The sequence below is a fragment of the Triticum aestivum genome, chromosome 5A (assembly GCF_018294505.1).
Source record: "Triticum aestivum cultivar Chinese Spring chromosome 5A, IWGSC CS RefSeq v2.1, whole genome shotgun sequence".
In the NCBI taxonomy this organism is placed as follows: Eukaryota; Viridiplantae; Streptophyta; class Magnoliopsida; order Poales; family Poaceae; genus Triticum; species Triticum aestivum.
This window is the reverse complement of record NC_057806.1, coordinates 58,602,684-58,674,772: the sequence shown is the minus strand read 5'-3', so window position 1 is coordinate 58,674,772 and position 72,089 is coordinate 58,602,684. Positions and strand designations below refer to the sequence as shown.

The following is a 72,089-nucleotide window of genomic DNA, read 5'->3' as shown; positions in this document are numbered from 1 at the left end:
ATATTGCAACAGGTAACAGAGAGTTTGCAAGCCCATCTTGGTGAGACCGAGATCCCATCGGTGAGACCGAACTGATTAGGGTTTCTGGCAGTGGATATGTCAACTGAACTCAGTGGCTCAGGATAGAGAGAATCGATGGGGCCTAGTTTGACTTTTGGTTTAGGATATATTTGGAAGTGATAAAGTGGTTGAGGGCTTTGGAGCATATCACTAAGCACTTTGAGCAAGCAAGCCATTAAGCAACACCTCATCCCTTCTTAGTAGTATTGGCTTTCCTATAGACTCAATGTGATCTTGGATCACTAAAATAGAAAATGTAGAGTCTTGATCTTGAAGCTTGAGCCAATCCTTTGTCCTTAGCATTTTGAAGGGGTTCCACATCCTCTAGTCCATGCCACTTCATTGTTGAACTTATCTGAAACATACTAGGTAAAAGTGTTAGTCCAACAAGAGATATGTTGTCATTAATTACCAAAACCACCTAAGGAGCACTTGTGCTTTCAATCTCCCCCTTTTTGGTAATTGATGGCAACATACATCAAAGCTTTAGATAAAGATATAGAGAATAACAAGTAAAGCTTTGGAAAGACATGTAACAAGCATAGCCTCCCCCTACATGTATGCAAACATGTGAATATGTTATATAGAAGCATGTGAGAGCATAACCATGACAGAGTAGCAATGTGTTACATGTATCTTGGCTATATGCATCAGAGCAAGTGATGAAAATATGAGAAATGTACCTTCATGCCCATGAGTCCTTCTTGCAAACAGTATGTACATTAGCAAGAATTTCTCATACACATGACTATGATGCATATACTTACCTTGTGGTCTTGAGTTGGCTAGGATGGGATGAGCCTGCGTAAACAAGGTTAGATAACACAGATGCACCCACTAGCTAGAGAAAACAAAAGAAACCACAAGAGTACCAAGACTGGGATGACATGCAGAGTGAGTACAGAGTACCACGATAGATATTGACATGTCCCCAAAGAGAAAGATATGCAAAGAATTTAATGAATTTATTTCCCTTGGATGTCTTGCTCCCCCTGAATCTAGCAGGGGATGCTAGGAGAAGATAGAGAACAGAAAAACAAAGCTCAAAGAACAAATGAACAGAGCTAATGCAAATAAGCACATATGACATGTCTTTCCCCCAAGAAGGCATGTGGCATCTCTCCTCTTGAATATCAAGCATCTGGGATCATTGAAGATTACTCTTTCCTGGAGTATTCCCTCCCCCTAGAGATCTCTCCCCCTAGAGATATTATTAAGCTTTGATGTGATCTCTCTCTCCCCCTTTGACATCAATTTCCAAGAGGGGTCTTCTGGAATTTGTTGTGAATGGGTTTGGTCCTTGAATCACAGTACAAAGCATTAAGGTAAATGTGATGCTTGCAGAGGACACGATTCATTGAGTGGAGCTGGATCAAGAATAAAGCAGGAATAAGTGGCAAAATGTTTTTCTTGTAGTAAAATCGGTGTCACCGAGTTGTATGCTTTGGTTGCCCCGAAAATCTTTGGCTAGACCGGAAACATGAAACCGGTGGAACCGAGTTCATCACAGAGAAAAACAGTTGTCACCTCAGCTCACTAGACAAATAAGATCTCACAAAGATTTGCAATGAATTGGATGCAGAAAATGCAGAACAAAGAACAAAGAAAAGAAACTAAAAGGTCTAGATGAAGTTTGAAAGGGGAAACAAATATGCATGAGACAAATGCAAGAACACAGGAAAGAACACAAGAGAACTTCATCTAGAGTTGGGCGGTGACAAAGTCACCTATGTTAGAGTACATTGACTTAGGAGTCAAGTGAGATCACTTGATCATAGGTCGTACTCATCGTTTAAGCTCAAGATGGGGTTACCATTTTTCATTTAAGTATCTTGATGTATTCACATCTTGTCGAGTTGCTTTGACTCATGACTTGGAGTAAATCTACTCTAAGATGGAATAACATACCTTGGGTGGCGTTGTTGATCTTGATCATGTAGCTGAACTTGTGTGGGTTGCTCAAGGTTGATGTAGCCTATCAAGAGTTGGGAGCACCCTTTGGATTTTGAGTTCATCTACCTACATGGGTTAGTTTTCGCAAGGAAGAGCACTTGTGTATCCAACATGACAATCATGAAACTCAACATAGAATTTGTCAAAGGGTATGTTTGAAAGGTTTCGTGCTTCCTTGTCATCAACCACCATTGTGTAGAGACTTGGTGATGTAGAGATTGCTCAAGATGTGAGTGAGCTGCAATCTCATATAATTAGATTCATCCAAGTACCTACAAGGGTTAGATAACATGCAAGATACAAATTTTCAAGACATAAGATAATCATCAAAATATCAAGTGATTAGTGGTAAGCTCAAGTCTTGCATGTATCCAATGGAGTTCCTACTCCAAGTTTGAAGCATCAATGATGTTCAATTCACCTCTTAACCCGCAAAACACTTTCTCATCAAGTGGTTTGGTGAATATATCCGCTAATTGCTTATCGGTGTGAACATGCTTAAGGTTTATGTCACCCTTAGCAACATGATCTCGAATGAAATGATGAAGAACTTCAATATGCTTAGTTCGAGAGTGTTGCATGAGATTGTGAGCAATCTTGATAGCACTTTCATTGTCACAAAGCAATGGAACATGTTTCACATATATCCCATAATCTTTAAGAGTTTGGGTCATCCAGAGTAATTGAGCACAACATGAACCAACGGCAATGTATTCTGCTTCGGCGGTGGATAAGGATACCGAGTTTTGTTTCTTGGAAGACCAAGACACAAGAGATCTACCAAGGAATTGACAAGTACCCGAAGTGGACTTTCTATCAACCTTGTCACCGGCATAGTCCGAGTCGGAGTAGCCAACAAGATCAAAGGAAGCCCCCTTTGGATACCAAATGCCAAAATTTGGTGTATGTATTAAGTATCTCACTATCCTCTTCACGGCCTTAAGATGACATTCGTTAGGAGCAGCTTGATATCGTGCACACATGCACACACTTAGCATGATATCGGGACGTGAAGCACATAGATATAACAATGAACCAATCATAGAGCGGTAAACTTTTTGATCAACCGGTTCACCATCTTTGGTCAAATCAAGATGTCCACTAGTAGGCATGGGTGTAGTCATACCTTTGCATTCTTGCATATTGAACTTCTTGAGTAAGTCCTTGGTGTAGTTCGTTTGAGAGACAAAGGTGCCTTCCTTAGTTTGCTTGATTTGCAAACCAAGAAAGAATTTGAGTTCACTCATCATAGACATCTCAAACTTCTCCGACATTAGCTTCCCAAACTTTTCACTAAAATGAGGGTTAGTTGATCCAAATATAATATCATCAACATAAATTTGGCATACAAATAGTTCTCCATTAACCCTTTTAGCAAAAAGAGTAGAATCTATTTTTCCAATTTCAAAGCCTTTTTCAATAAAGAACTTGGTCAAGCATTTATACCATGCTCTAGGAGCTTGTTTAAGACCATAAAGGGCTTTGTGAAGTTTGTAGACATGATTAGGTTTCTTAGGATTGACAAAGCCAGGAGGTTGCTTAACATAAACTTTCTCCTCAATTTCACCATTTAGAAAAGCACTTTTAATGTCCATTTGGTACAAAGTGATATCATGGTGATTAGCGCAAGCAAGTAAGATGCGAATGGACTCAAGTATAGCAACGGGAGCATATGTCTCACCATAGTCCATACCTTCGACTTGTGTGTAGCCTTGGGTGACGAGACGTGCTTTGTTGCGAACCACTTGTCCATCTTCATCTTGCTTGTTGCGAAACACCCATTTGGTACCAATGATGTTGTGGTTGTTGTCGGGCTTTTCAACCAATGTCCACACTTGATTTCTCTCAAAGTTGTTTAGCTCTTCATGCATAGCGTTTATCCAATCCGGATCTTCCAATGCTTCTTCAACCTTCATAGGTTCAATGCGATAGATGAATGAATAGTGTTCACAAAAGTTAGCTAAACGAGTTTTTGAGCGAGTGATTCTCCCGGTTTGGATATCATTGTAGATTTGCTCCACGGAATGATCTTTAGCAATTCTTGCTCGAACTCGTGAAAGCTTTTGCTTGGGTCTTGGTTGAACATCTTCTTCATCTTGTTCTTCTTCTTGGCCTTCTTCATTGTTAGCGTTGTCGTTCTCTTGTCATGGTGGAGAAGGAGGTTGTTGACGTTCTTGGTGCACTTCCTCGTTTTCTTCATCTTGGTGTGTCCCACTCATGGATGCTTCCGTATCAACTCTTGGTTCACCTTGTCGTGAGGTAGAAGCTTCCACTTGGATGGACGAGGTACTCTCCTTTACCTCCATTGGACGAATCTTGCCAATAGACAAGTCTTGGATTGCTTCCGAGGGATCTTTGTCTCCTATATCAATTGGCAATTGCTCTACTTGCGAGCCGTTAGATTCATCAAACTTCACATCTACCGTTTCTTCAACCTTTCGGGTGAAATTGTTGTAGACACGGTATGTGTGAGAGTTTGAGCCATAACCAAGTAGGAAACCTTCATGAGACTTAGGAGAAAATTTAGAACGACGATGCTTATCAAGAATGTAGCACTTTGAGCCGAATACTCGAAAGTATCCAACTTGGGGTTTGTTACCAGTGAGGAGCTCGTACGCCGTCTTGCCGAGTAGTTTGTGAAGATACAAGCTATTTGTTGCATGACAAGCTATCTCTGTCGCTTCCGCCCAAAAGTGTTTTGGCGTCTTGTACTCATCAAGCATCGTTCTTGCCATCTCGATAAGAGTCCGGTTCTTCCTCTCAACAACTCCATTTTGTTGAGGTGTGTACGTAGCTGAGAACTCATGTGTAATCCCTTCTTCGTCAAGAAAGGCGTCCACATTTGCGTTCTTGAACTCCGTCCCGTTGTCGCTCCAAACCTTCTTGATCTTCATGTCAAATTGATTTTGGGCCTTCCTAGCAAAGTTTTTGAAGATCTTTTGGACCTGTGATTTGTCATCAATAAAGAACACCCACGTAAATCTTGAAAAATCATCAACTATGACTAGACCAAATGAGTTACCACAGAGACTCTTGTAGGCATTTGGACCAAAAAGATCCATGTGAAGTAGCTCGAATGGTCTTCTTGTGGTCATGATGTTCTTAGCGCGATGACTTCCTCCAACTTGTTTCCCTGCTTGACAAGCACTACAAAGTCTGTCCTTGTCAAATATGACATCGTTAACGCCAAGGATATGATTTCCTTTAATGAGTTTGTCAAGGTTTCGCATGCCCACATGGCCTAGCCTTCTATGCCACAACCAGCCTTTAGAAGATTTAGCAACTAGGCAAGTTCTAGGTTGAGCCTTTTTAGTGAAATCAACAATGTAAAGATCTCCTCTACGTATACCGGTAAAGACCATTTTATGATTATCTCTACGAAACACTTGGCAGTCTACTTCAGTAAATAGGATATTGAAACCGAAATCAGCAAGTCTAGATACTGAAAGTTAGTTGTAGCCAAGAGATTCAACGAGCATGACATTTTGTATGGAGCTATCATGTGAGATGGCCACCTTACCAAGGCCAACCACCTTACCCTTTGAATTATCACCAAAAGTGACATACTTTCGAGGGCCGTCGTTTTCAGCAAGCTCACGGAACATGTCTTTATCTTCGGTCATATGATCAGTACATCCACTATCAAGGACCCATTCCTTTCCTCCAGCCATGTAGCCGCGAAGATTTGCCATAAGACCAAAGTGTCTCATTGCATCATCGAGATCATAGTCACTATCATCATCATCCTCATCAGAGTATCACTACTAGGAAAAGGCCTACTAATGGCGCACCAGTTTTGCCTACTAATGGCGCATCACTGGTGCGCCATTAGTATCACGCCACTAGTATTTATTACTAATGGAGCACCACCCAGTGCGCCATTAGTATATAACACCATCCGCCATTAGTATGCCTCCCAGGAGCCATATTTAACCATGTGCTTTGGCACACTAATGGCGCACTTCGGATGGATGCGCCATTAGTATACTTGGCATACTAATGGCGCACTATTTGGTGATGCGCCATTAGTATACTTTGGCATACTAATGGCGCACTCTGTAGTGATGCGCCATTAGTATGAATATTAGGTTTTATTTTTTTTACTTTTCTGATTTTTGCACAGGTTACAAAATATATTATTTGACAGAATATAGACAATAGCACACAGCAACAACAGATTCATCGAATACAATAGAAGATTAGTCTCCGAATACAATTCATCATATTAGTCTCCGAATTCAAAAGACCGAACAAAGATAAAACAATACAAGTCTCGAGACCGCGAGTATCGATCATCTAAACTACCATCACATAGAAGAGAGCTGCGGTCATCACGATGAGCATCATCGCGATGAAACTGGTCTTCATCCGGTTCCTCCAACGCTCCCTCCTCTCTCCCGCTAGATAGCAGGCATATCTAGATTCCGCCTCTGCCCTAGTGGTGTACCCTTTGTAACAGTTACCGCTGAAACAGTGAACCTATCTCCGACACTCCTCCCAGTCGTCGTAGACTCCGGGAACCTTACCCTTGTACATGACATACGACGGCATCTCTATGCACAAGCCAAACAACAGACAATACATACATAAGAAATATATAAGTATGCAACAAAAGGATCGGAAGAGAAAAGCAAGACATTAATAACACGATTCATGGTCCTACTAATAAATAGCATCGATTACATCTAAGTTGAACGACTGTCCAAACTAAAGAGACATACAATTCATTAAAGTTTAATTACAACATGAGACAATCAATGTTTCAGAACTACACATCACTACTTTCGATTCGACTCATGGACAGGAGCGTGGATGAAGCCGCCGTCTGTCGTGATGGTCATGAAATCGTGGGCGTTGTCAGCCTGCATTTGTAGCATTCCGTCTATCTCAATGTTGGATGGTTGATATCTGAGGAAGAACTGCCCCGAGGTATGAAGGACATCTTGATGGATGATGTCCGCAAACTCCGACTGGATGCGAAAGAATTCTTGTCTGATGTCCGCGTCCTGGATTGCCGACAAGCTCGCGGCCCAATCTTTGAGATTATTTGGTAGAAGAAGGTGATGATGGTGTAATGCCCTCAATGCGGCTATATCTCCCACATGTCGAAGCACGTCTTAGAGGCATAACCGCATTGAAAGCAATGTCACAAGTGAGGTAATCTTCACACAACCCATGTAATACATAAGGGAAAGATATGTTGGAAATATGCCCTAGAGGCAATAATAAAAGTATTATTATTACATTTCTTTGTTCATGATAATAGTCTTTTTATTCATGCTATAACTGTATTATCCGGAAATCATAATACACGTGTGAATACATAGACCACAATATGTCCCTAGTGAGCCTCTAGTTGACTAGCTCGTTGTGATCAACAGATAGTCATGGTTTCCTGGCTATGGACATTGGATGTCGTTGATAACGGGATCACATCATTAGGAGAATGATGTGATGGACAAGACCCAATCCTAAGCATAGCACAAAGGTCGGTTAGTTCGTTTGCTAGAGCTTTTCCAATGTCAAGTATCTCTTCCTTCGACCATGAGATCGTGTAACTCCCGGATACCGTAGGAGTGCTTTGGGTGTATCAAACGTCACAACGTAACTGGGTGATTATAAAGGTACACTACAGGTATCTCTGAAAGTGTCTGTTGGGTTGACACGGATCGAGACTGGGATTTGTCACTCCGTATGACGGAGAGGTATCTCTGGGCCCACTCGGTAATGCATCATCATAATGAGCTCAAAGTGACCAAGTGGTTGATCACGGGATCATGCATTACGGTACGAGTAAAGTGACTTGCCGGTAACGAGACTAAACAAGGTATTGGGATACCGACGATCGGGTCTCGGGCAAGTAACGTACCGATTGACAAAGGGAATTGTATACGGGGTTTGATCGAATCCTCGACATCGTGGTTCATCCGATGACATCATCGAGGAGCATGTGGGAGCCAACATGGGTATCCAGATCCCGCTGTTGGTTATTGACCGAAGAGTCTCGGTCATGTCTGCATGTCTCCCGAACCCGTAGGGTCTACACACTTAAGGTTCGGTGACGCTAGGGTTATCAGGAAGACAAGTATGTGTTCACCGAATGTTGTTCGGAGTCCCGGATGAGATCCTGGACGTCACGAGGAGTTCCGAAATGGTCCGGAGGTAAAGTTTTATATATGGGAAGTTGTTAAACGGACACCAGAAAGTTTCGGGGTCATACCGGTATTGTACCGGGACCACCGGAGAGGTTCCGGGGGTCCACCGGGAGGGACCACCCCTCCCGGGGGGCCACTTGGGCTGCGTAGGGATAGCAGCCAGCCCCTAGTGGGCTTGGCGCGCCCCCCCTTGGGCCCATGCGCCTAGGGTTGGGGGGGGGGGGAAACCCTAAAGGGGGCGCACCCCCCTTGCTTGGGGGGCAAGCCCCCCACCCTTTGGCCGCCGCCCCCCTCTAGGATTTCCCCTAGAGGGCCGGCCCCCTTGCCCCTCTCCTCCTATATATAGAGGGGTGAGGGGAGGGCTGCTGGACAACAACTTAAGGTGCAGCCCCTCCCCTCCCCAACACCTCTCCTCCTCCGTACGTGCTTGGCGAAGCTCTGTCGGAGTACTGCTGCACCAACTACACCACGCCGTCGTGCTGCCGTTGGAGCTGCCTTCCTCAACCTCTCCTTCCTCCTTGCTGGATCAAGACGGAGGAGATGTCGTCCGTCCCGTATGTGTGTTGAACGCGGAGGTGCTGTCCGTTCAGCACTTGGTCATCGGTGATCCGAATCACGTCGAGTACGACTCCATCATCACCATCCCCTTGAACGCTTCCGCACTCGATCTACAAGTGGTATGTAGATGCAAACTCTTCCCCTTGACTCGTTGCTTAGATGAACTCATAGATGGATCTTGGTGAAACCGTAGGAAATTTTTTAATTTTCTGTAACGTTCCCCAACAAGATACATAGTTGGCTTACAATCGCCACTTCACACAATTACATGAATAAAGCATTACATCATCCAGATACAATCAAGGCCCGACTACGGAACCAAAATAAAAGAAGAACCCCAAATGCGACAAAGGTCCCCAATCGACCCCAACTGGGCTCCACTACTGATCAACTAGAACGAAACAACATAAAGGACAAGATCTTCATAGAGCTCCTCCTTGAGCTTGGTTGCGTCATTTGCACGGACTCATCGGCACCTGCAAGCTGGTTTTGGAAGTATCTGTGAGCCACGGGGACTCAGCAATCTCGCACCCTCGCGATCAAGACTATTTAAGCTTATGGGTAAGGTAAATGTATGAGGTGGAGCTGCAGCAAGCGACTAGCATATATGATGGCTAACATACGCAAATGAGAGCGAGAAGAGAAGGCAAAGCACGGTCGATAAAAGTATGATCAAGAAGTGATCCTAAAACAACCTACGTTAAGCATAACTCCAACACCATGTTCACTTTCCGGACTCCGCCGGAAAGAGACCATCACAGTAACACACGCTGTTGACTCATTTTAATTAAGTTAAGGTTCAAGTTATCTACAACCGGACATTAACAAATTCCCATCTGCCCATAACCGCGGGCACGACTTTCAAAAGTTCAAATCCCTGCAGGGGAGTCCCAACTTAGCCCATCACAAGCTCTCATGGTCAACTAAGGAATAGACCTCCTCCCGAGACATTCCGATCAGACTCGGTATCCCGGTACAACAAGACATTTCGACAGGGTAAAACTAAACCAGCAACACCGCCGAATGTGCCGGCAAATCCCGATAGGAGCTGCACATAACTCTTTCTCAGGGCACACTCAGATTGTCCTAGGTACGGGTAGGCCAGCCCAGAGTTGCCCCTGGTGGTCACCGGCAGCTGACAGGTTGGACCAACACTCAGAGGAGCACTGGCCCGGGGGGGTAAAATAATGATGACCCTTGAGTCCGCGAAACCCAAGGGAAAAAAGGCTAGGTGGCGAATGGTAAAACCAATGTTGGGCATTGCTGGAAGAGCTTTACTTAAGGTGAACTGTCAAGGGGTTCCCATTATAGCCCAACCGCGTAAGGAACGCAAAATCCGGGAACATAACACCGATATGATGGAAACTAGGGCGGAAAGAGTGGAACAAAACACCAGGCATAAGGCCGAGCCTTCCACCCTTTACCAAGTGTATAGATGCATTAATTAAATAAGATATATTTTGATATCCCAACAAGTAAACATGTTCCAACAAGGAACAACATCTCCATGTTCCAACAAGGAACAAACTTCAATCTTCACCTACAACTAACAACGCTATGAGAGGGGCTGAGCAAAGCAGTAACATAGCCAATCAACGGTTTGCTAGGACAAGGTGGGTTAGAGGCTTGGTTCAACAATTTAGGAGGCATGATAAGCAAGTGGTAGGTATCGCAGCATAGGCATAGCAAAAGAGCGAGCATCTAGCAAAGCAAAGATAGTAGTGATTTCAAGGGTATGATCATCTTGCCTGAAATCCCGCAAGGAAGAAGAACGAGTCCATGAAGAAGACAAACGGACGTAGACGAACGGTTCCTCACAAGCACGACGTTATCGGATCCAACCCGAAGAAGCAAACACCGGAAAGAAGCACACAATCATGGTAAACAACCAACACATAATCATGGCATGATGCACAATCAAGTACGGTGCATGTCCGGTTTAAATATGCATGGCATGGAAAAGTGCACAAACAATCCTACAAATTAAGTGGAGCTCAATATGCAACGAGTTGCATATTGACGAAAAACCACATGACTTATTTAGTTCTCTCTCGTTTAGGTACTCAACAATATTAAATGTTGTTAGCATGACAAGAGGGGAAGCATAAGAAAACTAAACATTTAGGCAAGTTTAAATGAGGCCGGAAACAACGAACAACAATTCCGGAAACTCCTCATGAGCATATTATAGATTTGGTGCGGTTCTGCCCTAAACATAATTTTAGAGTTTGTTTAACATGCAAATAAAGGTCACCATGTTAAACTAGGCATTTTTCTACCCCATTTACATATAAAGTTTGTTAGATTTGGAGCTACGGTTGAATAGTTGTGAATTAAATCATTTTAACATGGCATAGGAGCAAATTTAACCAAACAACATTTTAAACATTTTAAACATGGATGAAAATGACATATTATGAAACTAGATGCAATTCTAAGCTTTTTTCATATTAAGTTTATTTTAATCTGATGCACGGTTAATTAGTTAGGATATGCATGAAGTGCAAGGGTGTTTCTGCAAAACTGGTAGTCTCTGGAAAAATCGCTAAATTTGTCCCGATGGAAAAAAAATACTATATGGGCCGAAACTTGCTGGGCCAACAGTGCAGTGGGCGCTGGGGGTGTGCTGCTCACCCATGGGCCTCTTGGGCCGGCGGATCTGGGATGGGGCGCTGGAACTGGGCCGGGGAAGCAGGCCAGCTGCAGCAAGCCCGACGGGGGATGGAGCTGGGCCTCTCCTGATCGAGGCGAGGCGCAGGCAGATCGAGCAGCTAGACGCGGCCAATGTAGAGGGTCAACGCGGGACATGCCTGGTTCGTCCTCGACTCATTCCTGCAGCAGGGACCGAGCAGGAGCTCGATGCGGATGACAACGGCGAAGAGCTCGCCGGATCCACCTGATCCGGGCGAGGCAGGGGCAGGGGATGCCAGAAACGGGCAAGACGACTGCGGCGGCACCCCGATCCGGCGGCCATGGGGGAACCTTGAACATGGCGGGAGAGAGAGGTTAGAGGGAGGAGGAGAAAGAGACGGTCAGGGAAAAGGAGCAGGAGCTGCGGGGTACTGGCCTGGTCGGCTTGTCCGACGACGGCGCTTGCCGGCGATGATGTGAGGAGGAGGAGGAGGTTCGGCTGGCGCGGGGATGCCCCAGATCGAGCGGGAGAAGCTCGAGAGCGGCGTACGGGCAACGGTGGGGAGATCCATGCCTGGGCGGGCCCCGGATGGGCTTCACGGGCCACAGCGGCTGATGGTGGAGGAGGCGCCAAGTGGCGGCGGGGGAGAGGGTGGCTGCAGAAATTGAGGAGTGGGAGTAGGTGTCCGGCGGCTGAGAGGTTAGGGGAGGGTCTAGGGGTAGGTTTAGACTAGGGTTTGATCTCATTTAGAAGGCGGTGGACTATATATAGGTAAAAATGATTTAGGTTGGACCCTCCGATCGAAATCGGGCGGTCGAGAAAAATAGGCTAGGGAGTCCAAATAATAAAACAGAGATGTTTTATAGATGTTTGGGGATGATCCGGATACAACGGTAACGACAGTCCGGGTCGGGTCCGGGACAACTTTTCGGACGCACGCGCGAGGAGGGCCGCGGGCTGACGAGAGAGATTAGGCTGGGCCTGGTGGTGAGATGTAGTGCAGAAGGCAATGGACTAAGAAGAGAGAAGAGAGAGACCCGACGACTGTTTCCGGAGACCGAAAACGTCCGACGTTAGACCGGCTACTATTGCCGCTATAGTTATCCGTTGGGGCACCAAACGATCTCCGAATGCGATGAAACTTGACAGGCGGTCTATCTACACTAAAATAAGGCCACATGCCAACTCTCATCCCATTCCGAGAACATTTTCTGGCCACTTATAAAATACTATTTCAGACATGCCGCAGGCACGTGCAAGTGTGGTTGGGCTCAGAACGGACAACAGAGAGAACTCAGAGAACCCGAACGAATGCAAGTTTTGAAAACATGATGATGCAATGCACATGATGACATGATGAAATGCAACACGCAAGCAAATGACATGGCAACGCCGACAAACAACTGGAAGACACCTGGCACATCGGTCTCGGGGCGTCACAACACTCCACCACTACAAGAGGATCTCGTCCCGAGATCTAGAATGGCACCGGAGGGAAAAACGGAAGAGAAAGAGAAGAGGTAAAACTAAGTTGCTTCTTTGACAAACGAGTGAAACCAAGGAACCTTGCGAGATTGAACAAATTCGAGAAAGAACACAACGAAGGTGAATAAGGTCGAAAACACTCCTTTAGAAAAGAGAAACAAAGAACATTGCGAAAAACCTTGAGGTTGAAGGGCAAGATAAATATTGAAACCACTCCGGTTAAAACAAGATAGAGAAGGATTAAGAATGATATAATTTGAGCAGCACTCCGTCTGAGAAGGGAGGCAAAAATTGGCAGAATGGGAAAAATTCAAAAAGCAGGCACGGCACTCCGGTTAAAAGGATAAGGACGAAAAGAACACGATCCTGACAAAACAAGAAGATGGGTTGCAGAGAGCAACAACACAATGCCTCCGGAACGAAAGAGTAGAGTAAAGATAATTGAGACAAACGAATGTAGAAGACAATGCCAACTTCTGCTACAAAAGAGCCTGAAAAGGCATCTTTAGGAGAAGGGTTGAACGGAGTTGTTGGAAAACCAGAACGAAAATAATAAGCTTGATATGGTCTTATGTAATACAACTCAAATTATGAGGTGACAGCCTGCCACTCATGGAAAATGAATTGGAATGAACAAGGAGACGAGAACGCTATTTCACCGGGAGGATAAATGAAGAACTTGGGTCATTTATGAGCATCATAATAGCAACAATCCTTAGGGGAAAGTTTTAGGTGAAATATAACCCAAGATAACTCCAACGAAGAGGTTGATGGATTTAAAATATCTCATTCTTAACAACATGTGAATCATGAAACATGAACTCAGATTATCAAGAATGACATAATACCACCTCCAATGATACAGAAGAAAGAATTGCACTCCGAATTGCAATATGAAGAAAAGCTTGAGCTTCTTAGGAAAGAAACTTGATGAAACAGTTGGAGAAGGAATTAAATCCTTGATGGACCATTATGTAGAACCTCCATGAAGAACTCCGTTAAACAAAAGAATGATCAAACGGAAAGAAAGGGTAGTTGAAAACACAAGGTGGAGCCTTGTAAAGATTTAGATAGATCTCCGTGATTACATACTTGAAAGAGGTTGGAACCCCGGGAAAAAGATAAAATGAAACAAATGAAACCGAGAATTTGAAGGGCCTCCGGAATAAAGAATTAATCATTAGGATGAAACAAGAATAAGAATTATGTTATGCGTATCCTTCAACAATTTAATTGCTGACAAGCAACGGATTTGGCATACTACTTATCCTCGTATCAAGGATTAAGAGAGATATAACATAAACTTGAGAAGGTCTTCAACGAACCACCGGTAGAATTGAAACCATGAATGAATTGATACGGAAGAGAAATCTTGAACGAACCACCGTAAGAATCGGAAAAGAACGAATAAAAGATAACGAATCACCGGGAAGAATTTAGCAAATGAACGAAGATGCTTGAGAGAATTTAGATACATGAGAACGAAGAGATCTCGAGCCGATTAAAGATCACTTAAACGAAGCACCGGTAAGATTGGAGAATGATAACTGAAAGCTGAGAATGAATAAATTTTGAGATGATGGTCTCCGGATGAACAAACTGAAAAAGACTCCTGAATTGCTCCGGATAGGAGAAAAGAAATCTCACAGTCGAAAACAATTATGAGAGGATGGCAACAAGCTAGAATCATGAATCTTGAAGAGAATGGAGCAAGATTTAAGAGAAACTCTTCTTCGGTCTTCAAAATCTGAGAATGATGACGAGAAACACCACCATGAATCGTTGAGACACTCCGGAATGATGAAAAGAGGAGAGGTTGAGCCAAAGATGAAAAGAATTTGAAAGATCTTGGAGAAAAACATATGACAGAAGATGAATCATTCTTACGTCAAACTTTAAAAGAATTTGGGGATAGCTCCGGGAAAATAAGAAGAGTCAGGTAAGATCCTGGGAAAAACCTATGGGTTAGGGCCCACTCAACAGAAACACCGTTGAATGATTGCTTGAAAAGAGAGATTCCACAGGTTGAAATAAATGGCTTGAATGAGGGAACAAACTCGAAAGATCTTGAATGAATGCAGAGTGAGAACACGAATCTCCGAGATATCTAGAGCACTCCGGAACAATTGAATAGCGAGAAGTGGATGATTATGAGGTGCACCGGTATGAGAAAACATTTGAAATACGGAAAAGGATATGATCAACACCAAAAGCTTGACTTGAAACCACCGGAGAAGGTAAAAGAAACGAAGAATGATGAACTTGAAGCTCCGTTAGCATCTTCTTGAGAATCACCGGATAAATACATTGAAGGAAAAGAATGGAGAGGCTTCACATCAATAAAATGGATAGTGATTAAGGAATCTGAATCCTTGAAGAAAAAAGGAGGGTGGGTGGGAAAACAAAGGCAACTTGGGATGGAAGAAAACGACACCGTTGAGAAAACTGAGATTGAATCTTGCGGATGATGAAAATGAACGGATCCACTTGAAGAGAAACACACCAGTTGAGAAGAGGATTGACATGACAATCTCGATTGTCAGGAAGGATTTGCATTCACATGGGAACATGAGAACACCAATTGGGGAAGGTATGGAATCAACATTTGACATTGAAGCAACTCGAATACCACAACTCAAAACAAAACAAAGGATTGGCTTGCAGAATAAACCGGAACAAACATATGATAGAGATTTCGTCCGAAGTTTTCGTGGTGGGGCCTACACGGGCTCGATCGTACAACACCATCATGTACAAGGCAGTGCACATGACATACGAAGCGTCCCCGAGTCGGCATAGCCAAGGACTCTTTAAGACACAACGAGACCACTGTAAAACCAACCGTGAATAGGCGGACCACTAGACGTCGAACCCCAATTTCATATCATACATCCGTCGGAAAGATATCCTAAGAGCTACTTGAATTCCCACTTATAAAACTCTCGAACCTTCCTGGTTATGCAATCAGGTGTTGGGGATACAGGGGAAGCATAATATCTCACCCAAATCTAGCAAATCCTACATCCAGATGTATCCGTCCTTCAACACATAACCAAGAAACCTTCGGAAATCGTCTACCTCAACCTTCGAAAAGCATCCGTTATACAAGTTATGGCAATACTCCCGAACTCCCGCCCCAGTACTGGGTGGCGTCGAGGTTATCTCACCAACGAACTGCATAAAAGAGATTTTCGATGTCGGCGTACTAAACACAGGTATTCCAGAACTGCAACGATAAAATTATGACGACAACACCTCAGAGCTCAACTCCCCGGGAGACTTCCACAAAACTCCTGACATGAGGCACCAAGACAATGTTCTCATCATAAAACCATCGGAACGATTCCAAGATACCCGCGTGATCCTAAATTTTTTTTAGTTAAATTTGAGAAGAGAAGAGTCAAAACTCTACGTCAGGATGCCTTACCAGAGCGATGAAGAGACTGGGGAGTAAAAAGAATTCCTAAACTCTCCGATATATAATTCCTAAATGACTCAAAACATTTTTCGAGACACAACTCGGCCGCTAAAAATGATCAAGCAATGGGGCTCCTAAGGTCGGGGAAGGCTCTGATTACCAACTTGTAACGCCCTCGATGCGGCTATATCTCCCACGTGTCGAAGCACGTCTTAGAGGCATAACCGCATTGAAAGCAATGTCGCAAGTGAGGTAATCTTCACACAACCCATGTAATACATAAGGGAAAGATACATAGTTGGCTTACAATCGCCACTTCACACAATTACATGAATAAAGCATTACATCATCCAGATACAATCAAGGCCCGACTACGGAACCAAAATAAAAGAAGAACCCCAAATGCGACAAAGGTCCCCGATCGACCCCAACTGGGCTCCACTACTGATCAACTAGAACGAAACAACATAAAGGACACGATCTTCATAGAGCTCCTCCTTGAGCTTGGTTGCATCATCTGCACAGACTCAGACTCATCGGCACCTGCAAGCTGGTTTTGGAAGTATCTATGAGCCACGGAGACTCAGCAATCTCGCACCCTCGCGATCAAGACTATTTAAGCTTATGGGTAATGTAAAGGTATGAGGTGGAGCTGCAGCAAGCGACTAGCATATATGATGGCTAACATACGCAAATGAGAGCAAGAAGAGAAGGCAAAGCACGGTCGATAAAAGTATGATCAAGAAGTGATCCTAAAACAACCTACGTCAAGCATAACTCCAACACCGTGTTCACTTCCTGGACTCCGCCGGAAAGAGACCATCACGGTAACACACGCTGTTGACTCATTTTAATTAAGTTAAGGTTCAAGTTATCTACAACCCGACATTAACAAATTCCCATCTGCCCATAACCGTGGGCACGGCTTTCGAAAGTTCAAATCCCTTCAGGGGAGTCCCAACTTAGCCCATCACAAGCTCTCACGATCAACGAAGGAATATACCTCCTCCCGAGACATTCCGATCAGACTCGGTATCCCGGTACAATAAGACATTTCGACAGGGTAAAACTAAACCAGCAACACCGCCCGAATGTGCCGACAAATCCCGATAGGAGCTGCACATAGGGCACACTCAGATTGTCCTAGGTACGGGTAGGCCAGCCCAGAGTTGCCCCTGGAGGTCATCGGCATCTGACAGGTTGGACCAACATTCAGAGAAGCACCGGCCCGGCGGGGTTAAATAATGATGACCCTTGAGTCCAGGAAACCCAAGGGAAAAAAGGCTAGGTGGCGAATGGTAAAACCAATGTTGGGCATTGCTGGAAGAGCTTTACTTAAGGCAAACTGTCAAGGGGTTCCCATTATAGCCCAACCGCGTAAGGAACGCAAAATCCGAGAACATAACACCGATATGACGGAAACTAGGGCGGCAAGAGTGGAACAAAACACTAGGCATAAGGCCGAGCGTTCCACCCTTTACCAAGTGTATAGATGCATTAATTAAATAAGATATATTGTGATATCCCAACAAGTAAACATGTTCCAACAAGGAACACCATCTCCATGTTCCAACAAGGAACAAACTTCAATCTTCACCTGCAACTAACAACGCTATAAGAGGGGCTGAGCAAAGCGGTAACATAGCCAATCAACAGTTTGCTAGGACAAGGTGGGTTAGAGGCTTGGTTCAACAATTTAGGAGGCATGATAAGCAAGTGGTAGGTATCGCAGCATAGGCATAGCAAAAGAGCGAGCATCTAGCAAAGCAAAGATAGTAGTGATTTCAAGGGTATGATCATCTTGCCTGAAATCCCGCAAGGAAGAAGAACGAGTCCATGAAGAAGACAAACGGACGTAGACGAACAGTTCCTCACAAGCACGACGTTACCGGATCCAACCCGATGAAGCAAACACCGGAAAGAAGCACACACTCATGGTAAACAACCAACACATAATCATGGCATGATGCACAATCAAGTATGGTGCATGTCCGGTTTAAATATGCATGGCATGGCAAAGTGCACAAACAATCCGACAAATTAAGTGGAGCTCAATATGCAACGAGTTGCATATTGACGAAAAACCACATGACTTATTTAGTTCTCTCTTGTTTAGGTACTCAACAATATTAAATGTTGTTAGCATGGCAAGAGGGGAAGCATAATAAAACTAAACATTTAGGCAAGTTTAAATGAGGCCGGAAACAACGAACAACAATTCCGAAAACTCCTCATGAGCATATTATAGATTTGGTGCGGTTCTGCCCTAAACATAATTTTAGAGTTTGTTTAACATGCAAATAAAGTTCACCATGTTAAACTAGGCATTTTTCTACCCCATTTACATATAAAGTTTGTTAGATTTGGAGCTACGGTTGAATAGTTATGAATTAAATCATTTTAACATGGCATAGGAGCAAATTTAACCAAAAAGCATTTTAAACATTTTAAACATGGATGAAAATGACATATTATGAAACTAGATGCAATTCTAAGCTTTTTTCATACTAAGTTTATTTTAATCTGATGCACGATTAATTAGTTAGGATATGCATGAAGTGAAGGGTGTTTCTGCAAAACTGGCAGTCTCTGGAAAAATCGCTAAATTCGTCCCGATGAAAAAAATACTATATGGGCCGAAACTTGCTGGGCCAACAGTGTAGTGGGCGCTGGGGGTGTGCTGCTCACCCATGGGCCTCTTGGGCCGGCGGATCTGGGATGGGGCGCTGGAACTGGGCCGAGGAAGCAGGCCAGCTGCAGCAAGCCCGACGGGGGATGGAGCTGGGCCTCTCCAGATCGAGGCGAGGCGCAGGCAGATCGAGCAGCTAGACGCGGCCGATGCAGAGGGTCAACACGGGACATGCCTGGTTCGTCCTCGACTCGTTCCTGCAGCAGGGACCGAGCAGGAGCTCGATGCGGACAACAGCGGCGAAGAGCTCGCCGGATCCACCTGATCCGGGCGAGGCAGAGGCAGGGGACGCCGGAAACGGGCAGGACGACTGCGGCGGCACCCCGATCCGGCGGCCATGAGGGAACCTTGAACATGGCGGGAGAGAGAGGTTAGAGGGAGGAGGAGAAAGAGACGGTCAGGGAAAAGGAGCAAGAGCTGCGGGGTACTAGCCTGGTCGGCTTGTCTGACGACGGCGCTGGCCGGTGACGATGTGAGGAGGAGGAGGAGGTTCGGCGGGTGCGGGGATGCCCCAGATCGAGCAGGAGAAGCTCGGGAGCGGCGTACGGGCAACGGTGGGGAGATCCATGCCTGGGCGGGCCCCGGATGGGCTTCACGGGCCACGGCAGCTGATGGTGGAGGAGGCGCCAAGTGGCGGCGGTGGAGAGGGTGGCTTCAGAAATTGTGGAGTGGGAGTAGGTGGGAGGCAGCTGAGAGGTTAGGGGAGGGTCTAGGGGTAGGTTTAGACTAGGGTTTGATCTGATTTAGAAGGCGGTGGACTATATATAGGTAAAAACGATTTAGGTTGGACCCTCCGATCGAAATTGGGCGGTCGAGAAAAATAGGCTAGGGAGTCCAAATAATAAAATGGAGATGTTTTATAGATGTTTGGGGATGATCCGGACACAACGGTAACGACAGTCCGGGTCGGGTCCGGGACAACTTTTCGGACGCACGCGCGAGGAGGGCCGCGGGCTGACGAGAGAGATTAGGCTGGGCCTGGCGGTGAGATGTAGTGCAGAAGGCAATGGACTGAGAAGAGAGAAGAGAGAGACCCGGCGACTGTTTCCGGAGACCGAAAACGTCCGACGTTAGACCGGCTACTATTGCCGCTATAGTTATCCGTTGGGGCACCAAACGATCTCCGAATGCGATGAAACTTGACAGGCGGTCTATCTACACTAAAATAAGGCCACACGCCAACTCTCATCCCATTACGAGAACATTTTCCGGCCACTTATAAAATACTATTTCGGACATGCCGCGGGCACGTGCAAGTGTGGTTGGGCTCAGAACGGACAACAGAGAGAACTTGGAGAACCCGGACGAATGCAAGTTTTGAAAACATGATGATGCAATGCACATGATGACATGATGAAATCCAACACACAAGCAAATGACATGGCAATGCCGGCGAACAACTGGAAGACACCTGGCACATCGGTCTCGGGGCGTCACAGATGGTCCCTTATGATCGCCCGCATGTGATGGAGGGCATAGTAGGCATCCTTCTGACCGCCAGGCGGCTGCTTGACGCAGCAGAACGTCGTATTGTGGGCGAACATGTGCTTGCCGTACTTACGAACTGCCCTGGTGAAGGTGCTTCCAGATTTGGCGTAGCCGGGGAGAACATCATCAATAACTTTCTTGATATTTGTGTAGTCTATCTTGGAGTTACGGTTCGGGTCGAAATACGTGGCCATGGAATATTTCGGGCTTAAGAGGATGAGTGTGAAATGTGTGTCACTGCACAGAACACGGAATGTTAGAAAAAAAAGAACGATCAAAATCTAAGAAATCATATGTTACGGGGCGGTTAAGGGATGACTTACTCGGGAAAGTAAGCCACAAGGAAGTTATCCTTATCTGGGTTTGCCAGAATGACGTCTTCGAGGTGTGAACTCGTGACTTGGCGGTCCTAGCGCTGCTCAAGAGCTTGGCACGCATGTAGAAGGGGTCGACGATCACGATGTCCGGGGTCTTGTCTCTAATGATCCGCATATCCATACTCAGCGAAAACAGCCGAACGAAGGTGTAGTGCATCGGATGAAGGTTAAACATAGCAAAGATGTCATCAAACCGCAGGACGATCGTACCACCGATGTCGCCATCCACAAAGCCCTTGCCCTCTGACACCTTGGCCACGAAAACCGGGTATGCCACATCATTCTCTCTGAGACGCCGCTTCTCCAAAGAAAGAACACTGTCGTGCAGACTCCGCATAGCACCGGTTGCAGCAATGAGCATATTTGTCGGTAGCATCGCCCTACCCGCCACATGCACCCTCCTCGAGATATCCTTAGGTGAAGGTGGCCCGTCCTGAGCACGGATCGTACTCGGTGCCGGCTGGCTGGCACCGGTGCCCTTTTTAGTCTGCCGTTTCTGGCCCTTCTTCTTGATCTGCTGTAATGGGACCGAGTTCTGCTCACAGACTGCCTTCTTGAGCGTGTTGGGGCTGATAATATTTGGCACCTCCGCTATCTGAGGCTCGGTGAAGGCGGCAGCTGGAGGCGTCTCCTGAGAACTAAACGCCAGACAACGCCTGTTGCAATTGGGTTTCTCCATCGTACCAGCTAGATCGCGGTCGTCTTGTTTGGGTTCTTGAGAAGGAGGCCCGCAGAACTCGTCACCGTACCCATGTTCGGCAAAGTACTTATCGACGTTGGTAAATGTACCATCGTCGTTGTCGTCGTCGTCCGGATCCTGTGCCATATGCATGTCCGGATCCTGTGCCATAGGGATGTCCGGCATGTCCGGTAGCATTGCAGCGTTCTTGCCATGGCTTGGCACCGGCACAGCTGGCGGTCTTGTCTGTGGGGTGGTGTCCCCCGCCCCCAAACGAATCTGTCTCTTTGGCTAAAGCAGGGGCCAACTTACGCAGACGCTGAGGGTCATCTCATCTTCTTCGTCGGCCCCAGCGGGTCGAATCGGAGGTAACAGCTCGTCGCAGCCTGGCAGCACCCGAACCACTTCAACCCTATACATTGTGGGTGGCATCGGATTACCGTGGAACATGGGGTTGCCCGGTTGAACGATTCTGCCCTTGGCGACATCGACCAACTCGCCACCCACGAAGTGCAGGAGAGTGCAAGGAACGTCGGCGGTGCCCTGCGAAAACATGTAGGGCGTCAGGGATGCCCAGTCAAAGGCAAGGAGATGAAGTCCTCGGCCGAGAGGCTTAGTTACCGTGATGCCGTCGAGCTCGGCTAATGTCGAGGCACCGCCAACGGCGGGCGTGCAACTGATGGAGGGGCCGCTTGCTGGCGAGGTGCCGGCCGACGTACACCCGGGTGCATTAAGCTCCAATGCCGGCGTCGGAGACACCAATACCGCCGCCGTCGGAGACACCAATGGCGCCGCTGCCGTAGACACCAATACCACCGCCGCCGGAGACACCAATGGCACCGCCTGCGCGTTGTGCGAGTTGCTGGCCGTGAAGTTGGGAATCGGGGGCGGCCCCTGTTGGCCACCCGCAATCCACATCGTTATCCCATGAATCAAGGTAGGCATAATGCCGGTGAGCGTCGATCCCAGTTGTTGTTGCACTTGCTCTTGGACCATCTCCGGAATCCGCGCCACTTGCGCCTTGAGTGCTTTAACCTCGCGCGACTGGCTTTCCGAGCTGGTCTTTTTCTCCTTTCGCCCACCAGCGGCATAGTATGATGACCATTTTGTGGACAAGCCTTTGCTGGCCACACGACCAGCTGGCGTCGGCTTATTGAGCTTATCCCTGTTTTTCATTACATTCAACGCCCTATTCAAAGGGGTGTCGAAAGGGGAGCTCTGAGACGACCCCGCACTACTGCTTTCGTTGTCCTGCGGAAGGAACGTGAACCATTTAGAAATATTGGGGATTAATTTGAATGCAACCATATGGAGCTAATTACGCGGGGGTGTATTCTTTACCAGAATAAGCTCAAGCTCCTTGGTCTTCGGATCTGTGGTAAGCTCCTTTGTTACCGGGTCCTCCTTGTACCGGGCCCTGAGAAAGTTCCTGGTCCGCTTGTCACTGTATTTCTCGAAGCGGGGCGGTAGGCCTTGCTCGGCACGCTCCGCGTCCTCCTTGTCCTATACAGGCTCCGCCACTTTGTAACCGCCGGGACCGAGTTGGTGGACCCCTATGTTCAACTGCCGCATTTCTTTCCCCCACTGACTTGATTCGGAGGTTGCGGGGCTCTTGCACTTGATCTTGAACTCCTTGTAGTCATCTTCGCTAATCAAAGGATATTTCGCCTTGATCTTCTCATAACTATCACCTTTGTCAATCATTGCCTTCACCGTGCTTTTCCAAGTAGATAGGGTCGTGCTCATCCTCGTGAGGGCGGCACCGTTCACTTTATTATCCGAGAGGCATGTGTTTGCGAACTGAGCGGGGAACTTGTATCGTTCGTGCAGCTTCGCGAAGAGGAGGCGGCGCAAATTCCCTCGGTCCTTATGCCTTAGGTTCTCGGTGTTGATCGAGGCGGTGCTCCGGAGAATGCACCCAAGCTGAATCGAGTACCTCTTGACTACATGTTTGGGCGCCGTCGGATGCCCGTCGGAGTTCACTTCAGTAAATTCCTCCCTGACGGTGCCGAGCACGTTCGGGCGCCAGTCCTTCCGTTGCCTCTTCGGTTGGCTGCCATCTATGCGTGCGCCGCCATCATCAGTGGTGGCATCTACGGCGCCATCATCAGTGGTGTCATCCCCGACGCCACTAGGGGTTGTGTAGTCAGGATCGGTGTCTTCCGCGGTGTCCTCATAGCGGTGAGGTTCTTCCTCCAATTCCTGGGACAGCTCCCAGAATTGCTTGTTGCCCGAACGGCCGGCCTCATTGTTGTGGGCCATGTTTCTCTCTAAATAGGAAAAAAGTTTGGTCAAAAAGTTGGTTATTGTCAAGAAACAAGATCATGGTCTCATCATTTAGGGTTTGTCGACACCGAGGCATCCTAAAAGCTAAGCTTTTATCATTTAGGGTTTGTCAACGCCGAGGCACCCTAAAAGCCTAAGAGTACATCATTTAGGTTCTCATCGACACCGAGGCACCCTATAGAAGCCAAGTTAAGTTTTCATCATTTAGGGTTTATCGATGCCGAGGCACCCTAGGTTGGGCCTAATCACTTGGCTCTATTGCCACCTATGTTGGGTTTATCATCTAGGGTTTATCGATGCTAAGGAGAATTCTAAGTTGGGCCTAATCACTTGGCTCTATTCCCACCTATGGTTTAATGCAGCAAGAATGGCGGGGCAATTGATCCTACTAAACTAAGTACTAAGATACCCCAGCCCATGCATTAGTCGCAAGTACCCCATATGTCCTATTTTTAGCAAAGTCATGCTAAAATTCACGGAAAATTTCAGCATGACCTTTGCTGAAAATAGGACATATGGAGTACCCGAATTTGCCGGAACGGAAGTTAATCGACATTCCGGCAAACTCAAGGGCCTCTCGGGGTACCTGCAAATTCATCACGACACAATGGTCAGAGACAAAACCCAGCCACATACCATATGGTCCTCTGCTTTCATATGGAAAAAAATCAGCTCAACTTATGTGAGCTTCCATTCCAGATATAATAGGTCACCCAACAAAAAATCATCAATAGTATGATCACTTTTGAATCAATAGACATACTTCTCAAAAGAGGCATGATCAAATTCTGGTGCCCTTGACTTACTAGTATTTATCTCTTATGACTGATGAATGTGCATTGAGTCCAGAAGCAAAGACTCTACAGTGAAATGACAAAAACCTTGGAAATATATTTATGATAACTCTGAATGGATCAGAAGGTGCAGATGCACTTGTAAAAAAAGGTATGCATTTGCAGCAGCTTTATTCTGATTATGACACCATTCTGTTAAGAAGGCAAAATAACATTATCATCCCAATTCATGGTTGAAGTTGAAGACCCTAAGCTTTAAAATGCCAAGTCTCACTTATGCATGTTAACTTATTTACCAGTTCAGAACTATCACCAGAAAATAGTAAATCCACATTGACCACATAATAATATTTTGCAACCACTCAGTTTGTCCTTGACTGGGACACTTGAAGCACAAAACAACTAATGCAGAGCTAGGTTGTATGTTTGGCTTAAGGGTTTTCCTTTTCAAATTCTGACTCTGTTTCTAAACAAAGTAGGCTTCTATCCTGTCTAGAATGTAATGAAGATGTCCTGGATAAGCTGAGTGTTTTTTAACAATTTTCTCATTTTGACAGCATCTGTATCACATTACACTTGATATATTTTCACTCCTGTGTGTTGTAATGAAGATGTCTTGGTGAGACTTGATATATGTCCAAAATTAGAAAAATCACAAGGTACTTTCTCTACCTAATAAACTCCATATGACCACATAAAACCATGTTTAACACACCTGTAAAGAGGAACAACCCCCCTAAGGAGCTAGAAAGCTATATCACCCATTGCCTCGTCGAATGTCTATCAAGGGAAGAGATAAAGAGCATATAAAACATTACCCACACAAAAAATGAGAGCATGTAAAAAATTTAAAAACGAGAACCATGAGTTATGAGAACTACAAATTAAGCAGTGCAGTGTTCAACTAGGCCTCGGACTCCAACTGTCAGATAACAAGAGAACAATTCACACGACAGCAAGCAGGTGTAACCAGAGGCAAAGGAGCATGAAGAGACAAGTCTCCGGAACTAGTCCATGAATCCATGATGTTGCTACATATTATTAATATTGAAACTAACAGAAAATGCTAACAAGTCTAGAGAACTAGCGCATGATGCTACATAAACCTATCACCCAGAAACAAACCATCGAATCATCATGCAAATGTAGTTACAGGCCAACGGAGAGATAAGCAGTTGGTCCAAAAAAACGCCTAGCTAGTGGAACATTAATTGATAGCTAAGGAGTGGCGTTAGATACCGAACCACCGGCATAAGAATCAAGTGCTAGGAAGTCATTATTTCTCAATCGTGGCTCTGAACCCAAGCCCTTGGTAAATCTCTGGCTCAACAGAGAACACAACCAAGGCTAAGCATGACGCAGGCCAAACCAGAAGAATGAATAATCAAGGCGCTCGACCAGCAAATCAACTACACAGAGTGATTCGCGGGCGGCACACAGAGCACAGCCCAATCCAATCCAATCCTATCCTATCAGTCCAGCCCTAGGACCAAACCCTCCTAACCCTAGCAACCACGGGGTGCACCGACCCACATCTGATGCTACCAAATCGCATCGATCGCGCGGCGGTACCAAGGAAGGAAGGGGGGTTGGGGGATTGGGGGTGCGTTACCATACCCTGAGGATGCCGAGCTTGATGGAGCCATAGACGACACCGACGCCGAGCGCGGAGACCCTGGCCACCTGCAAAGCAACATCCATCGCGAGGACGCCGATCGTCTGTCAGTCAATCAGTCAGCCAGATCTGATCCGTGCGGATGCGAAAGAATTGGGGGGGGGGAGGGGCGCGCGTGGGTTGCTTACAAGGGCGAGGGTGCTCTTGCCGGAGTCGTCTCCTCCTCCTCCTCCTCGTCCTCCTCCTGGTCCTCCTCCTCCGGCTCGGGGCGCAGGGGAGCTGCAGTAGTGGGGGGCGCGGGGACGCGGGGGTGGAGGTGCGGGGGAGCTGCGGTGGTGGGGGGCGCGGGGGCGCGGGGGCGGCGGGGGTGGAATCCGGCGGGGGTCGGGGCGGTGGCGCCGGGGCAGCGCGCGGGTGGATCTGGCGAGGGAGAGGGACGAAGGGGATCTGGTTAGAGGGAGGGAATTAGCTAGGGGGGGAATCTTACTAATGGCGCACCCGCGGTCGGTGCGCCATTAGTAATCTTTTTTTTACATAGCAATGGCGCACCAGGCAGAGGTGTGCCATTAGTAATCTTTTTTTATAAATAGCAATGGCGCACCAGCCAGAGGTGCGCCATAAGTAATTTATTTTTATTTTTTGTTGCATGTAATAATTTTTTAGAAAATGAATATGAATATGAAAAAGTAATATTTTTTATAAAAACAGTAATAATTGTTGTTTAACAACAATTGTAGTCTACACTTTTTTATTATTATTTAAAAAAATGAATATGAATATGAAACGGGGGGTGCTCGTCGGCAGTGGTGGAGCGGGGGAGGGTGCGGGGGGTGCTCGTTGGCGGTGGTGGAGCGGGGGAGGGTGCGGGGGGTGCTCGTTGGCGGCGGTGGAGCGGGGGAGGGTGCGGTGGGTCGTCGGCGGGGGTGGAGCTAGCGGGGGAGGGTGCGGGTGGGATCGAGATCGAGATGGAGGGGGATAGCGATCGAGATGGAGGGGGATCGAGATCGAGTGTCCTCATGAATATTCAATATTTTATCATATTGAATATGAAAAAATATCATCAAATTTGAAAAAATATTCATGAATTCAAAAAGTGCCCATGAAATTTAAAAATATTCATGATATCAAAAAGTGCCCATGAAATACAACCGAGAAATGAAGACTATGATTTAAATATAGTCGATCTTAGCTAGCTATCTGTTCATAATCTTATTGCCCTTCTTTTTCGCAAATGGAGTTCTTCTGTGGAACGGACGTCCTTTAGGTAGGGTGGTCCTGCTTCTTCTTGTGGTGTATGCTGCTACTACTTCATCATCGTCGTCATGTTCGATCTTCGGGTCTCCGTACTTATCGAAGTCTTGCTCATTGGCTACTCTATCCATTCCAATGATCTTCCTTTTGCCTCTCCTCACGACAACACGACTGGGCTTTGACGGGTCGGTAATGAAGAAGCATTGGTCCACTTGGGAAGCCAGTACCCATGGCTCATTTTTCGCGGTGACGTTTGCGCCCGCGGTCTTGGATTTGGCTTCGGGTATAACCATGGTGGTGAAATACCGGTCTTCTTTTAGGACGCACTTGGCCCTTCTGACACGGAACATCGGGACCTTCTCTCCAGCATAGCTTAGCTCCTAGATCTCCTCGATCCTTCCGTAGTATCTGTCCTTGTCGTTACCGGTGTAGGATTCCATCGTTACCCCGGAGTTCTGATAACCATTGCTCTTCATGTCCTTGTCCTCGGTGTAGAATGTTTAGCCATTGATATCATACGCCTCATAGGTCATCAAGTTGTGCTCGGCGCCCTGTGACAAGGCGAATATGAGTTGTTCTTCCGCGGAAGAATCCTCATGTAAAGGGTACGACAGAAGCTTCTGCTTGAACCAACGCGTGAAACATGAGTTGTGCTCTTTGATTATATCTCTGTCCGTCCTCTGTTGGCCTCGGTCATTGTACGTCTTCTCAATAAAGGTTTTGTGCTCTACCACCCAAGGATCGACCATAATTATGTGTTGTAGCGCGACTAGGTTTGCTCTTTCAAAGTCGGCGAGTCGACCCACGAAGTCGACATGCATTTCACGGTGACCCCATCCAGCGAGCCTGCCGAGGTGCCTGTTGACGGGCAGACCAACGAGATTCTCGGTGCCTAGATAATTCGTGCAGTAGGAGATTCACTCTTCGGTCAGAAAGCCCCTGGCTATACTTCCCTCTGGACGTGACATGTTGCGAATGTATCCTTTGATGACACCATTCATCCTTTCGAATGACATCATGCTGTGCAGGAACATCGGCCCGAGTTGGATGATATCCTCCATGATATGGACCAGCAGATGCACCATAACGTCGAAGAATATGGGCGGGAAGTACATCTCAAGCTCGCATAGTATCACCACGATCTCTTCCTGTAGCCTTCTGAGTTGCCTCACGCCAACCGACTTTCGAGAGATGACGTCGAAAAAGTTGCATAGGCCAAATAGCGTTTCACAGATGTGCGCGTCCATGATCCCACGGATTGCAACTGGAAGTATCTGCGTCATCAGCATGTGACAGTTGTGAGACTTCATCCCGCTGAACTTCTGCTTCGCTGGGTCTAGGTATCTGCTTATCTTCCCCGCGTAACCGTAAGGAAGTTTTACTCCTACGAGGCAGGTGAAAAAATGCTCGATCTCCTCCTGACTTAGAGTGAAGCACATGGGAGGGTAGTCATTTCCGGTCTTCTTGGCCTTTTTGCCTTTGCGACGACTTTCTGTGTCCTGCTTCGCCTCATCATCATCATCATCATCATCATTAGCGTGAAGCTCCTGCCTGATGCCCATTGATTCCAAGTCTGCCCTTGCTTTCGGCCCATCTTTGGTCCACTCTGGCATGTTGAGCAGGGTACCAAGCAGACTCTCGCACACGTTCTTCGTGATATGCATGGCATCAAGGCTGTGAGGCACATGGTGGATCTTCCAGTACGACAAGTCCCGGAAAACAGACCTCGTTTTCCATACCTTCAGCAGCGGCTCTGGCGCCTTTCGCTTCTTTCCCGGCTCTGGCGCCTTTTGCTTCTTTCCCGGCAGTGGGCAATCTTTCCAGTTTTTCAACAGCCCGTCTATTTCCTCGCCGCTCCTCGTACGCGGGCGTCTTCGGAGTTCGGTTTCACCATCGAACAGATCCTTGCGTTTCCTCCACGGGTCATCATCGTGAAGCCACCTTCGATGTCCCATGAACACGGTTTTCGAAGACCCGGGATCTCTATCTAGCTGGCGATACGTTATGTCATCCATGCACCTGACGCATCCAGAAAATCTGTGGACCACCTGCCCCGCGAGATATGCGTAACCGAGATAGTCGTGCACCGTCATGAGCAGTGCGGCTCTCATAGGGAAATATTCTTTCTCTGCGGCGTCCTACGTATTGGCTGGCATTTTCCACAGCGTGTCTAGCTCCTCTTTCAGCAGCCCCAGATACAGATTGATGTTGTTCCCTGGTTGTTTCGGCCCTTCAATTAGCATACTCATGTGAATGTACTTCCTCTTCATGCACAACCAGGGGGGAAGGTTGTACATCCACACAAACACAGGCCAGGTGCTATGTGTGCTTCTCTGGCTGCCAAACGGATTGACTCCATCGGTGCTCGCGCCCAGCACGATGTTCCTTGGATCCTTCCCAAATTCTAGGTGTTCGAAGTTCAACGCTTGCCACTGGCTCCCATCCTTAGGGTGACTCAGCATCTTGTCTTTTTTATTTATCTCCGGATCATTTGCGTCATCTTCTCGCTTCTTCTCCTCCCTATCCGCGTGCCAACGCAGGAGCTTTGCTACCTTAGGGTCCGCGAAATACCGCTGCAGACGAGGAGTGATCGGAAAGTACCGCACCACTTTTCGAGGAGCTTTCTTCCTCTTCTTGTATCGAGTGACGCCGCACACTGGACATATGGTAGACTCCGCGCGCTTGCCCCGATAAATGATGCAATTGTTCATGCACACATGGTATTTCACGTGCGGTAAATCCAGAGGACACACGACTTTCTTCGCCTCCTCGAAACTGGTTGGGCACTTGTTCCCCTTGGGAAGACGTTCGTGCCAGAATGACATGTTCTCTCGGGCGGCAGCTCTTGCGTTATCCGTCTGCTTGAGAAGCAGCTCTTGAATATGAGGGTCCTGCACCCAGCCCATCAATGGTCCATCGTTGTCTGCTCCTCCGGCATCTAGATCTTCATGATCATGCCCTTCGTCTGCTCCGGCATCTTCCTCATTATCATGTCCGGCATCTTCTACATGATGACTGTGTACAGCATCACCGTCGTGATCATGTCCTGGAGATTCTTCGTCTTCTCGCCCGCCCGAGCCGCGGTGGTTGTCTTGCTGCCCTTCCTCATTTCTTGCCCGGCCACCATGGACGACTTCATAGTCATCTTCATCACCTTGCCACCGATAGCCATCCATGAAACCACGCAAGAGCAGGTGGTCCCGCACCTGCCCAGAATCCGGGTCCGCAATAAGGCTCTTCAGCTTGCATCTTCGACACGGACATCTTATCTCCGTCTCGTTCTTTTGAAGCATCTCGGCCTTCGTGGAGCTCAAAAACCTATTCACGATGCCTTCGGTCATCGTGCGGACCATGGTCGCCTGCGGGGTAGAGCAAAATGATATTTTAGAACCAAGAAAAAATTTGGCATGACTTTCCCTAAAAATAGGACCAAAAAGAATGCATAGTGCCAAAATTCTCGCCGAAATGGAAATGAATCAACATTCCAGCAAAATATTGGCAACTATCGCATTTCAAATACCGGTACCTGCAAACACAAACATATATGCAACACCACAAACATACATAGATCTAGCTAGGCCACAAAAAGTGCATGTGCACGTTGTTGGAGCAAGCTAGGGAGAAAAAAAGTAGATCTACAACATGAAGATAGCTTTCCCCTTACTTACCTATCAAAAAAGGTAATTTCAACACTTAATTTTGATGAATCTATGGTGCAAATGAGGTGAGGAGGAGGAGGCAGCCGACAAGCTTAGAGAAGGAGGTGGGGGGAATAAAGTGGGGAAAGTGAGTGTGTAGGTGTGGTTGTCCAAAAATATCTAGCTGGTCCCAGGTTACTAATGGCACACCACACAGACATGCGCCATTAGTAACCCAACATACTAATGGCGCACCACACAGACATGCGCCATTAGTAGTTTTGCAAAAAAGTAAAAAAAAAAAAATTTATACTAATGGCGCACCGTGGCACAGTGCGCCATTACTAGTTTAAACTAGTAATAATGCACTATGCAACGGTGCGCCATTAGTAGTTTTGCAAAAAAGTAAAATAAATAAATAAATACAGTAGTGGCACACTCTGTGGCTGGTGCGCCATTAGTAGTTCTAACTACTAATGGCGCACTCTGCCCAGATGCGCCATTAATATGTTTGAAAAAAATGAAAAAAACATTTTATTACTAGTGGCGCACCGTGTGCCTGGTGCGCCATTAGTGTCTTCCACACTAATGGCGCACCAACACATGGTGCGCCATTAGTATATAGTACTGGCACACCACATGTCTGGTGCGCCATTAGTGTCAATTCCATCTATAGCCCTTTTCCTAGTAGTGTATCCATGTTCAACATCATCTTGTGGTTGATCAATTCCTAGAGAGGGTAATTTATTAGATAAATGATCATTTCTATAGTTATCTTTATGAATTCTAATAGCTCTGGAAATGATATTGCTAATGATTCCAACGTCTCCTTTGGCACTCGTAAGATTAGTAAGCTCAAATAAGTAGTCACCAAATTTGGGATCATTGGAACTCATCTTAATCAAGGCAATAGACTTATGGAGAATTTTATCTAGATCTTTCAAGGGATAATTTGGAAAGAGTTCCTTAAGAAATTTCCATATGGTGTAGGCACAGAGTCGGCAAACATCCAATCAAGTTTGTAGGCAAGCCTTTAGTGATAAGATTAATAGTTCTAAGATTGCGAATCATGTCAATTGAGTTATCAAGGGTAGGATGCATGGGATCAACATGAGGTGCACAAGGGCTAGCAATATACTTGTTCAAGTGATATTCATTGAAAATCTCAAGCATTTCATTTTTTCACTCATGAAAATATTCTGCATCAAGAATAGACACTCTACGTCTAAGACTCCCTAAAGTAGACACATCCATCTTCCTCCAATGGTGTTTAAACCAAGGCAATGGAGACCAATGCTCTGATACCAATTGAAATGATCGAGAAGAGGTGTCTAGAAGGGGGGGGTGATTAGACACTAAGTGCTAAAAGTTGCAGTTTTTAACTTTTTTAAGTTGAACTGGAGTTTTGGCACAAGTTTAACAAACACAATACATATCAAGCAAGCATGAAAAAGAGTATATGAGCAACAGAAAGTAAAGCATGCAACTTGCAAGAATGTAAGGGGAAGGGTTTGGATAATTCAAATGCAATTGGAGACACGTATGCTTTTGTCGTGGTTCTGATAGGTGGTGCTATCGTACATCCACGTTGATGGAGACTTCAACCCACGAAGGGTAACGGTTGCGCGATTCCACGGAGGGCTCCACCCACGAAGGGTCCACGAAGAAGCAACCTTGTCTATCCCATCATGGCCATCGCCCACGAAGGACTTGCCTCACTAGCGGTAGATCTTCACGAAGTAGGCGATCTCCTTGCCCTTACAAACTCCTTGGTTTAACTCCACAATCTTTGTCGGAGGCTCCCAAGTGACATCTAGCCAATCTAGGAGACACCACTCTCCAAGAAGTAACAAATGGTGTGTTGATGATGAACTCCTTGCTCTTGTGCTTCAAATGATAGTCTCCCCAACACTCAACTCTCTCTCACAGGATATGGATTTGGTGGAAAGAAGATTTGAGTGGAAAGCAACTTGGGAAGGCTAGAGATCAAGATTCATATGGTAGGAATGGAATATCTTGGCCTCAACATATGAGTAGGTGGTTCTCTCTCAGAAAATGTGTATTGGAAGTGTAGGTATGTTCTGATGGATCTCTCCACGAATGAAGAGTGGGTGGAGGGGTATATATAGCCTCCACACAAAAACTAACCATTACACACAATTTACCAATCTCGATGAGACCGGATTGAAAAACTCGGTCGGACCGATTTAGCAAACCTAGTGACCGTTAGGGTTTTCGGTGGGACCGACTAGATCAACTCGGTGGGACCGATGTGCTAGGGTTAGGGTAAAACCAAGACTCAGTTTGACCGATTACTCAAACTCGGTGGGACCGGTTTGAGTAATAAGCGAAACAGAGAGTTGGCCAAGCAAACTCAGTGGGGCCGATTGCATATCTCGGTGGGACCGAAAATATTGCAACAGGTAACAGAGAGTTTGCAAGCCCATTTCGATGAGACCGAGATCCCATCGGTGAGACCGAACTGATTAGGGTTTCTGGCAGTGGCTATGTCAACTGAACTCGGTGGCTCCGGATAGAGAGAATCGATGGGGCCGAGTTTGACTTTTGGTTTAGGACATATTTGGAAGTGAGAAAGTGGTTGAGGGCTTTGGAGCATATCACTAAGCAGTTTGAGCAAGCAAGCCATTAAGCAACACCTCATCCCTTCTTAGTAGTATTGGCTTTCCTATAGACTCAATGTGATCTTGGATCACTAAAATAGAAAATGTAGAGTCTTGATCTTGAAGCTTGAGCCAATCCTTTGTCCTTAGCATTTTGAAGGGGTTCCACATCCTCTAGTCCATGCCACTTCATTGTTGAACTTATCTGAAACATACTAGGTAAAAGTGTTAGTCCAATAAGAGATATGTTGTCATTAATTACCAAAACCACCTAGGGAGCACTTGTGCTTTCATGGTGCCTTCCTCATCAACCATGCTGCCTCCATGATGATATGTGAGTAGTTTCTGTTGGGAAACGTAGCATGCAATTTCAAAATTTTGACATGACCGAGACACCTATCTGGTCAATAACCAATAGCGGAACCTGGATGCTCATATTAGCTCCTACATATTCCACGAAGATCTTTATCGGTTGAACCGTTATGACAACATACGTTATTCCCTTTGTCCATCGGTATGTTACTTGCCCGAGATTCGATCGTCGGTATCTTCATACCTAGTTCAATCTCGTTACCGGCAAGTCTCTTTACTCATTCCGTAATACATCATCCTGCAACTAACTCATTAGTCACTTTGCTTGTAAGGCTTCTTATGATGTGTATTACTGAGAGGGCCCAAAGATACCTCTCCGATACTCGGAGTGACAAATCCTAATCTCGATCTATGCCAACCCAACAAACACCTTCGGAGATACCTATAGAGCATCTTTATAATCACCCAGTTACGTTGTGACGTTTGATAGCACACAAGGTATTCCTTCGGTATCCAGGAGTCGCATAATCTCATAGTCGAAGGAATATGTATTTGACATGAAGAAAGAAATAGCAATGAAACTGAACGATCAATATGCTAAGCTAACGGATGGGTCATGTCGATCACATCATTCTCCTAATGATGTGATCCCGTTATCACATGACAACTCATGTCCATGATTAGGAAACCTTAACCATCTTTGATCAACGAGCTAGTCAAGTAGAGGCTCACTAGGGACTCAGTGTTTTGTCTATGTATTTTCACATGTACTAAGGTTTCCGGCCAAAACAATTCTAGCATGAGTAATAAACATTTATCATGAATAAGGAAATATAAAATAGCAACTTTATTATTGCCTCTAGGGCATATTTCCTTCAGTTTCATTGTGACCTTAGGGTCCATAATAGTAGCTAGATTGATTTCTCTCTCTTTTGGATCTTCAATACTATGTTCCCTTGAGCCACCTCACATGATCGGGATCAATTCGATGTAATGTGTGGTGTGTTTGTTGGGATATGATGAATTGTACTCTATGATTAGATTGTTCATTCAAATCAATTGAATCTTTCTAGGTTTCTCGTTGTATAATTAAATAGCTTTGCAAGCTCTCCGATCTATCCAGCTTCTCTGACCAAGTTTGATGGATTTTTCTTCAAGGGAGTGGTGCTTTGTAGTGGGTTCAAAACCCAGTGACAATAAGGGCTAAGACACATATTGTATTGTTAACACCAAGCGTACAACGATGTTTTTTTTCATATTGATTGACTTCTTCCTGTCTACATCATGTCATTTTGCTTATTGTGATACTCTGTTTCTTTCAAACTTAATACCTTGCAATGCCTGTTGGATAGCGGTTTTGGAGTGGAGTATTAGTATTAGACACAGTTGGACTAATGTTCTACTTATCACAGACATAATGCCTATACGAGATTCTACCATGAATGATCACAGTCATAAATATTGCAATTTGATTGATTGTCCAACTATAATTTGTTTACCAAGTGATTTGCCTGTTTTTGAGAAAGATGCCACTTGTGAACCTATGCCTCCTTGGGCCTATTTTTCATTACTAAATTCTTCTACATAATTGCTACTATTTTGATGTGCCACTTTGCTACTATTTATCTCTATCGTTTGCATTTAATCTTGTAATAGCAAGACAAGGGGATTGTCAGCCCTCTTGTCATGTTAGGGTCAAGTGTGTTTGTGTCGTGTGTGCAGGTGCCGCTTACGTTGTTATCTTCGAAGACTCCTAAGAAATACCTGCCACCGTTCTACTTTACCCTTACACTTTGGGGAATCCCAACAACTTTTGCAGAAGCAAGCAAAAGCATAGATTTGTCCTTCTCAGAAAAAATAAAAAATATGTGCTTCCACGAGAAGCACATATGTGCTTCGCTTCTAGGCTCTAGTTTTTTTATTTTTGTATTTGTTTTTTTTTGCGTGAACCGATTTTTTTCTAGTTCTTGGTTTTTTCTTTTGATTTTCGTTTTTTCATAAAAAAATGTTTGTCGAAACCTATTAAATTTTTATCTAGTTTCGAAGATCTCCACACGAGAAATCTGATGGTGTTTCGGGATTTGGACTCACGGTTTAAGAGATAAAATATTTTGAATAAACATATCTACGAAAAAAGGAAAACATCCAGATTACGACAAGAGCGCACATGCAATGCACCACTTGGCAACACCTGAGAAGATGAGGCTGACCTTTGTAAGGGGAACCCCTTAACTAGTGAGTTCTTCATCTCGACCATCATTTGTGGCCAGTCCTATTTTGCGTGTAACGTGCTGGACCCCCCGCTTTACACGTAGGCACACTTTGGGCTGGTCCACTAGTTCATGTTCGCTTTTGGGAAGGTCGGTCCTAGAACCTTCCTAGCTAGCTCGCGACCACTTTTTTCTTCGGTTTTGTTAATTTTTTGTTCATTTTCGTTCCTTCCTTTCATTTTTTTTGGTTTTCTTCTTGTTTCCATGTTCATTTTTTCTTTTAATTTCATTTTTCTTTCCTTTCTTTATTACCTTCATTTTCAAACATGTTTTCAAAATCATGAGCATTTTTCAAATTGTGAATACTTTTTGAATTCATGATTTTCTTGAAATTGCGAACTTGTTACAAATTCATGAACATATTTTTACAAATTCTCAAACATTCTTTTCAATTGTTCTCATTTTTCGAATTCACAATTTTTTTTATAAATTTATGTTTTTTTGGAATTTTGAACATTTTTTAAACTCATGAACATTGTTTTGAATAAGTGAATATTTTTAAATTTGGGGAACAATTTTTGAAGTTCACAAACATATTTCTGATTTGACAATATTTAGAAAAATGCAAGATTTTTTTTGAATTATGAACATTTTCCGAGTTTACAAACATTTTTTGAATTTAGTGAACATTTTATTAAATTCATGAATTTTGTTATTTCGTTAATATTTGTTCAAATTCACGAACATTGTTGAATATGCATTTATTTTCAAAATCACAAACATATTTATTTCTGTAAAAGGATAGTCAAAATTGCGAGCATTTTGTTTTGAATCAGTGAGCATTTTATGATTTCTTGAACGTTTTTTAGAGTGCACATTTGTTTGAAATTTGGAATTTTTATGAAATCCCGAATTATTTTAAAAATAAAAAATGAGAAGGAAAAACAAAAAGGGAAAAGGTGAGAAATGAAAGACAATAAAAAAACATGAAATGAAAAAACATGGGGTGTGTCGCCCCGCACTTGGGCCAAACCAGAAGGGCGCAGTGGGAGCCGGTGGTGCACCCTCCGCCTCTTTCGAGCGTGTAGATCGCCAAATAGGAGCCCCCGCCATTTTTTTAGGGGCAAAGACAAGCTTTATTGATGAAAACCACAAAATATGGGACACATCTCGGATTATGGGGATGACCTAGCCACGCATTGCGTCTCAGACCTAAAGAATGCGAAAACTTTGCTAAAGTATGTGCTTCCGTGTTCGAATCATCAAAAGAAAATTGCAGTTAAACGTAGAAGCTTTATGATAGTTGCATACCGCACTTGGTTGCCGTTATGGATATCTGCTTTGAATCACACGCGAGTGCGCGACCACGAACTGATGCAGCAATAAATCTCCCGCTGAAAACACATTTTTTTAGGGGTTCCCGCTGATAACATATATGGAAACAAGAACATGCATGTATCCAGCTGAACGAAACGTCCCAGCCCAACGAAACTTGCCCGGCCCAACGAGAACTAGCCTAACAAAACTCTCCCCCGAGCCCCCGGCGCTCCTCCCACGCCGGACGCGCCGCCTCCTGCACGCACGCGGCGACGCAGGAGGGAGGACTGCCGCTCGCTGGCCGCCGGCGGCCGCGACGAGCCAGCGCACCCCCGCAACCCCCGCGACCGTGAGAGCGAGTTCATCCCCTTTCGCTTCCCCTTCCCCTTCCCCATTCTGCTGCATTCTTGACGCTTTCTGTTGGGATCTAGCTAGTTAATGGTTAGGCCATACTGTTTTCTGTTGGGAGTACATCTTTTGTTGCCACTAGCACTAGGTATAATTTTGAAGGTACTGTCAGGATTCAGGAATGTGCAGTGTTGGTATCCTCAGATCATGTTAAGTCAGTCCAAGCTGTTGAGTTGAGACCCAATTGAGTAAATGTTTGTCGACCATCTCACATGCCACAGATATTAATCAACTCATGATATTATGATAATATCAACTCAAAATTGACAGAGCTTCTCTGGTCTGTTCATGATATTATGATAATAGCATGCATCACTACTCAAATTTTGTGCAAGTTTTTGTCAAAGAGGCCAGGTGTTCTGCCTCTTTGAGTTGTACACTTGCATCATGATCAATTACATTATCCCCAATCCCACCCTTCCTGATTACCGATTAGTGCTTTCCATGCTTTTATCCAGTACACGACCAACAAAACAATTGTAAGACAATTTACTGCTTTTATAATTTAATATGCACTATTATTTATTAAACAATATGTTCCTGAAATTATGCATTTTTTACTCATTTGGTTCTTTAACTATGATTATCCTCCGTCACTCCTCTACGGCATGCTTAAAACCTTTGTTTAGTGGTACTTATTATCTATTGGTTTATGCACTGCCGTTTTTATGTAAGCCCTCGAGCACGCTGTAGTTGAATTTAACTGCTTAAACACTACTCTCAAAGTTAGCCGTCTTCATGTCCTGCCTAGTAGCCACGCTGACCAGCCAAATCTCAGTGTTAGGGTGAGCACGGAGGTGTCCAGCCTCGTGGCCAGGGGAAAGACCACACTGCCCATTGCCTCCACCCGGATCTCCCTGGACGGCTTCTCTCCCTTCTTCGGTGAGTCAGTAACCGGAGAAGTCAGTGTAAATTTACTTAGCTTAGATTTAGACTGAAAATGGTGTTGTTGGCCTTCAAAGGGTAAGTGTTTAACTGATGTGATAGATTTTTTTCGTTGGTTTTCTTGCTGAGGTAGGTGAATTGCTAGTGTTTTCAGAGAGATTTAGTTGTAATGGTAATAGTACTGTCATTTTCAATCTGAATTGGAGGCATTTGCAGTGAGCCAGTGTAGCTGACATTAATTATTTTGATTGAATGCATAGTATTTGCCATGTGAGTACTGAGTACAACTAACATAGGGTTTGAGGGGGTACATGTGGGGCTATGGGTATGGCGACAGAAACTGGGAGGCAATCTCACTTAGGAAGAGGCAACCTCACTTAGTAGTGCTCAACACTCTAGCCAGATTGACTTTGTCCTCACTAGGAGAATGGATAGAAGGGCTTGTTTGGATTGCAAATAAAGAGGGATTTTAAAGGGTAGGGAAAATACTAGGAGGGGTAGAGGGTGGACAAAGTGGACATGGGAGGAGGCGGTAGAGAGGGATTGGAGAGATTGGAATGTACCTAGAGATTTGGCTGATAGGGCCACATTGAAGTCGGCAATCCATGTGTTAGAATCTCAGTTTACTCGCACTTTGTTTACTTTTTTCTCTCACTTTCTCTTTGGTCTCCATATGTTTCCGTTGGGTTTTTTATCTTACCTACCCAAACTTGCTTGGGACAAAAGGCTTTGTTGTTGTTATTGTTGCATAGTATTTGCCATTTGTTGTTGTGGTAACTGTCAACAGGGCTCCCCTAATTCATATGTCTTTCTCATGAAATGTGTTCTATCTCCTTTGAACAAGTTATATGGTCACTCTTTGCTTCTGTCATGTTCATATGACTGGATTGCCAGTTTATATATATTTCACTAGTTCATACAACTGCGTGATGATCTGTACTTGTACTCCATTTCTGTCAAATTTTGTTTATTGCATATGCCCTTTTGTGGGTTTAGCTACCTCATGCAACAATCTGGTAATTTATCACCGAGAAAAACTGTTTGTAAATATGTATCTGTCCTCATGCTCAGTAAATCTTAATTTTGTCTCCATCATGATTTTGAATAATCTGACTGGCCTGCATTTGTTTACTGATGAATCTGAAATTTGTTGCTCTAGCGGACAAGTGGATTTGTTTTCTGATTTTTTTTGGTGTGTGTGTGTGTTTCAATTACGGTTTGCACCAGTGGATTTGACAGTGTGTTCTAGGTTATTTAATTGCCGTCCGTTGGTAGATGAATGTCATAGCTAACTACTCCGTCCGTTCCAAAATACTTGTCGTGGTTTCAAATTTGAACTAAAACCAAGACAAGTATTTTGGAACGGAGGGAGTACTGTTCAGTCTTAACAAACGGAGTTTAATATGTCAACTGTGTTGCATAACCAGCAAATTGTTGCATGTGTAATATTTTAGTTGTGACACTTTTATTTCTGTAGCCGTTTCTATCTACTTTTATACCTAGGTTGAGGTACAATTAACTTGAATTGATTTTGCGGTAAAATTGTCAGTTTCATATAGTAACTAATGTAAACATGTTTTTACTAAGTTCTTAGTTATTATATTTCTATATTACGATCTATTTGATTATTGTACCTTTTATACTTGTTAAGAAAGGTTATATGACAGGTCCTACAACATCTGACTGGTATCGAAGAAATGGCAAAGGCATTCTACTTTGTAGTGGCTGCAGTCTTGCTATGCCCCACCACCCTCTTCTCCGCTGCATCGTCCACGCCACATGCATCTTCTTCATCATATAAGAAGTGCATTGTGCTCGTTGAGCGACCTCCACATGCTGATATCATGGACGATGATGCACGCAACAGTTGGTATGAGTCTTTCCTCCCTAGCAACCTAACTGACTCGGGTAAACCACGCATGGTCACCACTTTCCATATGGTATATCACGGCTTTGCCGCCTGGTTAACCGAGGCTGAGCTGGACGTCATGTCCAAAAAGCCCGGCTTTCGCCGCTGGTTCGAATCTGAAAACATTGACCCAGGTTGGAGCAAGGAACATACAACAGGAAGGATTGGGCTGACCCAGGTTGGGAGGAGTATACAGCACGATTGTATTATATGCTCACAAAGGTGATGATTGATAATAAGAATTAAGCGGAATATATATATCGTCTTAATGCCAATTTTGCTTATGAATTGAATCTGTGCTGAAAGCTAAAATTCCCTCTGAATATTCGCCACTTGGTACGGTTGCAGGTGGGTTGGAAAATGGGTTAACCACCAACCAGTTGCATCTTGCATGGCCCATACATAATTTTTGTTTTGGGCTGGCCCGAGCCATCACAAGGCCTATGCCTTAGGGCATCTCCCATGCCGTCCCTAAAACAGACACATTATTTTTTGTTCACGGACTGGTCGCGGATTTGGTACGAATCAGTCTGTCAGACATTGATACGAGAGCCGGCCATCCAACTTGTCTCCTAAATGTCCGTCTTTGTTTTCCTTTTCTAAGACCGTAACACTCAAAATAATTAAAAAATATAGTATAATTCATTCATAAATAGCATGCAAATATACTCAGTATAACAATAGTTTAAGTAAATATTACATTTTTGATATAAGGATGACCAACAAGCTTTTCGAATTCATTGATTCCAAAATCAATGATACTTAGTTGGAATCGGTATATGTAGCCCCATATACTGCCTCTTGAGTTTCATCCAACAATGTATGCGTGAATGGCATGCCCTCGACCTTGTAGTACATCACGACATCACGCACGGGCTATGCAAATGTGTAGATTAACATTGTGTAAACGAATGAATTAACCAACATGTAAAGCAACAAAAAACAAGACTTACGATCTCGATGGTTGACAAGCACATTGGACACATTATCTCCACTCGGTGAATCGTTTCGCAAAACTTCGTGAAGGAGTTGCAGATGAGCACATTGGACACATTATCTCCACTCGGTGAATCGTTCCGCACAACTTCGTTAAGGAGTTGCAGATGGTGTATCATCGATGTGATATTGATTTCACATTGCGCAATGACATGCATGCTGTAGGCGTGGAGTTTTTCTCATCAAATGAAGCATGCACACACTGCCAAAAGATCGAGCCCCTTGAGCTGCCTACGAAGTCCGTAGATACGACCAACCACACATCACACAACAACTCATTCTTGATCACCAAGTACCCCACCATTGAATTACTCTAGAAAACAACACAAAATTCACCAACAAAAACACATGTTGGGTGTGGTGTCCGCCATGGACGTCGTCGACAAGGGCGGAGGGTACCTGACTCCGGAGGGATCTTAGTTGAACGACAGTGTAGTCCAAGGCGGGTATGCGCGTTGGTGGGGGCTGCAAACTTTTGAGGGGGCCTAGGCGGCGGTCGTAGAGGTGCACAGTGGCATCGAATGAGGAGGGTGCGGATGCAAAGCAGGGGACAACAGGGGTGTAACACCCCGGATGTAACTTTCCCAATTTGTACTCCAACTCTTGCCGTTTCGGCGTTAAGTTATATTTATTTCCTCGGGTTCGGGTTTTTGTCTCCGTGTGTTGTTATCGTTGTCATGCATCTCATATCATGTCATCATGTGCATTGCATTTGCATACGTGTTCGTCTCATGCATTCGAGCATTTTCCCCGTTGTCCGTTTTGCATTCCGGCGCTTCGTTCTCCTCCGGTGGTCATTTCTACCTTTCTTTCATGTGTGGGGATTAAACATTTCCGGATTGGACCGAGACTTGCCAAGCGGCCTTGGTTTACTACCGGTAGACCGCCTGTCAAGTTTCGTATAATTTGGACTTCGTTTGATACTCCAACGGTTAACCGAGGGACCGAAAAGGCCTCGTGTGTGTTGCAGCCCAACACCCCTCCAATTTGGCCCAAAACCCACCTAACTCTGCTCCTTCATCTAGAGCGTTCGATCACGATCGCGTGGCCAAAAACCGCACCTCATTTGGACTCTCCTAGCTCCCTCTACCTCTATTTAAAGCCCCCTCCCGAAATTCGCGGATCTCCTCCCTCTCAAACCCTAAAAAATCCACCTCGCGCGCAGGACACGTCCGTTTCTCGCCGGACGAACGCCGCCGCCGCCCGCAGCCACCGAGGGGCTGCCACGTGGCCTCGCCGCCGCCTCCCACCGCGCGGCCCGGGAGGCCCAGGGAGGGCCCCCGCGGCCCGAAGCCGCCGCTGCCCGCACCGCGCTCGGCCCCCGCCGCCTCGTTCGCTCCGCCGCCGCCGCCTCCTTCCGCCCGGCGACTGGAGCCGCCACGCACCACCGCGACGCCGGCCGGACCCCGCCGACCCCGATGCCTCTTCCTCGCCACCCGGAGCCACTCGCCGCCGCCAAGGTAGCTCCGGCCACCGCGGGCCCCTGCGCCGCCGCCCCCGGCCACCGCCGTGAACAGTGATCCGCCGCTGCCTAGGGTTCCGTGAAACCCTAGATCTGTTAGAGGTTGAAATTTCGTCTAAGTTCCAGATTTCTCAGATCCAAGTGCTCATGTTCGTGGCCCCGTAACTTTGCATCCGTAGCTCCGATTCATGCATATAGCATTTCAAAATGTTCATCTTAGAGAGTACATCATTTCATTCCATTGCATCATTTTCATTGAGCTCATCTTGATGCCCGAAATGCTGTTAGAAGAGGGCTACTTGAGATATTTGTCAGATCTGCTACTCCATTTAGGTTTTTGACATTTTTGCCATGATTAATGTGTGCATAATATGCCCTGATGCTCTACATGTATTTTGTTAAGGGTTTTGTCATCTTTCTAGAGGTGCAACCCATGTATTTTTGTGATGTGTGTGGTGACTTGTGCAAGCTTGCAAAGTGGTGCACTTGCTAATTCTGTTTTCAGGGACTTAGCATTTTCACTAAGTCCTGGAGCTGTTTATCTCATGATGCTATATGTTCATATTGTTTCCTAGTGATCCGTGCCTCTTTTGAGGATGATCAGTAAGGATGTTTTGTTAATCTTATAGTGCTCTATCCATCCATGTCTTTGTTTGCAATTATGGAGCACCCTAGCTTGAGTCAATCGAGCTCTACTTTTGCTACTTTGTGAATCTGGGCAGATTGTCAACTTGTTTGCAATTTTGCCGATGATGTTGTAGTTGATCCGTGCATGCTATGCTATTGTTCTTGCCATGTCTAGCTTGCATTTTGTGCCTTCTTGATGGGTGTATGCTTGTATTGCCATGACTTGCACCGTAGTGAGTGCATCGAGCTCGTAAACATGCCTACTTGAGTTATATTTTAGCATGTGTCAGTTTTTCACTTAGTCTGAAAACTGATTATGTCTTTGCTATGTTCACATGCTTGCAATTGTATTTTCTGATCCCTTTTGGCTCAAGGTCACTAAGGGACTTTTGTTAAGCTCTTTGAGTAGCTCCATGCCATGCTTTACTTTGCCTTGTTCAGGTCCTGTAGCACATAGTTTTGTTGCTCCGAAGAGTGCCACCTGATCTGAAATTCCAGACAAGTGTTAATTTCACTAAGTCTGAAATCTGTTTGTCATATGCATTTTTGCCATGCTTGTTTGAACCTGTTAATGGATGAATTGGCCGTAGCTCAGTGCTAGACTTTTGTTAAGCATCTTGTGTGCATCCCTGCCATGTATTTTGTTGTCATGTTTGGGTGCTTTAGCATGTTCATCTCATTGCATTTAGATGGCTACTTGCTGTAAATCGCAGACCGGTGTCATTTTTGAATCGCTTGCCATTTCCAAACCGTAACTCCGATCCCGGCGTTCTTTATATCGTTTTCAAGCGATTTCATCTCATCTTTCCAGTGCCACCCTTGGATTTCCAAGTAGAGGCCAGATTCATGCATTTCCTGTCAAATCTTGCATTATGCATCCCGCATCGCATCCCACATAGCATATCATCTTTGCATTGTGTTGTTTGAGTTTTGCACGTGGTTGATTGTGCCCTTGTTGCTTGTTTGTCTTGTTTGGGTAGAGCCGGGAGACGAGTTCTCTAATGAGGAGCCCGTTGAGTTTGCTTTCGAGGATCCAGTCAACTCTGAAAACTGTGCAGGCAAGATGATCATACCCTCGAAATCACTACTATCTTTGCTATGCTAGTTTGCTCGCTCTTTTGCTATGCCATTGCTATGATGCCTACCACTTGTTTTCAAGCCTCCCATATTGCCATGTCAAACCTCTAACCCACCTTGTCCTAGCAAACCGTTGATTGGCTATGTTACTGCTTTGCTCAGCCCCTCTTATAGCGTTGCTAGTTGCAGGTGAAGATTGGAAGGCCGTTCCTTGTCAGAACATTTATTTACTTGTTGGGATATCATTATATTGCCATGTTATCTTAATGCATCTATATACTTGGTAAAGGGTGGAAGGCTCGGCCTCTTGCCTAGTGTTTTGTTCCACTCTTGCCGCCCTAGTTTCCGTCATATCGGTGTTATGTTCCCGGATTTTTGCGTTCCTTACGCGGTTGGGTTATAATGGGAACCCCTTGATAGTTCGCCTTGATTAAAGCTTTTCCAGCAATGCCCAACCTTGGTTTTACCATTTGCCACCTAGCATTTTCTTTCCCTTGGGTTCTGCAGACTCAAGGGTCATCATTATTTTAAACCCCCCGGGCCAGTGCTCCTCTGAGTGTTGGTCCACCTGTCAGCTGCCGGTGGCCACCAGGGGCAACTCTGGGCTGGCCTACCCGTACCTAAAACAATCTGAGTGTGCCCTGAGAAAGAGATATGTGCAGCTCCTATCGGGATATGTCGGCACATTCGGGCGGTGTTGCTGGTCTTGTTTTAACCTGTTGAAATGTCTTGAGTAACCGAGATACCGAGTCTGATCGGAACGTCTTGGGAGGAGGTCTATTCCTTCGTTGACCGTGAGAGCTTGTCATGGGCTAAGTTGGGACTCCCCTACAGGGATTGAACTTTCGAAAACCGTGCCCGCGGTTATGGGCAGATGGGATTTTGTTAATGTCCGGTTGTAGATAACTTGAACCTTAACTTAATTAAAATGAATCAACCGAGTGTGTTACCGTGATGGCCTCTTCTCGGCGGAGTCCGGGAAGTGGACACGGTGTTGGAGTAATGTTTGCGCAGGTTGTTCTCTAGTTTCTTGCTCGCGCTTTGCCTCCTCTTCTCGCTCTCTCTTGCGTATAAGCTAGCCACCATACTTGCTAGTCGCTTGCTGCCGCTTCACTCATATTTTACCTTGCCTTACCTATAAGCTTAAATAGTCTTGATCGCGAGGGTGCGAGATTGCTGAGTCCCTGTGGCTCACAGATTACTATTACACCAGATGCAGGGCCTGATGTTTCCGCTCCAGGAGACGCGTTTGAGCTCAAGTGGGAGTTCGACGAAGACTCTCAACGTTACTATGTTTCCTTTCCCGATGATCAGTAGTGGTGCCTAGTTGGGGGTGAACGGGACCGTTGTCGCATGTTGGGTTCTATTTTATTTTGGCGCCGTAGTCGGGCCATGAGTGTTTGGATGATGTAATGTTATTTATGTACTTGATTGACGTGGCGAGTGTAAGCCAACTATTGTTATCTCCCCTTTATTATTCATATTACATGGGATGTTGTGAAGATTGCCTAACTTGCGACATATGCCTTCAATGCGATTATGCCTCTAAGTCGTGCCTCGACACGTGGGAGATATAGTCGCATCGAGGGTGTTACAAGGGGCAGAGTGAAAGAAAAGTGGATTAGAAGGGGGTTGAGTGGGTCGGTGTCGGAGTCCTACATGACGATGATTTGGACTTCCATAAAGCTCCCCTCATCTAGTTTGCTTCTGATTTGCATAAAAATGGACAGCCGAACACGTCGACATATTGATGAGTGATGTGGCTTGAACTACGTGGTATTTCCCCAAAGAGGAAGGGATGATGCAGCACAACTACGGTAGGTATTTCCCTCAGTGATGAGACCAAGGATATCGAACTAGTAGGAGAACCACGCAACACCACGTAAACAACTCCTGCACACAAAGAACAAATACTTGCAACCCGACGTAAGAGAGGGGTTGTCAATCCCTCACGGGTAGAAAGATAGGTAAAATTGTAGTTGATTGGATAAATAGATCTCGCGGGAACGCGAGATAAAATAAATAAATAAAAATTACAGCAAGGTAAATATAATGAAGAGACCCGGGGGCCATAGATTTCACTCGTGGCTTCTCTCGAGAAAAATAGCATATGGTGGGTAAAAAAATTACTGTTGGGCAATTGATAGAACTTCAAATAATCATGACGATATCCAGACAATGATCATTATATAAGCATCACGTCCAAGATTAGTAGACCGACTCCTGCCTGCATCTACTACTATTACTTCACACATCGACCGCTATCCAGCATGCATCTAGTGTATTAAGTTCATGCAAAAACGGAGTAATGCAATAAGAACGATGACATGATGTAGACAAGGTCTATTTATGTAGAAATAGTCCCCATCTTGTTATCCTTAATAGCAACGATACATACGTGTCGGTTCTGTTGGGGAATGTAGTATTTAATTTTTTTTCCTACGATCACGCAAGATCTATCTAGGAGAAGCATAGCAACGAGCGGGGAGAGTGTGTACACGTACCCTCGTAGACCGAAAGCGGAAGCGTTTAGTAACGCGGTTGATGTAGTTGAACGTCTTTACGATCCAACCGATCAAGTACCGAACGCACGGCACCTCCGTGATCTGCACACGTTCAGCTCGGTGACGTCCCTCGAACTCTAGATCCAGCTGAGGCCGAGGGAGAGTTTCGTCAGCACGACAGCGTGGTGACAGTGATGATGAAGTTACCGACGCAGGGCTTCGCCTAAGCACTATGACAATATGACCGAGGTGGAAAACTGTGGAGGGGGCACCGCACATGTCTAAGAAATCAACTTGTGTGTCTATGGGTGCCCCCTTGCCCACGTATATAAAGGAGGGAGGAAGAGGAGGCCGGCCTAGGAGGGACGCGCCTATAGGGGAGCCAACTAGGATTCCCCTTCCTTTTCCAAGAGAGGAGAGAGGGAAGGAGTAGGAGAGGAAGAAGGAAAGAGAGGGGGGCGCTGCCCCCTCCCTAGTCCAATTCAGACTTGCCATGGGGGGGCACCCCTTGAGGCCCTTCTCTCCTTTCCATATGGCCCATTAAGGCCCACTACTTCCCCCGACGAATTCCCGTAACTCTCTGGTACTCCGAAAAATACCCGAATCACTCGGAAGCTTTCCGATGTCCGAATATAGCCTTCCAATATATCGATCTTTACGTCTCAACCATTTCGAGCCTCCTCGTCATGTCCATGATCTCATCCGGGACTCCGAACAATCTTCAGTACATCAAATCACATAACTCATAATACAAATCGTCATCGAACGTTAAGCATGCGGACCCTACAGGTTCGAGAACCATGTAGACATGACCGAGACACATCTCCGGTCAATAACCAATAGCAGAACCTGGATGCTCATATTGGCTCCTACATATTCTACGAAGATCTTTATCGGTCAAACCGCATAACAATATACGTTGTTCCCTTTGTCATCGGTATGTTACTTGCCCGAGATTCGATCGTCGGTATCATCATACCTAGTTCAATCTCGTTACCGGCAAGTCTCTTTACTCGTTCCATAATGCATCATCCCGCAACTAACTCATTAGTCACATTACTTGCAAGGCTTATAGTGATGTGCATTACCAAGAGGGCCTAGAGATACCTCTCCGACAACCGCAGGATCATGGTGATGCATAGCAACGAGAGGGGAGAGTGTCGTCCACGTACCCTCGTAGACCATCAAGTGGAAGCGTTATGACAACACGGTTGATGTAGTCGTACGTCTTCACAATCGACCGATCCTTAGTACCGAACGTACGACACCTCCATGTTTAGCACACGTTCAGCTCGGTGACGTCCCGCGAACTCACGATCCACTAGAGCTTGAGGAAGAGTTTCGTCAGCACGACGGCGTGGTGACGATGTTGATGAAGCTACCACAGCAAGGCTTCGCCTAAACACCACTACAGTATGACCGAGGTGGATTATGGTCGAGGGGGGCACCGCACAAGGCTGGGAGAGATCTTTGTGATCAACTTGTGTCTCTAGAGGTGCCCCCTGCCCCTGTATATAAAGGAGCAAGGGGGAGGCCGGCCGACCCTTGTTGGCGCGCCTAGGAGGAGGAATCCTCCTCCTAGTAGGAGTAGGATTCCTCCCTTTTCTACTCCTATTAGGATGGGGAAAGGCAGTGAGAGAAAGAGAAGGAAAGGGGGGCGCTGCCCCCCTTCTCCTAGTCCAATTCGGACAGGGAGAAGGGGGCGCGCTGCCTGCCCTAGGCCGGCCCCTCTCTCTTTCCCTTATGGCCCAACAAGGCCCATTAGCCCCCGGGAGGTTACGGTAACCCCTCCGGTACTCCGGTAAAATCCCGATTTCACCCGGAACTATTCCGATGTCCAAATGTAGGCTTCCAATATATCAATCTTTATGTCTCGACCATTTCGAGACTCCTCGTCATGTCCATGATCACATCCAGGACTCTGAACTACCTTCGATACAGCGAAACATATAAACTCATAAAACTGATCGTCACAGAACTTTAAGCGTGCGGACCCTACGGGTTCGAGAACTATGTAGACATGACTGAGACACATCTCCGGTCAATAACCAATAGCGGAACCTGGATGCTCATATTGGTTCCTACATGTTCTACGAAGATCTTTATTGGTCAAACCGCACAACACTATACGTTGTTCTCTTTGTCATTGGTATGTTACTTGTCCGAGATTCGATCGTCGGTGTCTCAATACCTAGTTCAATCTCATTACCGGCAAGTCTCTTTACTCGTTCCGTAATACATCATCTCATAACTAACTCATTAGTTATCATGCTTGCAAGGCTTATAGTGATGTGTATTACCGAGAGGGCCCAGAGATACCTCTCCGACAATCGGAGTGACAAATCCTAATCTTGATCTATGCCAACTCAACAAGTACCATCGGAGACACCTGTAGAGCATCTTTATAATCACCCAGTTACGTTGTGACGTTTGGTAGCACACAAAGTGTTCCTCCGGTATTCGGGAGTTGCATAATCTCATAGTCATAAGAACATGTATAAGTCATGAAGAAAGCAATAGCAGTAAACAAACGATCAAGTGCTAAGCTAACAGAATGGGTCAAGTCAGTCACATCATTCTCCTAATGATGTGATCCCATTGATCAAATAACAACTCATGTCTATGGTTAGGAAACTTAACCATCTTTGATCAATGAGCTAGTCAAGTAGAGGCATACTAGTGACACTATGTTTGTCTATGTATTCACACATGTATTATGTTTCCGGTTAATACAATTCTAGCATGAATAATAAACATTTATCATGATACAAGGAAATATAAATAACAACTTTATTATTGCCTCCAGGGCATATTTCCTTCATAAACAGCATAACATACTTTATGGAACCTATGACTGAGGCATAGGGAATGACTTCATTCTCTTTCTATTTTCTGCAGTGGTCGGGTTTTGAGTCTTACTCAACTTCACACCTTCCAACACAGGCAAGAACTCCTTCTTTGACTATTCCATTTTGATCTTACTTCAAAATCTTGTCAAGGTATGTATTCATTGAAAAAATCTTATCAAGCGTCTTGATCTATCTCTATAGATCTTGATGCTCAATATGTAAGCTGCTTACCGAGGTCTTTCTTTGAAAAAATCCTTCCAAACACCCCTTTATGCTTTCTAGGAAAAAAATCTACATTATTTCTGATCAACAATATGTCATTCACATATACTTATCAGAAAGGCTGTAGTGCTCCCACTCACTTTCTTGTAAATACAGGCTTCACCGCAAGTCTGTATAAAACTATATGCTTTGATCAACTCATCAAAGCATATATTCGAACTAACATGATTCGGACAGACTTTTAAGCATCGATACGAGTGAGAAAATCTCATCATAGTCAACACCTTGAACTTGTCGAAAACCTTTCGCGACAATTCGAGCTTTGTAGATAGTAACACTACTACCAGCGTCCGTCTTCCTCTTGAAGATCCATTTATTTCCAATGGCTTGCCGATCATCGGGCAAGTCAATCAAAATGCATACTTTGTTCTTTATACATGGATCCCAAATCAGAATTCATGGCCTCAAGCCATTTTGCAGAATTTGGGCTCATCATCGCTTCCTCATAGTTCGTAGATTCATCATGGTCAAGTAACATGACCTCCAGAACATGATTACCGTACCACTCTGGTGCGGAATGTACTCTGGTTGACCTACGAGGTTCGGTAGTAACTTGATCCGAAGTTTCATGATCATCATCATTAACTTCCTCACTAATTGGTGTAGGCATCACTAAAACTGATTTCTGTGATGAACTACTTTCCAATTCGGGAGAAGGTACAATTACCTCATCAAGTTCTACTTTCCTCCCACTCATTTCTTTCGAGAGAAACTCCTTCTCTAGAAAGGATCCATTTTTAGCAACAAAGATCTTGCCTTCGGATCTGTGATAGAAGGTGTACCCAATAGTTTCTTTTGGGTATCCTATGAAGACGCACTTCTCTGATTTGGGTTTGAGCTGATCAGGCTGAAACTTTTTCACATAAGCATCGCAACCCCAAACTTTAAAAAATGACAACTTAGGTTTCTTGCTAAACCACACTTCATACGGTGTCATCTCAATGATTTTTAGACGGTGCCCTATTTAACGTGAATGCAGATGTCTCTAATGCATAACGCTAAAACGATAGTGGTAAATCGGCAAGAGACATCATAGATCGCACCATATCTAATAAAGTATGATTACGACGTTCGAACACACCATTACGATGTGGTGTTCCAGGTGGCGTGAGTTGCGAAACTATTCCACATTGTTTCAAATGAAGACCAAACTTATAACTCAAATATTCATCTCCATGATCAGATCGTAGAAACTTTATTTTCTTGTTATGATGATTTTCCACTTCACTCTGAAATTCTTTGAACTTTTCAAATTTTTCAGACTTATGTTTCATTAAGTAGATATACTCAAATCTGCTCAAATCATTTGTGAAGGTCAGAAAATAACGATACCCGCCGCGAGCCTCAACAGTCATCGGATCGCATACATCAATATGTATTATTTCCAATAAGTCAGTTGGTTGTTCCATTGTTCCGGAGAACGGAGTCTTAGTCATCTTGCCCATGAGGCATGGTTCGCAAGCATCAAATGATTCATAATCAAGTGATTCCAAAAGCCCATCAGCATGGAGTTTCTTCATGCGCTTTACACCAATATGATCTAAACGGCAGTGCCACATATAAGTTGCACTATCATTATTAACTTAGCATCTTTTGGCTTCAATATTACGAATATGTGTATCACTACGATCGAGATTCAATAAACCATTTATATTGAGTGTATGACCATAGAAGGTTTTATTCATGTAAATAGAACAACAATTATTCTTTGACTTAAATGAATAACCGTATTGCAATAAACATGATTCAATCATATTTATGCTCAACGCAAACACTAAATAACATTTATTTTAGGTTCAACACTAATCTCGAAGGTAAAGGGAGTGTGCGATGGTGATCTTATAAACCTTGGAATCACTTCCAACACACATCGTCACCTTGCCGTCAACTACTTTCTGTTCATTTTGTAACTCTGGTTTCAAGTTACTAATCATAGCAACTGAACTAGTATCATATACCCAGGAGCTATTATGAACACTAGTAAAGTACACATAAATAATCTGTATATAAAATATACCTTTGTTCACTTTGCCATCCTTCTTATCCGCCAAGTATTTGGGGTAGTTCCGCTTCCAGTGACCATTCCCTTTGCAATAGAAGCACTCAGTTTCAGGCTTAGGTCTAGCTTTGGGTTTCTTCACGGGAGTGGCACTTGCTTGCCATTCTTTGAAGTTCCCTTTCTTTTCCTTTGCCCCTTTTTTCTTGAAACTAGTGGTCTTGTTAACCATCAACAATTGATGCTCTTTCTTGAATTCTACCTTCGTCGATTTCAGCATCACGAAGAGCTTGGGAATCGTTTTTGTCATCCCTTGCATATTATAGTTCATCACGAAGTTCCTGTAACTTGGAGATAGTGACTAAAGAACTCTGTCAATCACTATCTTATCTGGAAGATTAACTCCCACTTGATTCAAGCGATTCTAGTACTCAGACATTATGAGCACATGCTCACTGGTTGAGCTATTCTCTTCCATCTTGTAGGCAAAGTACTTGTCAGAGGTCTCATACCTATCGACTCGGGCATGAGTCGAAAATACCAATTTCAGCTCTTGGAACATCTTATATGCTCCGTGGCGTTCAAAATGGTTTTTGAAGTTTCGGTTCTAAGCCGTAAAGCATGGCGCACTAAACTATCAAGTAGTCATCATACCGAGCTTGCCAAACGTTCATAACGTCTGCATCTGCTCCTACAATTGGTCTGTCACCTAGTGGTGCATCAAGGACATAATTCTTCTGTGCAGCAATGAGGATAATCCTCAGATCATGGACCCAGTCCGCATCATTGCTACTATCATCTTTCAACTTATTTTTCTCTAGGAGCATGTCAAAAAATAAAATAGGGAGCTATACGCGAGCTACTGATCTACAACATAGATATGCAAAAACTACCAGGACTAAGTTCATGATAAATTAAAGTTCAATTAATCATATTACATAAGAACTCCCACTAACATAGACATCCCTCTAATCATCTAAGTGATCACATGATCCATATCAACTAAACCAAGTCCGATCATCACGTGAGTGTTGGAAATATGCCCTAGAGGCAATAATAAATTAGTTATTATTATATTTCCTTGTTCATGATAATCGTTTATTATCCATGCTAGAATTGTATTGATAGGAAACTCAGATACATGTGTGGATACATAGACAACACCATGTCCCTAGTAAGACTCTAGTTGACTAGCTCGTTGATCAATAGATGGTTACGGTTTCCTGACCATGGACATTGGATGTCGTTGATAACGGGATCACATCATTAGGAGAATGATGTGATGGACAAGACCCAATCCTAAGCCTAGCACAAGATCATGTAGTTCATATGCTAAAGCTTTTCTAATGTCAAGTATCATTTCCTTAGACCATGAGATTGTGCAACTCCCGGATACCGTAGGAATACTTTGGGTGTGCCAAACGTCACAACGTAACTGGGTGGCTATAAAGGTACACTATAGGTATCTCCGAAAGTGTCTGTTGGGTTGGCACGAATCGAGACTAGGATTTGTCACTCCGTGTAAATGGAGAGGTATCTCTGGGCCCACTCGGTAGGACATCATCATAATGTGCACAATGTGATCAAGGAGTTGATCACGGGATGATGTGTTACGGAACGAGTAAAGAGACTTGCCGGTAACGAGATTGAACAAGGTATCGGCATACCGACGATCAAATCTCGGGCAAGTATCGTACCAATAGACAAAGGGAATTGTATACGGGATTGATTAACTCCTTGACATCGTGGTTCATCCGATGAGATCATCGTGGAACATGTGGGAACCAACATGGGTATCCAGATCCCGCTGTTGGTTATTGACCGGAGAGTTATCTCGGTCATGTCTGCATGGTTCCCGAACCCGTAGGGTCTACACACTTAAGGTTCGATGACGCTAGGGTTATAGGGAATAGATATACGTGGTTACCGAATGTTGTTCGGAGTCCCGGATGAGATCCCGGACGTCACGAGGAGTTCCGGAATGGTCCGGAGGTAAATATTTATATATGGGAAGTCCTGTTTTGGTCACCGGAAAAGTTCGGGTTTATCGGTAACGTACCGGGACCACCGGAGGGTCCGGGGTCCACCAAGTGGGGCCACCAGCCCCGGAGGGCTGCTGTTGGGGAACGTTGCAGAAAATTAAAATTTTTCCTACGGTTTCACCAAGATCCATCTATGAGTTCATCTAAGCAACGAGTCTAGGGAGAGAGTTTGCATCTACATACCACTTGTAGATCGCGTGCGGAAGCTTGCAAGGTGATGATGTAGTCGTACTCGACGTGATCCAAATCACCGATGACCAGCGCCGAACGGACGGCACCTCCGCGTTCAACACACGTACGGAACAGCCACGTCTCCTCCTTCTTGATCCAGCAAGGAAGGGAGGAGAGGTTGAGGGAGATGGCACCAGCAGCAGCACGACGGCGTGGTGTTGATGGAGCTGCAGTACTCCGGCAGAGCTTCGCTAAGCACTATGGAGGTGGAGGAGGTGTTGGGGAGGGAGAAGGAGGCAACCAAAGGCCAGGGCGTTCAGGTATGAAGTCCCTCCTCTCCCCCACTATATATAGGGGTGCCAAGGGGGGGTGGCCGGCCCTAGGAGATCCAATCTCCTAGGGGGTGCGGCGGCCAAGGGGGGTTTTCCCTCCCCCCAAGGCACCTAGGAGGTGCCTTACCCTCCTAGGACTCTTGCCCCCTTAAACCCTAGGCGCATGGGCCTATGTGGGGCTGGTGCCCTTGGCCCATTAGGCCAAGGCGCACCCCCTACAGCCCATGTGGCCCCCCGGGACAGGTGGACCCACCCGGTGGACCCCCGGGACCCTTCCGGTGGTCCCGGTACAATACCGATAACCCCGAAACTTGTCCCGATGCCCGAAACAGGACTTCCCATATATAAATCTTTACCTCCGGACCATTCCGGAACTCCTCGTGACGTCCGGGATCTCATCCGGGACTCCGAACAACATTCGGGTTACTGCATATACATATCCCTATAACCCTAGCGTAACTGAACCTTAAGTGTGTAGACCCTACGGGTTCGGGAGACATGCAGACATGACCGAGACTCTCTCAGTCAATAACCATCAGCGGGATCTGGATACCCATGATGGCTCCCACATGCTCCTCGATGTTGTCATCGGATGAACCACTATGTCGAGGATTCGATCAAACCCTGTATGCAATTCCCTTTGTCAATCGGTACGTTACTTGCCCGAGACTCGATCGTCGGTATCCCAATACCTTGTTCAGTCTCGTTACCGGCAAGTCACTTTACTCGTACCGTAATGCATGATCCCGTGTCCAACACCTTGGTCACATTGAGCTCAATATGATGATGCATTACCGAGTGGGCCCAGAGATACCTCTCCGTCATACGGAGTGACAAATCCCAGTCTCGATCCGTGTCAACCCAACAGCTACTTTCGGAGATACCTGTAATGCACCTTTATAGTCACCCAGTTACGTTGTGACGTTTGGTACACCCAAGGCACTCTTACGGTATCCGGGAGTTACACGATCTCATGGTCGAAGGAAGAGATACTTGACACTTGCAAAGCTCTAGCAAAACGAACTACACGATCTTTTATGCTATGCTTAGGATTGGGTCTTGTCCATCACATCATTCTCCTAATGATGTGATCCCGTTATCAACGACATCCAATGTCCATAGTCAGGAAACCATGACTATCTGTTGATCACAACGAGCTGGTCAACTAGAGGCTTACCAGGGACATTGTGTGGTCTAAGTATTCACACGTGTATTACGATTTCCGGATAATACAGTTATAGCATGAATAAAAGACAATTATCATGAACAATGAAATATAATAATACTTTTATTATTGCCTCTAGGGCATATTTCCAACAGTCTCCCACTTGCACTAGAGTCACTAATCTAGTTACATTGTGATGAATCGAACACCCATAGAGTTCTGGTGTTGATCATGTTTTGCACGCGAGAGAGGTTTAGTCAGCGGATCTGCGACATTCAGATCCGTGTGCACTTTGCAAATCTCTATGTCTCCATCTTGAACATTTTCACGGATGGAGTTGAAACGACGCTTGATGTGCCTGGTCTTCTTGTGAAACCTGGGCTCCTTTGCGAGGGCAATAGCTCCAGTGTTGTCACAGAAGAGTTTGATCGGCCCCGACGCATTGGGTATGACTCCTAGGTCGGTGATGAACTCCTTCACCCAAATCGCTTCATGTGCTGCCTCCGAGGCTGCCATGTACTCCGCTTCACACGTAGATCCCGCCACGACGCTCTGCTTGCAGCTGCACCAGCTTACTGCTCCACCATTCAACATATACACGTATCCGGTTTGTGACTTAGAGTCATCCAGATCTGAGTCGAAGCTAGCGTCGACGTAACCCTTTACGACGAGCTCTTCGTCTCCTCCATAAACGAGAAACATGTCCTTTGTCCTTTTCAGGTACTTCAGGATATTCTTGACCGCTGTCCAGTGTTCCTTGCCGGGATTACTTTGGTATCTTGCTACCAAACTTACGGCAAGGTTTACATCGGGTCTGGTACACAGCATGGCATACATAATAGATCCTATGGCTGAAGCATAGGGGATGACACTCATCTCTTCTTTATCTTTTGCCGTGGTCGGTGACTGAGCTGAGCTCAGTCTCATACCTTGTAACATAGGCAAGAACCCCTTCTTGGACTGATCCATTCTGAATCTCTTCAAAATCTTATCAAGGTATGTGCTTTGTGAAAGACCTATGAGGCGTCTCGATCTATCTCTATAGATCTTGATGCCTAATATATAAGCAGCTTCTCCAAGGTCCTTCATTGAAAAACACTTATTCAAGTAGGCCTTAATGCTGTCCAGAAATTCTATATTATTTCCCATCAGGAGTATGTCATCTACATATAATATGAGAAATGCTACAGAGCTCCCACTCACTTTCTTGTAAACGCAGGCTTCTCCATAAGTCTGCATAAACCCAAACGCTTTGATCATCTCATCAAAGCGAATGTTCCAACTCCGAGATGCTTGCACCAGTCCATAAATGGATCGCTGGAGCTTGCATACTTTGTTAGCGTTCCGAGGATCGACAAAACCTTCCGGCTGCATCATATACAGTTCTTCCTTAAGATGCCCGTTAAGGAATGCTGTTTTGACGTCCATCTGCCATATCTCATAATCATAGTATGCGGCAATTGCTAACATGATTCGGACGGACTTTAGCTTCGCTACGGGAGAGAATGTCTCGTCGTAGTCAATCCCTTGAACCTGTCGATAACCCTTAGCGACAAGTCGAGCTTTATAGATGGTAACATTACCATCCGCGTCCGTCTTCTTCTTAAAGATCCATTTGTTTTCTATCGCTCGCCGATCATCGGGCAAGTCTGTCAAAGTCCATACTTTGTTTTCATACATGGATTCTATCTCGGATTTCATGGCTTCAAGCCATTTGTTGGAATCCGGGCCCGCCATTGCTTCTTCATAGTTCGAAGGTTCATTGTTGTCTAACAACATGATTTCCAGGACAGGGTTGCCGTACCACTCTGGTGCGGAACGTGTCCTTGTGGACCTACGAAGTTCAGCAGTAACTTGATCCGAAGTACCTTGATCATTATCATGGTTTTCCTCTTCAGTTGGTGTGGGCATCACAGGAACGGTTTCCTGTGCTGCGTCACTATCCCGCTCAAGAGGTAGTACTTCATCGAGTTCTACTTTCCTCCCACTTACTTCTTTCGAGAGAAACTCTTTTTCCAGAAAGCATCCGTTCTTGGCAACAAAGATCTTGCCTTCGGATCTTAAGTAGAAGGTATACCCTATAGTTTCCTTAGGGTATCCTATGAATACGCATTTTTCCGACTTGGGTTCGAGCTTTTCAGGTTGAAGTTTCTTGACATAAGCTTCGCATCCCCAAACTTTTAGAAACGACAGCTTAGGTTTCTTTCCAAACCATAATTCATACGGTGTCGTCTCAACGGATTTAGACGGTGCCCTATTTAAAGTGAATGTAGCTGTCTCTAGAGCGTATCCCCAAAATGATAGCGGTAAATCGGTAAGAGACATCATAGACCGCACCATATCCAATAGAGTGCGATTACGACGTTCGGACACACCGTTTCGCTGAGGTGTTCCAGGCGGCGTGAGCTGTGAAACGATTCCACATTTCTTTAAGTGTGTACCAAATTCGTGACTTAAGTATTCTCCTCCACGATCTGATCGTAAGAATTTTATCTTTCGGTCACGTTGATTCTCCACCTCATTCTGAAATTCCTTGAACTTTTCAAAGGTCTCAGACTTGTGTTTCATTAAGTAGACATACCCATATCTACTCAAGTCATCTGTGAGAGTGAGAACATAACGATATCCTCCGCGAGCCTCAACGCTCATTGGACCGCACACATCGGTATGTATGATTTCCAACAAGTTGGTTGCTCGCTCCATTGTTCCGGAGAACGGAGTCTTGGTCATTTTGCCCAAGAGGCATGGTTCGCACGTGTCAAACGATTCATAATCAAGAGACTCTAAAAGTCCATCGGCATGGAGCTTCTTCATGCGCTTGACACCAATGTGACCAAGGCGGCAGTGCCACAAGTATGTGGGACTATCGTTATCAACTTTAAATCTTTTGGCATCTACACTATGAACATGTGTAATATTACGCTCGAGATTCATTAAGAATAAACCATTGACCATCGGAGCATGACCATAAAACATATCTCTCATATAAATCGAACAACCATTATTCTCAGACTTAAATGAGTAGCCATCTCGTATTAAACGAGATCCAGATACAATGTTCATGCTCAAACTTGGCACTAAATAACAATTATTAAGGTTCAAAACTAATCCCGTAGGTAAATGTAGAGGCAGCGTGCCGACGGCGATCACATCGACTCTGGAACCATTCCCGACGCGCATCGTCACCTCGTCCTTCGCCAGTCTCCGTTTATTCCGCAGCTCCTGCTGTGAGTTACAAATATGAGCAACGGCACCGGTATCAAATACCCAGGAGTTACTACGAGTACTGGTAAGGTACACATCAATCACATGTATATCAAATATACCTTTGGTGTTGCCGGCCTTCTTATCCGCTAAGTATTTGGGGCAGTTCCGCTTCCAGTGACCCTTCCCCTTGCAATAAAAGCACTCAGTCTCAGGCTTGGGTCCATTCTTTGACTTCTTCCCGGTAACTGGCTTACCAGGCGCGGCAACATCTTTGCCGTCCTTCTTGAAGTTCTTCTTACCCTTGCCCTTCTTGAACTTAGTGGTCTTATTGACCATCAACACTTGATGTTCTTTCTTGATTTCAGCCTCTGCTGACTTCAGCATCGAGAACACTTCAGGAATGGTCTTTTCCATTCCCTGCATGTTGTAGTTCATCACAAAGCTCTTGTAGCTTGGTGGGAGCGACTGGAGGATTCTGTCAATGACCGCCTCATCTGGGAGGTTAATGTTCAGCTGGGTCATACGGTTGTGCAACCCAGACATCTTCAGGATGTGCTCACTGACAGAACTGTTCTCCTCCATCTTACAACTGTAGAACTTGTCGGAGACATCATATCTCTCGACCCGGGCATGAGCTTGAAAAACTAGTTTCAGCTCTTCGAACATCTCATATGCTCCGTGATGCTCAAAACGCTTTTGGAGCCCCGGTTCTAAGCTGTAAAGCATGCCGCACTGAACGAGGGAGTAATCATCAGCGCGAGACTGCCAAGCATTCATAATGTCTTGGTTCTCTGGGACGGGAGCGTCACCTAGCGGTCCTTCTAGGACATATTGTTTCCTGGCAGCTATGAGGATGATCCTCAGGTTCCGGACCCAGTCCGTATAGTTGCTGCCATCATCTTTCAGCTTGGTTTTCTCTAGGAACGCGTTGAAGTTCATGTTGACATTAGCGTTGGCCATTGATCTACAAGACATATTTGCAAAGGTTTTAGACTAAGTTCATGATAATAAAGTTCTAATCAAATTATGAACTCCCACTTAGATTAGACATCCCTTTAGTCATCTAAGTGTTACACGATCCGAGTCGACTAGCCCGTGTCCGATCATCACGTGAGACGGACTAGTCATCGTCGGTGAACATTTTCATGTTGATCGTATCTTCCATACGACTCGTGTTCGACCTTTCGGTCTCCGTGTTCCGAGGCCATGTCTGCACATGCTAGGCTCGTCAAGTTAACCCTAAGTGTTTTCGCTGTGTAAAACTGTCTTACACCCGTTGTATGTGAACGTAAGAATCCATCACACCCGATCATCACGTGGTGCTTAGAAACGACGAACTGTAGCAACGGTGCACAGTTAGGGGAGAACACTTCTTGAAATTTTATAAGGGATCATCTTATTTACTACCGTCGTCCTAAGTAAACAAGATGCATAATACATAATAAACATCACATGCAATTATATAGTTGTGACATGATATGGCCAATATCATATAGCTCCATTGATCTTCATCTTCGGGGCTCCATGATCATCTTGTCACCGGCTTGACACCATGATCTCCATCATCATGATCTCCATCATCGTGTCTTCATGAAGTTGTCACGCCAACGACTACTTCTACTTCTATGACTAACGTTTAGCAATAAAGTAAAGTAGTTTACATGACGTTATTCAATGACACGCAGGTCATACAAAAAATAATGACAACTCCTATGGCTCCTGCCGGTTGTCATACTCATCGACATGCAAGTCGTGAATCCTATTACAAAGAACATGATCTCATACATCACAATTCATCATTCATCACAACTTCTGGCCATATCACATCACATGATCAATCGCTGCAAAAACAAGTTAGACGTCCTCTAATTGTTGTTGCATCTTTTACGTGGCTGCAATTGGGTTCTAGCAAGAACGTTTTCTTACCTACGAATCACCACAACGTGATTTTGTCAACTTCTATTTACCCTTCATAAGGGCCCTGTTCATCGATTCCGCTCCAACTAAGGTGGGAGAGACAGACACCCGCCAGCCACCTTATGCAACTTGTGCATGTCAGTCGGTGGAACCGGTCTCACGTAAGTGTACGTGTAAGGTTGGTCCGGGCCGCTTCATCCCACAATACCGTTGAGCAAGAAAAGACTAGTAGAGGCAAGTAAGATGACAAAATCCACGCCCACAACAAAGTTGTGTTCTACTCGTGCAAAGAGAACTACGCATAGACCTAGCTCATGATGCCACTGTTGGGGAACGTTGCAGAAAATTAAAATTTTTCCTACGGTTTCACCAAGATCCATCTATGAGTTCATCTAAGCAACGAGTCTAGGGAGAGAGTTTGCATCTACATACCACTTGTAGATCGCGTGCGGAAGCTTGCAAGGTGATGATGTAGTCGTACTCGACGTGATCCAAATCACCGATGACCAGCGCCAAACGGACGGCACCTCCGCGTTCAACACACGTACGGAACAGCCACATCTCCTCCTTCTTGATCCAGCAAGGAAGGGAGGAGAGGTTGAGGGAGATGGCACCAGCAGCAGCACGACGGCGTGGTGTTGATGGAGCTGCAGTACTCCGGCAGAGCTTCGCTAAGCACTATGGAGGTGGAGGAGGTGTTGGGGAGGGAGAAGGAGGCAACCAAAGGCCAGGGCGTTCAGGTATGAAGTCCCTCCTCTCCCCCACTATATATAGGGGTGCCAAGGGGGGTGGCCGGCCCTAGGAGATCCAATCTCCTAGGGGGTGCGGCGGCCAAGGGGGGTTTTCCCTCCCCCCAAGGCACCTAGGAGGTGCCTTACCCTCCTAGGACTCTTGCCCCCTTAAACCCTAGGCGCATGGGCCTATGTGGGGCTGGTGCCCTTGGCCCATTAGGCCAAGGCGCACCCCCCTACAGCCCATGTGGCCCCCCGGGACAGGTGGACCCACCCGGTGGACCCCCGGGACCCTTCCGGTGGTCCCGGTACAATACCGATAACCCCGAAACTTGTCCCGATGCCCGAAACAGGACTTCCCATATATAAATCTTTACCTCCGGACCATTCCGGAACTCCTCGTGACGTCCGGGATCTCATCCGGGACTCCGAACAACATTCGGGTTACTGCATATACATATCCCTATAACCCTAGCGTAACTGAACCTTAAGTGTGTAGACCCTACGGGTTCGGGAGACATGCAGACATGACCGAGACTCTCTCAGTCAATAACCATCAGCGGGATCTGGATACCCATGATGGCTCCCACATGCTCCTCGATGTTGTCATCGGATGAACCACTATGTCGAGGATTCGATCAAACCCTGTATGCAATTCCCTTTGTCAATCGGTACGTTACTTGCCCGAGACTCGATCGTCGGTATCCCAATACCTTGTTCAGTCTCGTTACCGGCAAGTCACTTTACTCGTACCGTAATGCATGATCCCGTGTCCAACACCTTGGTCACATTGAGCTCAATATGATGATGCATTACCGAGTGGGCCCAGAGATACCTCTCCGTCATACGGAGTGACAAATCCCAGTCTCGATCCGTGTCAACCCAACAGCTACTTTCGGAGATACCTGTAATGCACCTTTATAGTCACCCAGTTACGTTGTGACGTTTGATACACCCAAGGCACTCTTACGGTATCCGGGAGTTACACGATCTCATGGTCGAAGGAAGAGATACTTGACACTTGCAAAGCTCTAGCAAAACAAACTACACGATCTTTTATGCTATGCTTAGGATTGGGTCTTGTCCATCACATCATTCTCCTAATGATGTGATCCCGTTATCAACGACATCCAATGTCCATAGTTAGGAAACCATGACTATCTGTTGATCACAACGAGCTGGTCAACTAGAGGCTTACCAGGGACATTGTGTGGTCTAAGTATTCACACGTGTATTACGATTTCCGGATAATACAGTTATAGCATGAATAAAAGACAATTATCATGAACAACGAAATATAATAATACTTTTATTATTGCCTCTAGGGCATATTTCCAACAGCTGCATGGCCAAGTGTGGGAGGGGACCAGCCCCAGGTGGGCTGGCGCCCCCCCCACCAAGGCCCAAGGCGCAAGGAAGAGGGGAAGGGGGCAAACCCTAGGGCAGATGGGCCCTAAGGCCCACCCTGGTGCGCCTCCCCCTCTCCCCTCCCCTTGGTCGCCCCTAGATGGGATCTAGGGGGCTGCCTCCACCCCTAGGGAGGGAACCCTAGGTGGGGGCGCAGCCCCTCCCCTTCCCCTATATATAGTTGAGGTTTGGGCTGCCCAATACACACGAGTTCCTCTCCTTCTTGGCGCAGCCCTACCCCTCTCCCTCTTCGTCTCTTGCGGTGCTTGGCGAAGCCCTGCTAAAGTACCACGCTCCTCCACCACCACCACGCCGTTGTGCTGCTGCTGGATGGAGTCTTCCTCAACCTCTCCCTCTCTCCTTGCTGGATCAAGGCATGGGAGACGTCACCGGGCTGTACGTGTGTTGAACGCGGAGGTGCCGTCTGTTCGGCACTAGGATCTCCGGTGATTTGGATCACGACGAGTACGACTCCTTCAACCCCGTTCTCTTGAATGCTTCTGCTTAGCGATCTACAAGGGTATGTAGATGCACTCTCCTTCCCCTCGTTGCTGGTCTCTCCATAGATAGATCCTGGTGACACGTAGGAAAATTTTGAATTTCTGCTACGTTCCCCTACAGTGGCATCATGAGCTAGGTCTATTGCGTAGTTACTATGCACGAGTAGAACACAAAGTTGTTGTGGGCGTTGATTTTGTTCAATATGCTTACCGTTACTAGTCCAATCTTGATTCGGCGGCATTGTGGGATGAAGCGGCCCGGACCGACCTTACACGTACTCTTACGTGAGACTGGTTCCACCGACTGACATGCACTAGTTGCATAAGGTGGCTAGCGGGTGTGTGTCTCTCCCACTTTAGTCGGATCGGATTCGATGAAAAGGGTCCTTATGAAGGGTAAATAGCAATTGGCATATCACGTTGTGGTTTTTGCGTAGGTAAGAAACATTCTTGCTAGAAACCCATAGCAGCCACGTAAAACATGCAAACAACAATTAGAGGACGTCAAACTTGTTTTTGCAGGGTATGCTATGTGATGTGATATGGCCAAGAAGAATGTGATGAATGATATGTGATGTATGAGATTGATCATGTTCTTGTAATAGGAATCACGACTTGCATGTCGATGAGTATGACAACCGGCAGGAGCCATAGGAGTTGTCTTAATTTATTTATGACCTGCGTGTCAACATAAACGTCATGTAATTACTTTACTTTATTGCTAACCGTTAGCTGTAGAAGTAGAAGTAATAGTTGGCGAGACAACTTCATGAAGACACGATGATGGAGATCATGATGATGGAGATCATGGTGTCATGCCGGTGACGATGATGATCATGGAGCCCCGAAGATGGAGATCAAAAGGAGCAATATGATATTGGCCATATCATGTCACTATTTGATTGTATGTGATGTTTATCATGTTTATACATCTTATTTGCTTAGAACGACGGTAGTAAATAAGATGATCCCTCATTAAAATTTCAAGAAAGAGTTCCCCCTAACTGTGCACCGTTGTGAAAGTTCGTCGTTTCGAAGCACCACGTGATGATCGGGTGTATAGATTCTTACGTTCGAATACAACGGGTGTTGACGAGCCTAGCATGTACAGACATGGCCTCGGAACACATGCGAAACACTTAGGTTAACTTGACGAGCCTAGCATGTACAGACATGGCCTTGGAACACAAGAGACCGAAAGGTCGAGCATGAGTCGTATGGTAGATACGATCAACATGAAGATGTTCACTGATGTTGACTAGTCCGTCTCACGTGATGATCGCACACGGCCTAGTTGACTCGGATCATGTAATCACTTAGATGACTGGAGGGATGTCTATCTGAGTGGGAGTTCATAATATGAACTTGATTATCCTGAACATAGTCAAAAGGTCTTCGCAAATTATGTCGTAGCTCGCGCTTCAGTTCTACTGTTTAGATATGTTCCTAGAGAAAAATTAGTTGAAAGTTGATAGTAGCATTTATGCAGACAATAGAAGGCTTATGTCCTTAATGCACCGCTCAGTGTGCTGAACCTCGAACATCGTCTGTGGATGTTGCGAACATCTGACATACACGTTTTGATAACTACGTGATAGTTCAGTTAAACGGTTTAGAGTTGAGGCACCGAAGACGTTTTGAAACGTCGTGAAACATATGAGATGTTTTGAGGGCTGAAATTGGGATTTCAGGCTCGTGCCCACGTCAAGAGGTATAAGACCTCCGACGATTTTCTTAGCCTGCAAACTAAGGGAGAAAAGCTCAATTGTTGAGCTTGTGCTCAGATTGTCTGAGCACAACAATCATTTGAATCAAGTGGGAGTTGATCTTCCAAATGAGATAGTGATGTTTCTCCGAAGTCATTACCAGCAAGCTGCTAGAGCTTCGTGATGAACTATAATATATCAGGGACATATATGATTATCCTTGAGATATTCGCGATGTTTGACACCACAAAAGTAGAAATCAAGAAGGAGCATCAATTGTTGATGGTTGGTGAAACCACTAGTTTCAAGAAGGGCAAGGGCAAGAAGGGATACTTCATGAAACAGCAAATCAGCTGCTGCTCTAGTGAAGAAACCCAAGGTTGAACCCAAACCCGAGACTAAGTGCTTCTGTAATAAGGGGAACAACCACTGGAGCAGAATTACCCTAGATACTTGGTAGATGAGAAGGCTGGCAAGGTCAATAGAAGTATATTGGATGTACATTATGTTAATGTGTACTTTACTAGTACTCCTAGTAGCACCATGGTATTAGATACCGGTTCGGTTGCTAATGTTAGTAAACTCGAAATAAAAGGCTGCGGAGTAAACGGAGACTAGCTAAAGGTGAGCTGGCAATATGTGTTGGAAGTTTTTCCAAGCTTGATGTGATCAAGCATCGCACGCTCCCTCTACCATCGAGATTGGTGTTTGCGTTGAGCATAGACATGATTGGATTATGTCTATCGCAATACGGTTATTCATTTAAGGAGAATAATGGTTACTCTGTTTATTTGAATAATACCTTCAATGGTCTTGCACCTAAAATGAATGGTTTATTGAATCTCGATCGTAGTGATACACATGTTCATGCCAAAAGATATAAGATAGTAATGATAGTACCACCTACTTGTGGCACTGCCACGTAAGTCATATCGGTATAAAACGCATGAAGAAGCTCCATGTTGATGGATCTTTGGGCTCACTCGTTTTTGAAAAGTTTGAGACATGCGAACCATGTCTATTGGTGTATATGCATGAAGAAACTCCATGCAAATGGACCGTTTGGACTCACTTGATTTTGAATCACTTGAGACATGCAAATCATACCACATGGGCAAGATGACTGAAAGCCTCGTTTTCAGTAAAATGGAACTAGAAAGCAACTTGTTGGAAGTAATACATTTTGATGTGTGCAGTCCAATGAGTGCTGAGGCGTGTAGTGGATATCGTTATGTTCTTACTTCACAGATGATTTGAGTAGATGTTGAGTACATTTACTTGATGAATCACGAGTCTGAATTATTGAAAGGTTCAAGTAATTTCAGGGTGAAGTTGAAAGATCGTCGTGACAAGAGGATAAAATATCTATGATATGATCATAGAGATGAATATCTGAATTACGAGTTTGGCACAGAATTAAGACATTGTGGAAATTGTTTCACAACTAATACAGCCTGGAACACCATAGTGTGATGGTGTGTCCGAACATCATAACTGCACCCTATTGGATATGATGCATACCATGATGTCTCTTATCGAATTACCACGATAGTTTATGGGTTAGGCATTAGAGACAACCACATTCACTTTAAATAGGGCACCACGTAATTCCGATGAGATGACACCGTATGAACTATGGTTTAGAGAAACCTAAGCTGTCATTTCTTAAAAGTTTGGGGCTGCGACGCTTATGTGAAAAAGTTTCAGGCTGATAAGCTCGAACCCAAAGCGGATAAATGCATCTTCATAGGACACCCAAAACAGTTGGGTATACCTCCTGTCTCAGATTCGAAAGCAATAAGGGATTGTTTCTAGAATCGGGTCCTTTCTCGAGGAAAAGTTTCTCTCGAAAGAATTGAGTGGGAGGATGGTGGAGACTTGATGAGGTTATTGAACCGTCTCTTCAACTAGTGTGTGGCAGGGCACAGGAAGTTGTTCCTGTGGCACCTACACCAATTGAAGTGGAAGCTTATGATAGTGATCATGAAACTTCAGATCAAGTCACTACCAAACCTCGTAGGATGACAAGGATGCGTACTACTTCAGAGTGGTACGTAATCCTGTCTTGGAAGTCATGTTGCTAGACAACAATGAACCTACGAGCTATGGAGAAGCGATGGTGGGCCTGGATTCCAAAATGGCTCGAGGCCATATAATCCGAGAGAGGATCCATATATGAAAACAAAGTGTAGACTTTGGAAGAACTACTTGATGGTCGTAAGGCTGTTAGGTACATATGGATTTTAAAAGGAAGACGAACAATGATGGTAAATGTCACCATTAAGAAAGCTCGACTTGTCGTTAAGATGTTTCCGACAAGTTCAAGGAGTTGACTACGATGAGACTTTCTCACTCGTAGCGATGCTAAGAGTCTGTTGGAATTATATTAGCGATTACTGCATTATTTATGAAATCTTGCAGATAGGATGTCAAAACATTGTTTCCTCGACGATTTTCTTGAGGAAAGGTTGTATGTGATACAACCGGAAGGTTTTGTCAATCCTGAAAGATGCTAATAAGTATGCAAAGCTCCAGGAATCCTTCTGAGGACTGGAGTAAGCATCTTGGAGTTGGAATGTATGCTTTGATGAGATGATTAAAGATTTTGGGTGTATACAAAGTTTATGAGAAACTTGTATTTCCAAAGAAGTGAGTGGGAGCACTATAGAATTTCTGATGAGTATATGTTGTTAACATATTGTTGATCGGAAATGACGTAGAATTTCTGGAAAGCATATAGGGTTATTTGGAAAGTGTTTTTCAATGGAAAGCCTGGATTAAGCCACTTGAACATTGAGCATCAAGATCTATAAGGATAGATCAAAACGCTTAATGCTACTTTCAAATGAGCACATACCTTGACATGATCTTGAAGGTGTTCAAGATGGATCAGTCAAAGAAGGAGTTCTTGCCTGAGTTGTAAGGTATGAAGTTAAGACTTAAAGCTCGACCACGGCAGAATAGAGAGAAAGGACGAAGGTCGTCCCCTATGCTTAAGACGTAGGCTCTACAGTATGCTATGCTATGTACCGCACTTGAAGTGTGCCTTGCCATGAGTCAGTCAAGGGGTACAAGAGTGATCCAAGAATGGATCACAGGACAGTGGTCAAAGTTATCCTTAGTAACTAGTGGACTAAGGAATTTTCTCGATTATGGAGGTGATAAAAGAGTTCGTCGTAAAGGGTTACGCCGATGCAAACTTTGACACTAATCCAGATTATTCTGAGTAGTAAACTGGATTCATATAGTAGAAACAGTTATTTGGAATAGCTCCAAATAGAACATGGTAGCTGCATTTAGGAGATGACATAGAGATTTGTAAAGCACACACGGATCTGAAAGGTTCAGACCCGTTGACTATAACCTCTCTCTCACAAGCATAACATGATCAAACCCAGAACTCTTTGGGTGTTAGTCACATGGGGATGTGACCTTGAGTGTTAATCACATATCGATGTGAACTGGATTATTGACTCTAGTGCAAGTGGGAGACTGTTGGAAATATGCCCTAGAGGCAATAATAAATTAGTTATTATTATATTTCCTTGTTCATGATAATCGTTTATTATCCATGCTAGAATTGTATTGATAGGAAACTTAGATACATGTGTGGATACATAGACAACACCATGTCCCTAGTAAGCCTCTAGTTGACTAGCTCGTTTATCAATAGATGGTTACGGTTTCCTAACCATGGACATTGGATGTCGTTGATAACGGGATCACATCATTAGGAGAATGATGTGATGGACAAAACCCAATCCTAAGCCTAGCACAAGATCATGTAGTTCGTATGCTAAAGCTTTTCTAATGTCAAGTATCATTTCCTTAGACCATGAGATTGTGCAACTCCCGGATACCGTAGGAATACTTTGGGTGTGCCAAACGTCACAACGTAACTGGTGGCTGTAAAGGTACACTACAGGTATCTCCAAAAGTGTCTGTTGGGTTGGCATGAATCGAGACTGGGATTTGTCACTCCGTGTAAATGGAGAGGTATCTATGGGCCCACTCGGTAGGACATCATCATAATGTGCACAATGTGATCAAGGAGTTGATCACGTGATGATGTGTTACGGAACGAGTAAAGAGACTTGCCGGTAACGATATTGAACAAGGTATCGGGATACCGACGATCGAATCTCGGGCAAGTATCATACCAATAGACAAAGGGAATTGTATACAGGATTGATTAAGTCCTTGACATCGTGGTTCATCCGATGAGATCATCGTGGAACATGTGGGAACCAACATGGGTATCCAGATCCCGCTGTTGGTTATTGACCGGAGAGTTATCTCGGTCATGTCTGCATGGTTCCCGAACCCGTAGGGTCTACACACTTAAGGTTCGATGACGCTAGGGTTATAGGGAATAGATATACGTGGTTAACGAATGTTGTTCGGAGTCCCGGATGAGATCCCGGACGTCACGAGGAGTTCCGGAATGGTCCGGAGGTAAAGATTTATATATGGGAAGTCCTGTTTTGGTCACCGGAAAAGTTTCAGGGTTTATCGGTAACGTATCGGGACCACCGGAGGGTCCCGGGGGTCCACCAAGTGGGGCCACCAGCCCCGGAGGGATGCATGGGCCAAGTGTGGGAGGGGACCAGCCCCAGGTGGGCTGGTGCGCCCCCCCACCAAGGCCCAAGGCGCAAGGAAGAGGGGAAGGGGGCAAACCCTAGGGCAGATGGGCCCTAAGGCCCACCCAGGTGCGCCTCCCCCTCTCCCCTCCCCTTGGCCGCCCCTAGATGGGATCTAGGGGGCTGCCACCACCCCTAGGGAGGGAACCCTAGGTGGGGGCGCAGCCCCTCCCCTTCCCCTATATATAGTTGAGGTTTGGGCTGCCCAATACACACGAGTTGCTCTCCTTCTTGGCGCAACCCTACCCCTCTCCCTCTTCGTCTCTTGCGGTGCTTGGCGAAGCCCTGCTGAAGTACCACGCTCCTCCACCACCACCAAGCGGTTGTGCTGCTGCTGGATGGAGTCTTCCTCAACCTCTCCCTCTCTCCTTGCTGGATCAAGGCATGGGAGACGACACCGGGCTGTATGTGTGTTGAACGCGGAGGTGCCGTCTGTTCGGCACTAGGATCTCCGGTGATTTGGATCACGACGAGTACGACTCCTTCAACCCCGTTCTCTTGAATGCTTCCGCTTAGCGATCTACAAGGGTATGTAGATGCACTCTCCTTCCCCTCGTTGCTGGTCTCTCCATAGATAGATCCTGGTGACACGTAGGAAAATTTTGAATTTCTGCTACGTTCCCCTACAGTGAGATGGAGTTGTTTTCAATGGTGAACATCACTATGTTGATCATATCTACTATATGATTCACGCTCGACCTTTCGGTCTCATCGTTCCGAGGCCATATCTGCATAGTTTAACCCGAGTATTCTGCATGGGCAAAACTGGCTTGCACCCGTTGTATGTGAACGTAGAGCTTATCACACCCGATCATCACGTGGTGTCTCAGCACGAAGAACTGTCGCAACGGTGCATACTGAGGGAGAACACTTATACCTTGAAATTTTAGTAAGGGATCATCTCATAATGCTACCGTCGTACTAAGCAAAATAAGATGCATAAAAGATAAACATCATATGCAATCAAAATATGTGACATGATATTGCTATTATCATCTTGTACCTTTGATCTCCATCTCCAAAGTACTGTCATGATCTCCATTGTCATCAGCATGACACCATGATCTCCATCATCTTGATCTTTATCAATGTGTCGTCACATGGTCGTCTCCCAACTATAGTTTTTGCAACTATTGCTATCGTATAGCGATAAAGTAAAGCAATTATATGGCGCTTGCATATTATGCAATAAAGAGACAACCATAAGGATCCTGCCAGTTGCCGATAACTTTAACAAAACATGATCATCTCATACAACAATTTATATCTCATCACGTCTTGACCATATCACATCACAAGATGCTCTGCAAAAACAAGTTAGATGTCCTCTACTTTCTTGTTGCAAGTTTTACGTGGCTGCTATGGGCTTCTAGCAAGAACCGTTCTTACTTACGCATCAAAACCACAACGTAGTATAGTGATTGCTTTTTGATCTTCAGAAAGAACCCTGTTCATTGAAACCGATTCAACTAAACTTGGAGAAACATGCACCCACTAGCCACCTGTGTGCGAAGCACGTCGGTAGAACCAGTCTCACGTAAGCATATGCGTAATGTCGTTCTGAGCCACTACATCCAACAATACAGCCGAATTAAGAATCAACTAGTGACGGTAAGCACTATGTATATACCCACGCCCACAACTCCTTTGTGTTCTACTTGTGCATATAATATCTACGCATAGGCGTGGCTCTGATACCACTGCTGGGGAACATAGTATTTCAAAAATTTCCTACGAT

The 72,089-nt window shown here is 45.3% G+C and overlaps 1 protein-coding gene across 1 annotated transcript; it reads left to right on the top strand.

Annotated features, from left to right (window-relative positions):
* Positions 1-37,696: 37,696 nt before the first annotated feature.
* On the top strand, positions 37,697-41,317 carry LOC123102308 (uncharacterized). Its single transcript, XM_044523613.1, has 3 exons — positions 37,697-37,887; positions 40,499-40,962; positions 41,089-41,317. The coding sequence occupies exons 2-3, from the start codon at positions 40,529-40,531 to the stop codon at positions 41,144-41,146; spliced, it is 492 nt and encodes a 163-aa protein (XP_044379548.1). The 5' UTR covers positions 37,697-37,887; positions 40,499-40,528; the 3' UTR covers positions 41,147-41,317.
* The last annotated feature ends 30,772 nt before the right edge of the window (positions 41,318-72,089 follow it).

Bases quoted from the DNA above. Each gene is read 5' to 3' on its own strand.
- LOC123102308 (XM_044523613.1), top strand. From the start codon at position 40,529: ATGGCAAAGGCATTCTACTTTGTAGTGGCTGCAGTCTTGCTATGCCCC. The intron at 40,963-41,088 runs GTGATGATTGAT...GTACGGTTGCAG, and splicing joins TGTATTATATGCTCACAAAG to GTGGGTTGGAAAATGGGTTA.